This window comes from Lemur catta, chromosome X (assembly GCF_020740605.2).
Source record: "Lemur catta isolate mLemCat1 chromosome X, mLemCat1.pri, whole genome shotgun sequence".
Lineage (NCBI taxonomy): Eukaryota > Metazoa > Chordata > Mammalia > Primates > Lemuridae > Lemur > Lemur catta.
In genome coordinates, this window is record NC_059155.1 from 29,982,346 (window position 1) to 30,054,239 (window position 71,894).

The 71,894-nt window shown below is 43.7% G+C and overlaps 2 protein-coding genes across 6 annotated transcripts in view; one reads left to right on the forward strand and one right to left on the reverse strand.

Moving 5' to 3' along the window:
• Window positions 1–12,940, forward strand: part of SASH3 (SAM and SH3 domain containing 3) — a 14,569-nt gene extending 1,629 nt beyond the window's left edge. Inside the window, exons 2-8 of one of the 2 annotated variants that reach the window (XM_045537997.1) lie at window positions 5,813–5,908; window positions 6,256–6,402; window positions 8,331–8,472; window positions 10,040–10,194; window positions 10,345–10,554; window positions 10,713–10,863; window positions 11,391–12,940. In XM_045537997.1, the coding sequence (XP_045393953.1) occupies window positions 5,813–5,908; window positions 6,256–6,402; window positions 8,331–8,472; window positions 10,040–10,194; window positions 10,345–10,554; window positions 10,713–10,863; window positions 11,391–11,581 (1,092 nt within the window). In that variant the 3' untranslated portion in view covers window positions 11,582–12,940. The remainder of the gene's footprint in view (window positions 1–5,812; window positions 5,909–6,255; window positions 6,403–8,330; window positions 8,473–10,039; window positions 10,195–10,344; window positions 10,555–10,712; window positions 10,864–11,390) is intronic. The other variant, XM_045537998.1, reaches the window with a different exon arrangement.
• Window positions 12,941–23,015: 10,075 nt separating this feature from the next.
• ZDHHC9 (zinc finger DHHC-type palmitoyltransferase 9) lies at window positions 23,016–54,092 on the reverse strand. Of its 4 annotated transcripts, none has more exons than XR_006731607.1 (11): window positions 53,890–54,092; window positions 51,974–52,274; window positions 41,488–41,648; window positions 37,441–37,599; window positions 31,286–31,423; window positions 30,310–30,358; window positions 29,433–29,535; window positions 27,910–28,013; window positions 27,409–27,505; window positions 24,379–24,551; window positions 23,016–24,073 (listed from the first exon to the last, which is right to left on the reverse strand). XR_006731607.1 is itself a non-coding variant. In XM_045538001.1 (11 exons), the coding sequence occupies exons 3-11, from the start codon at window positions 52,138–52,140 to the stop codon at window positions 24,435–24,437; spliced, it is 1,095 nt and encodes a 364-aa protein (XP_045393957.1). In that variant the 5' UTR covers window positions 52,141–52,274; window positions 53,460–53,523; window positions 53,890–54,092; the 3' UTR covers window positions 23,016–24,434. The 4 variants fall into 4 exon arrangements, 3 of the variants coding, with proteins under 3 accessions (XP_045393957.1, XP_045393956.1, XP_045393955.1); XM_045538001.1 differs by adding an exon at window positions 53,460–53,523 and having other exon boundaries at window positions 23,016–24,551; XM_045538000.1 differs by adding an exon at window positions 53,460–53,528 and having other exon boundaries at window positions 23,016–24,551.
• Window positions 54,093–71,894: the final 17,802 nt, after the last annotated feature.

Genomic DNA, 71,894 nt, shown 5'->3' on the forward strand with positions numbered 1-71,894 from the left:
GCCAGGAATCCCCTTCGTCTTTCCCGCTTCAGTTACCCAGATTCTGTGCTTGGCAAGCAGATGGGCCTCTGGGATTTCCCCCAGGCCTCTCCCAGAAGAATTAAGGTCCATGTGGCACTCTAAGGTCCACATCCTTAGGGGAGGGGAGTCCAGGTAAACCCCACCCACCCCTGCAAGAGCTTGCACCAGCCTCCACAGCTGGGATGAGCTTGCCTCCACACGCTCTCCTCGCCCCAGACGCCATGGAAATGCCTTAAAGAAGCCAAGCTTCCGGAAGGTAGAGACAGCATCTTCCTGGGGCCCAGAGGCTGTGGCTTGGCTCCATCACTGCTAGTCCCTTCCCCTCAGAGTCTAAGGTGACATGGTGGAGGGGAAAGCACAAAACCAGGGGCGGCCTCTCTCTCCTGTCCCTACTCCTCGTCCCGGGCCTGCCAATGGAGGATGTGCCAGGCGGGGGCAAGAAAGCCAAGTTGGAATCCTACAACGTTCCAGCTGTAGGACCTTGGACAGTTCATTGATTTTCTTTGGGCCTCAGTCTCCTTGTCTCTGTAAAGGGGGCTAACTCGTGATCTGCCCCCTCAGGAGGTTGTACGGATGTCCTGAAATGAGATATGAGAGTGCTCCATCACATGTGTGCACATGCACACGGGGGCTGCGGTGCTGTAGGCACAGGTGGGGGTAGGGACACGCTACAAAGAAGATCGAGCCATGGTCCCAGCCCTGAAGCAGAGAAAACAAGACTTAATAGCACTGAAAGCCCCACTGAGTGATGGCTCAGCGGACACCAGGCACTGTGTTGTGCATCTCTTAGCTCGTTGACTCCTCACAACCACCTTGTGAGGTAGGCGCAGAAATTGTCATTATCCCTATTTGACACCCAAGGCTCAGAGGGGTGAAGTAACTTGCTGGAGGTCACACAGCTAGTAAGCTGCAGAGCAGGGCTCCAAGCCAAGATTTGTCTGACTCCAGAGTCTCAACCCCTTCTCTCTCCACTCTCCTGTCCCCCTGCTGATCTCAATGGCACTAGAAGAGTCTGAGGACCATAAAAGACTCAACCCATCAGGAGGAGAGCTCTGCGGAGCAGACCCAGAAAGCCGTGGAGTGAGTGATCCTCCAGGCAGCAGAACAGAAGAGGGAGCAAAACCACCACGATGGTGGGGCCAGGACATGGCACCTACTGTGGATCATGAAGGACTGGAGAGGCCCTGGGGTTGAGGGACATACCCTTTAGCTGCCCTCTGGAGACTTTCACCTCCTTTAAGTTCTTGCTCTGCACTCCCTTTGATCTGATTTCACCCAAATGCCAATGTTGGGGTGTAGAAAGTTGGAAAGGGGTTTGTCCTAGACTTGACTTCCCTAAGGGTGGTCCCAACCCACCACACCCCCACTTTCCACCATCCCCCAGACTTCTTACCAGGGACAATGGAGAAGAATCTACACTCCTGTCCAAGTGCCCAACTCTTCCCTCCTTTCAGTCTCGTCCCACCCCTGTCTGCCCCATCCTGGCACATTTCTCTCCCCATGGCTCCCTCCCTACAGCACACTTCAAGCCAACCCTCTCACCAGCATACACTTGGTATTTTCAGTAGCTCCTTACTGCCCACAGGACACTGCCCAAGTTCCTAGCTATGGCTACCAAAGGCCTTCCATGGCATTTTCTGTTCCACCTGCCACCACAACCATTGACCTACCGGCCATCCCATCACCATTGCCCCAATGTCCCTAAATTTCCCTCTTGTTCAGATGCTTCCCAGCTCCACCTGGAGAAATCTTGGCTCCCCTGCATGACCCAGCTCAAATATGCCTCCTCCACAAAGCCCTCCTGAACCCTTCCCCCTTCGCGCTTCCACCCGCTCTCCTGGGAGCTATGTTCAAACACCATCTGCAGTCAGCACTTCACTCAAGCCACTTCTCTATGGGTAGGGGGATAACAGCATGAGTTCTGAGGCCTCTCTCTCCTGTCCCCGCTCCCTCTCCCGGGCCTGCCAATGGAGGATGTGCCAGGAGAGGGCAAGAAAGCTGAGTGAAACATGCACAGACTTCCAGAGTTACAGACCTGGGTTTGGACACCTGCTTTTTCCACCACCAGCTGTGTATCTCTGCCTAGGGTACTGCATTTTGCAGTGTCTCAAGTGTCCCCTGCATGTGGATGTGACACGGGGCTGTGGTGAGGCTGGAGGAAGCTGGCACACAGGAAGCGCTCGTCAGGGAGCCAGGCACATGGGAGGTGTTGAGCCCCTCCTTGCAGGGTTCCCACACGCACAGAGACCAGGGCCTGGGGCTCACAGGGTGCTCAGTATATGCCTGGTACACTGAAGGAGTGGGGAGGGTGATTCAGGAGACCCCTGGGGAAAGCCAAGTTTGCTTAGGAAGCAGGAGAAGAGGATACCACTTGGGGCAGTGTGAGGCTGTGAGGGGGGGTCATCAGGGAGGATCACTGGAATTGAAAAACCTTTTTATCAAAGTATAAGATCCATAGAGAAGTGCACAAATCGTAAGTGCACCGTTCAATAAGTTTCTATAACGTGATCAACCCCATGTGGGCAGCACCCAGATCAAGAAGCAAAACACTTCAAAAAGTCCAGAAGCTTCCTTGCCCGTCACTACATGCCCCCATTCCCACAGGGTAAGCACTACCCTGACTTCCAGCAGCACAAATAGGTTCTGCTGGGCCTTGAGCATTATGCAGGCGGCAGCGTAACGGATGTACTCAGCAGTGTATTTGCAAGACTCATCCATATTGTTGGGGCCAGCAGTACTACCTCTTTGCTGGTTACTAGTCTTGTGTACGATTCTGCCACAATTAATTTAACCATTCTACAATTAATGGCCATTTGGGTTGTTTCCACTTAAATTGGAATTTGAGGGAGGGAAGAAACTACAGTTGACAGAAAGACAGAGTATTCCACGTGGGGAAACGCCCAGGGTAAGAGACTGGAGGTGGGTGGTCCGAAAGGCTAAGCATGAACCGACGTTCGCTGAGGGACTGCTGTGTCAGACAATGTTCCAAAAACCCTGTCCTCACTCATTTCATCCTCGCAATAGCCCAGTGAGGTAGGTGCTTTTGTCTTCATTTTACTGATGAGGAAACAGAAGCCTAGAGAAGTTAGTAATTGACTCAGCTTTACACAGCTGGTCAGCAGCAGAACCAAGATGAGAACGCTTGCCGTCTGACACCAAGTGAAGAAGCTGTTGTCCAGAGAGACGAAATAACTCACGTGCAGTCATACAGAATTTAGCAATGTCTGCGTTCAGACAAAGAGAAATGCAGCTCTTTCCAAGAGGCCCATGTGCTCTCCTTAGACATGAAAAAGGGGCCAGCTGTGTATGGTGTCACCTCCCTTGCCAGGCATGACTTCCACAAAGTCCTCATCCCAAAGGGAGGCCAGGCAGAAAACTCAACTGGGCTCAAGTATTTCAAGTCATCCGTGGGTGAGGGCCACCTCTCACTAAAAGGCAGTCAGGATATTTGGGGCTGCCCCTGAGGTGGGAGGTAGGCTTGGCAATAGGCCACCCTGGCCAGCCCTCAGCCTTGGTCACCCAAAGAACATATGTTAGTCCCTTCCATCTCCCTGGGCTGAGTGCGGCCAACGGGGCCCAAGCCCTAGTGCCATCTCTTCGGTCCTTTAGGATTGGCTCCTCCCACTTTGGGCTAAAGCTGGGACAGAGGGGCCTTCACACAAGTGCCTGGGAGCCAAAGGCCCCTCCTCCCAGCCCCCAGACGGCAGATTAATGACAGGAAAAGGCTTCGGGAAAGAGCTGCGATTAGAGGGCAGCCGGGCGGTGAGTTTACTCTTCCCCAACAAAGCCGACTTCCGGCCCCACGCCTGCCCTCCTTCTTGCTTTCCAGCCTCACCAGTCCCTAGGGTTTCAGGGGCGACTCTCAGCCTCCTGGGCTGCAGACCAGGCTGAGGGGTGCTGGAGAGAAGACCATAATAGGCCCCATCAGCCTATAAATAGCAGCCTGGTGCCCACCCTCTCTCTGTTCCCTCTTTTCCATGCATTAAGAGGAGGAAGTTATCCAGGCAGCTGCATCCTAGCCATACAAGAGGAGGAAATAAATGGAAGGTGGAGGAGAGAAGGGGAAAGAAAGAGAGAAAAAGAGGAAAGAATAGTGGGAGGGGAAAACCAAGGAAGGAAGATGGAGGACAAGCATGGGAACCGGAGTGGTCACCCCACGGTCATGCCTTCCCCTCACTATGCCCACTCACGGTCCCCTTTTCCAGCTCCCCAGCGTAGCACAGAGGAGGCTTTCTGACCGAGGCTTCAGGCACCACACCCATGAGGCGCTGATGGTGCTAGTGTCTGCTTGGCCTGACCACTGACCTAGTTTCTGGGCAACTACCTTGCTGTGACCTCTAAGGGCATGTGACCCCGACTCCCAATTGCTGACTTGGCTTTGGTCAAGACCCACCAAGAGTTCTAAACTGCTACACTTTGGTCCCCAGGACTTGAGGCCGATTGTGTGTATGTTGGGGGGCAGGTGATATTGCTGCTGTCCTGGGGGTTTGTCACTGGACACACACACACCCTTTTGTAGGAAAGAGGATGTGAAAGCTTCAGCTTTGTGTTGGTTTGAGGCTTCGGTTCCTCAAGCCCTTATCATGGGTGTCTGTAGTCTGTGCCACTCTATCTGTCTGGCCATCTGTGAACCCTGGTTCCTGTGTGTATCTTCTGGTCTTGACTGTTTATCTTGATACAAGCTGGGCCTCAACTTCTTGTGTCTACGGCCTACCCCCCCTTACCTGCCTTGCGCTGGTTTCTGCCTGCTATTTTGACATTTACATGTGTATACAGTTAAGAAAGCTCATTTCCTGAAAACAGTCTCATCGACACAAACAAAACGTCATGCCTAAAAGTCCAAACACCGGCAGATGTCACAGTTGCCAACTCATCACATTAGTGACTAAGGTTAAACGCTAACTGTGCTGCTGTAAACATTCGAGTACAATTGTCTTTTTTATAAAATGTCTTTTCTTTTTTCTTTTGGGTAAATACCTAATAGTGGGATTGCTGGATCAAATGGTAGGTCTACTTGGAGCTCTTTTGAGGTATCTCCATACTACTTTCCATAGAGATTGTACTAGTTTGCAGTCCCACCAACAATGTGTAAGTGTACTTTTCTCTAAAAGCTAAGACGAATAAAGAGAAAATGGGGTTTCTTGTACTAAATTAGCCCCAATCATTTGTGTCCCAAATCTGGGGCCCCTTCTGTGAGTAAGCCTCTACTGTGGTTTTCCAGAAAGTGTAATGTCGGGTCTTGCCGGCTTCTGGCCAGACTGTCTTGCTCTTCTTGGGACACAGATTCACCAGGATGGAGGTTCCAATATGTTTGCCCCTATCAGTGTGACTGCAGAGCAGGCCCAGGGCATGAAGACAGAGCCACAGGGTTCGGGAGGGATTTTCCCTCGGTTTTGTAACCGGTGATGCTCTCATATGTGCTGAGGTATGTCTCTAGTAGCAGATATAAGTGTACTCGGACTCATTTAGTCTTTCACTCCAGGGCTCTGGAGACCAAACGAGATACTGGTGGAAATTCAGGCTAAGTCTGAGTCCTGACTGAGGTGCGAAGCTCTTGAGGTTAGGAGCTTGGTCTGTGGCCAGAGTTAAGGTGAAGAACAGGATAAAGCCAGTGGCTCCAAGAACATCTAGGTACTTCACCCCATTAGCCCAGGGCCCTCAGGGTACATGTGGCTCTGCCCAGCCTGGGGCATGGTGGTGTGTGTGTGTGTGTGTGTTGAGAGGCAAGGGCAGATCTGCACTTGGGCAGCCATTTTAGCACACTGATGGCAACACCCCCTGCTTCTCCCAGCTCTCCCTTCAGCGCTCCAGCAGCTTCAAGGATTTTGCCAAATCCAAACCCAGCTCTCCCGTGGTGAGCGAGAAGGAGTTTAACCTGGATGATAATGTGAGTTTCGGAGCCTCCTGAGGCCCTGACAGGGGAGTGGGGGTGGGGGAGAGGAGGGGGAAGAGGAAACGTTAGGATTGTGGGGCAAAGCCTCCTATACCACAGAGGGCCACCTCTCCCCTCACTAAGCATTCACCTGCATTCTTTTCAACTACAAAATAAATAGCAAATTATCTATAAAGCAATAGGGCTGAGGACAGGATTGGGGCCAAGGGGGAAGGGGACGGGGGCCTCTCAGTCCCACCCCCTCCAGCTTGTGCCGTGACCCAAAGGCCTCTTTGTTGCCCGAAGTCCTGGACCCAGGCAGGGTCACCAGGGTCTCTGAACCTCCTCTTTTGTTGTCACAGATTCCAGAAGATGACTCAGGTGTCCCCACTCCAGAGGATGCTGGGAAGAGTGGCAAAAAGCTGGGGAAGAAGTGGAGGGCAGTGATTTCCCGGACCATGAACAGGAAGATGGGCAAGATGATGGTGAAGGCCCTATCAGAGGAGATGGTGAGGCCTGGGAATCCAGGGGGCCGGGGACGCTCTCTGCCAGGGTGGGTGTGAGCATGACTGCTTCGACAGCCGCTGCTCAGGCCTGAAGGTCCTATTCCATGCAAGAAGGAAGGCCACACGAGAAGGAGAGCTCACTGTCAGCCACCGACAGACAGCCAGGCACAGTCCTGAGGGGGCAGGAGGTGGGCTGGGAAAGGGGTGGGGTTTGACAGGGATGAAAGTCTGGGCAACAGAAGCTTCCTACAGCAGACCCAGCAGACCCGTTGGGAGGGATCCGCAGCTGAAAGGGAGATGAGATGGCCTAAGGCAAATCCACCCACCTCAAAGCTTTGCTTGGAGCTAGCCCTTGGAATTGGGAAGGCCTGTTTTCCCTCATGGGATCCCTATGAGAGAAAACAGACAAGGCTGGCTTTGGCTCAGGGAGGAAGGGTGGCACAGACGGCTGTGGGGCAGGCACAGCCCAAGTGGCTTAAATCACAGAGTCTGGTGTGCTCGTGGCTCTTAGAGGAGGCAGGGAGGCAATGGTGTGTTCGAGTTGGTGCATATTGGCTCATACTGGGGCATAAAAGCTCATGAAAGCAGCTGGTCAAATTGTCAGGAATTTTGTTAGCCAGTTGCTAAACATAACCATTATTAAAAATCAAATTATTTAAACTTACAATTAAATAAATTCTATTAAAAACAAAAGTAAGCCAAGCACAGTGGCCTGTAGTCCCCTTGGGAGGCTTAGGTGGGACGATTGCTTGAGCCCAGGAGTTCGAGGCCAGCCTGAGCAACATAGTGAGATTCTGTCTCGAAAAAAAAAAAAAAAGGTAATATAATATATCTTTTTTTTTTTTTGAGACAGAGTCTTGCTTTGTTGCCCAGCTAGAGTGAGTGCCGTGGCATCAGCCTAGCTCACAGCAACCTCAAACTCCTGGGCTTAAGCGATCCTCCTGCCTCAGCCTCCTGAGTAGCTGGGACTACAGGCATGCGCCACCATGCCCGGCTAATTTTTTTCTATATATATTTTAGGTGGCCAGATAATTTCTTTCTATTTTTAGTAGAGATGGGGTCTCACTCTTGCTCAGGCTGGTCTTGAACTCCTGACCTCGAGCGATCCACCCGCCTCGGCCTCCCAGAGTGCTAGGATTACAGGCGTGAGCCACCGCGCCCTGCAATATATCTTATCTTCAAAACTCATCGCTCCTAATTCTTGCACTACCTTTTACTCTTATCTATGTTGTTGAGGTTATTTGCGTCTGTAGTATCTGTGTGGTGGAATAGCATAGCTATCTCTTCTGCCAAAGCATCCAGCCATGTCACAATCGTAGTTTGACATTGGCCATGGTAGGCTGTATTTAGAACACAGGAATTGGCAACTCACCAGGGACAGTTGTTAAACAGTTACCACTGCACGGAGGTGTGGTGAGGTGGGAAGAGCTCTGGAGTCTGGCCAAGTTGGTTGTGGGTTCCTGTGGGCCTTGGGAATGTTACTCTGCGTCTGTAAAGTCAGGCCAACCATACCACTTACCCACAAGTGTCACTGCGAGGATTAAACGAGATGGCAGGCAGGCCTGGCACACAGAAGCACAGGAAAAAGTAGTTTCTTCCCCAGTGCCACTGCCTTCTTGTCTGCACCGCAGCAATGGCTCTGAGTCTGGGCTCTGCCACCACGGCCTTTTCTGCGTGTTACATCAGCATTTAAAGCTGACAAAAGCACATTCACATGACACCCTGGTTGAGCCTCATTCTGTGAGGTAGGCAGGGCATGGACGGTCATTCCCATTTTTACAAAAGAGGAAACTAGGGCTCATTCAGCCTGGAAGTGGCAGAGCTGGGGTTTGAGCCAGGCCCAAGCTCTTTGCCAAGCCCAGGCCGGTTTCTGTGGCTCCATGTGCACCCCAGCAAGGCTGCTCAGGGCTTCCTGCCTACCCTCCCTGCAGGGAGACACTCTGGAGGAGGGCTCAGCCTCCCCGACATCTCCAGACTACAGCCTGGACAGCCCCGGCCCTGACAAGATGGCGCTGGCTTTTTCAGAGCAGGAGGAGAGTGAACTCCCTGTGCTTAGCCGCCAGGCATCGACGGGTGAGTAGGGGATGTCGGGGACATCTGCTGAATCTGGAGGAAAAGATTGGGTCAGGGCCGTGCCAGTGGGCTGTCGGGGAGGGGGGTAAGAGGAAAAATGTTTACTGTTTGCCTGCTGGGAACTTTCCCGGCCCTCTTCACATTAAATCTTCACAACCTCGTGGGGCCAGTCCTATCATCCCCACTTGATTGATGTGGAAACTGAGTTTCAGGGAGGTTAAGTGACTTGCCCAAGTGACCAGTCTTGAACTCAGATCTACCCTAGAGGAGCTTCCACTTGCTGTCCCCAGGCCCTGGAGAGGCCCAGGAGCAGAGAAAGAGCATCATTGCCCTCTTGGACCAGCCCATCCTCATCCTTCCAAGGAGAGCTAGAGGCTACAGCTTCTTGTGCCCCTGACATGCCAGGATCCAGGCTGGGGTAGGGGTTTAAGATCTCCTGTTGTGAAAAGTTAGCCTCTTAGGCCCCAGGTCTTGGATTTCTGGACTCAAGGCACCACTCGGCATCTTCTAGAAGCCCATGGGGCCAGACAAGAGGTTCCCTGCCTGGAGGAGGGGCCGTGGGCGCTGGGCTGCAGCCCCACTCAGCGCTGCATTTATCACCCCTCAGGCCATTTGAGTTTCCCCTTTCTCTGACTCCATAGACCCCTCCCTGCCCCCACCCCCACCACAGAAAGCCATTTAAAACACCCATCGTTCTTCCCTTCCCAGGCAAAGAGCCTGTCTGAGTTACCATGTGATATTGTAACTAAACATTGAGTCTTATTAAGCAAAGAAAGTAGGCCGGGCATGGTGGCTCACGCCTGTAATCCTAACACTCTGGGAGGCCGAGGTGGGTGGATGATTTGTGCTCAGGAGTTCGAGACCAGCCTGAGCAAGAGCGAGACCCCGTCTCTACTAAAAATAGAAAGAAATTAGCTGGGCAACTAAAATATATAGAAAAAATTAGCGGGGCATGGTGGCGCATGCCTGTAGTCCCAGCTACTTGGGAGGCTGAGGCAGGAGGATCGCTTGAGCCCAGGAGTTTGAGGTTGTTGTGAGCTAGGCTGACGCCACGGCACTCTAGCCCGGGCAACAAAGTGAGACTCTGTCTCAAATTTAAAAAAAAAAAATGAAAGTAAATATTAACGTAGGGTGTGGCTTCCTGGGTGGAAGGGGCACCGGAGTAGAAGTAAGGGAACCTGGAGTCTAATGGCCCCAGTGCTGCCAATTATAAGGTCAGAGGCCTTGGGAGGTCACTTGGCCTGTGTGGGCTCAGGTTTTCTCATCTGTTCATTGGGGTATTGGCCCAGATGGTCTCTAGAGGCCCTCCCAATTTGCATTCTTTGGTCTGTAAGCAGTTTCTCCTTCTGCTGCCAACTCTTTTCATGTCTGGGGCCTGGAGGTGAAGCCATGCTCCTGCAGTGTGGCTGAGGCAATGGGTTGGAAGTGTACGGCTTGCCAGAGCCTAACTTTCTTTTCTGGCGTGTACCCTTGGGAATTCTAGGCAGACCCCCCCAAGGGAGCTGCTGGGCACTGTCTCAGCTGTCCTGGGACAAAGGTAAGCCTCCTCCCTGCCCATCTCCTGCAGGTAGTGAGCTCTGCAGCCCCAGCCCCAGCTCAGGCTCTGGCAGCTTCGGGGAGGAACCACCTGCTCCCCAGTACACAGGGCCCTTCTGTGGCCGGGCACGAGTCCACACCGACTTCACCCCCAGCCCCTATGACCACGACTCGCTGAAACTGCAGGTAAGATCAGCCTCCGGGCCCCTCCAGAGCCTGGCAGGCTACACCCATAAAGGAGGCTGGCCTGAACCAGGGTAGAAAACTGTCAGTGGAGGCCAAGAGGCCACCCCTCCTCTCTTCCCTGCTCTCCTCTTCTCTCCTCTCCCCACACAGAAAGGAGATGTGATCCTCATCACTAAAAAGCCACCCGTGGGCACATGGCTGGGCCTGCTCAATGGCAAACTGGGCTCTTTCAAATTCATCTACGTGGATGTGCTGCCCGATGAGGCCGTGGGGCCTGCCCGCCCCAGCCGCCGACAGAGCAAGGGCAAGAGGCCCAAGCCCAAGACTCTGCATGAGCTGCTGGAGCGCATCGGCCTGGAGGTTTGAGCTGGGACCTGCACTAGTGTCTAGTCTCAAGGGAGGCACACTTGCTTCAGGGATGGGGACGGAGGCAACAGCTATGTGTAGGTGTAGGGGGATAGAGCCTAGGCAGGGGTGGCTTGTAAGCAGCTGTGCCAGTGGCCTGCCTCTGCCAACAGGAGCACACATCCACCCTACTGCTCAATGGCTACCAGACTCTGGAGGACTTCAAAGAGCTGCGAGAAACACACCTCAATGAGCTGAACATCACGGACCCCCAGCATCGGGCCAAGCTGCTCACGGCTGCTGAGCTGCTGCTGGACTATGACAGTGAGTGGCTTTAGAAGCAGGGTGGTGGGGGCGTGTGCCTGCTGGCATTCCAGGGAGGGCAGGCTTGGCCTGGCCCTGTCTCCTGACCACACTGTGCCCTGGGGCCCCTCTGTAGTGGGAAGGTACTTTCCACTTGCATTGGAATCTCAGGGAAAGTTTGTGGGAGAAAGGGGGTTGTAGGAATGATTAGATCAAAGGTCAGACCTGAGGCCAGAGAAGGTAAGGCATTTATTTACTCGAGGCCTCGAAGCAAGGTAATAACAGAACCAGGATTCAAGCCCAGGTAGCCTGGCTCCAGCTTAGTGCTGAAGACATTTAAGCTCCTGGGCCATGGAACTGGCCTGGAAACAACTCCCAGCTGCTTCTAAGCTGGAAGTGGTGAGAGGGGCAGGGTGGTGGCCAAGTGCCCAGAGGGAGAGACTGCCTATAGTGGACTTCCCAATGTCCCTACCCCCTCGGGGCTTCTGACCCCCCCAGCTAAGGACCAAGCCCCCCATATTCTGAACTCCCTCCCTCACCCCTGGCAGCCGGCAGCGAGGAGGCAGAAGAGGGCGCTGAGAGCAGCCAGGAGCCAGTGGCACACACGGTGTCAGAACCCAAGGTGGACATCCCACGAGACTCCGGCTGTTTCGAGGGCTCGGAGAGCGGGCGCGATGAGGCAGAGCTGGCTAGCACCGAGGAGCAGCTGCATGGCCTCTCCCTGGCTGGGGCACCTTGAGGTAGAGGTGGCCCAGGCCGAGGCTGGGCCCAAACTGCAAAGGCCACAGGGACAGGCCCAGCCTCCCGCAGTGGCCTGGGCCCAGGAGACTGGTGCCGAGCCTGGCCCTGCTTCCCCAGGGGCGCTTAGGGCCACAGAGGTCTGAACAGGGCCCAACAGGCTCGGCTGAAGTGGATGAGGAGCTGCCCAAGGGCACATCCCACCTGCCCGAATGCCTCCCTCCACCAGCGACTGATGGCACAGCCCCTCCTGGCACCACCCACTCCTTGGCCACTGCCACAGCAAGTGGGGCACTGAGGGACCTCGCCCATATCCCTGCACCACCGAGGCCCCCAAACCTCCTCACTCCCACACCACCTACCCCTCTTGCCCTGCTCCTGAAAAGGGGGGGCAAGTCAGTATTTCAGGTCAGTCTCAAAACCCTAGGGAAGCTGGCTCTTTAAAAGGACCCCAACTGATCCCGGGTAAATCCAGACTTCCCTAAATAAGGTCTGAAGAAAGCCACGTGCACTAGTCCAGCTTTCCTTCTCCTTAACTTTCTTAGAGGTTTGGCCACTAAATCCCATGAGACTTGAACCAAGTGGTTTCCCTTTCTGGGCTTGGGACTGGTTGGGGTTAGAATGGGTAGTCACTGAAGGCCGTGCCAGCTCTGACATTCTGTGACATTAAATGTCTGCTCTCCTGTTACCTGTGGCCTGGGACACCAGAGGGGTTTATCACAGGGGCCAGAGGGGCCTCAGGCTTTCAGATGAAATGGCTCCTCCTGCTCATCTGTTTTATCCCTCCCCACATAACTCGGGACAAGCTGCAACTTCCCCCAGCTTAAAACAATGCCCACACCTCATCACAATCTGTCCCCTCCTTTTCTATTCCTGGCCCCCTCAAGCGAGACTTCCAGCAAGGCTGATGGCAGGTGGTCAGACCTGGCTTCCAGGGACAGAAATGCCCCTCAGAAGCCAGATGCAGGTCTGGGTCCAGCCTTGGCCACTTGTGTAGGTCTTTACAAGCAAAAAAAAGCACTACACTTGACATTGGGGAGTCTGCTACCCCGACTTCGCTTTGCTAAAGTTTTGGTGTCACGAAGCTCGAGAAGGAAAGGAGAGTAGCTGTTGGTGGGGGCTTCCCTTGACCCCTGTACCAAGTCTGTGCCCTGAATTCTCAGAGTAGCCCTTCCCTGGTGCCCAACTGGCCTGAGGACAAACAGTGCCCACTACATGTAAGACTGCCTGCTTAGTGGACACACTTCTTGACCTCCTACCAGGAACTTTGGTAGAAGTTAGCTTTGGGGAAGGGCTTGGGTGTAAATATGAGGGGGTGGAGGGAGACAAGCTGGTAGCAATAAACATGGGTAGAACTGAATTACTGCCTCCATTTCTTTCCTGTGGAGAGGGTCTTGGGGAGAGACAGATCTCCTTCAAAGTTGGTCTCAGCAAAATGTCCCTCTGTTGTCCTTTCAGGGCCATCTTTCCCTTCCCGGACATGCTCAGTGCCCTTTGCCTCTGCTGACCTAAAGTTCCAGTCCGAAACCCAGGCTGGCTCTGGCTCAGAACAGGGCTCAGGATCCCGTGGCCACAGGCCTTGCTGGGGTCTAGGGGGAGGCGGGGATAGCTATTTCCCCCTTCCTATAACTGCACATTTGTACAGGAGCCTTGAAGACCTTCACCCCTGTGAAGAAGGGCCCGCACTGGGGAGCTGTCCAGGGTCCAAGAGGGGGAGATTTGGGGTCAGCATTGCCTTTCCTCTAAGGAAAGGCACCTCTTTCTGGGCCCCACCCTGCGCCCGCTAGAGCTGCACCATCTCTTGGGAAATGGGGTGGAGATGAAGACCCCTGGTTTCCTTTCTGTTTCTGCCAGAATGAACTGCATTAGGGAGAGCAAACTGGAGCAAGAGCTGCCACCAGAGTGAGGACAAGGCCACTCAGCTTCCAGGCCTTGTTCTCAGCTGCACTCATCCCACTGCCCGTAGTGACTGGGGGCCTCAGGAAACTGCGAGCATTACCCTCACCAAAGAAACAAGAACCCTAACAGCCTCCGAGCCCCAAGGGCACTGAATAATTGCTGTCATTTAACGAGCACCTACATTTGTGCCGAGCACTCAGAGCTTTCCATGTATTAATATTACCTCATATAATCTTCCACAGTCTTCCCCTGAGGTAGGTACCCTCATCATCCCAATTAACAGAGGGGGAATCTGAGGCTCAGAGGGGTTAAAGAAGTTGACTAGAAAGTGGCAAAGCAAGAAGTCTGCCTTCCTTCAGAGCCCACGTTCTTAATTCCTATACCACACTGCTTCTCAAAAGGCCTTCTCCGACAAGCTTTCAAAGGCCCTGGGCACTTCAGAGGGCAATGTGGCCCTCTGACTGGGCCATTTCCCTTCCAGAAATTGATCTACAGACAGAGACACACAAGTACACAAAGATGTACGGACAAAGATATTCACCACAGCTCTGTCTCGTAATAAAAAGCTAGAAACACCACAAATGGGAAATCAGTTAGATACATTATGGTTCATTCATACAATGTCATGTAGTCATTAAACATGATGTTGTAGAAAAATATTTAATGACATGGGGAAAATCTTTGTGGTTTTTTTATTCTTTAATTTTAAATTTTAAAATTAGACAATGAAGGCCGGGCATGGTGGCTCACGCCTGTAGTCCTAGCACTCTGGGAGGCTGAGGCGTGTGGATCATTTGAGCTCAGGAGTTCGAGACCAGCCTGAGCAAGAACAAGACCCCGTCTCTACTAAAAATAGAAAGAAATTAGCTGGACAACTAAAAATATCTAGAAAAAATTAGCCGGGCATGGTGGCGCATGCCTGTAGTCCCAGCTACTCGGGAGGCTGAGGCAGAAGGATTGCTTGAGCCCAGGAGTTTGAGGTTGCTGTGAGCTAGGGTGATGCCACGGCACTCTAGCCCGGGCAACAGAGTGAGACTCTGTCTCAAAAAAAAAAAAAATTTAGACAAATAATTTACATTTTGGTCGTAAAAGAAGCTCCTGCTACTTCAAGGGGAAAAGCAAGTACTAAAACATGACTGACAGGGTGATTCTGTTTTTATTCAAGAAAAATAAAACACACAGAGAATAAAGACTGGAAAGATCTGTACCAAGTGGCTACCAGTGGTGATCTTGGGAGGGACCTGGGGTAGGACTGGGTAGAGAGGGAGAAAGGTGTTCACTTTCTACATTCTTGTTTTATTTGAATTTCAAATGTATCTATTATTTTTATATCTATGAAAAGGGGAATAATATTTCAATTTTTGAAACAATAAAACTAAATTAACAAATAAATAGGGCCCCGGCCTCTGGCCTCCAATATGGGGTAACAGCAGCAAAGTCATTATCCTGCTGCCTTTTGGCACAGGTTTCTGGAAAGACGAGGGGTAAATAATGCCCAAAGTGCTTAAAATCCATACATACCAGGGGGGCCCTATCAAAGGAGATTCCTAAACCTTATAAAATCCCTGGGAAATGGCTATCTATTAGCTCTAAGCTGGGGAAGGGAAAAGATCAGAAAAGAGGAATGCCTGAGAACATGATGTCTTGAAATCTTCCCCTGCCTGGGGAGGAAGCTGGAGGGTGGGAGTATGTCTGGAGCTCTCGGGCTCCAGTTGGGCCTACAGGGTGATTACAGGCTGAAAGCAGGCAGCTGTGCAAGGGCTCCAACGACCACAGGAGTCTGGGACAGGCAGGTGAGGAGGGGAATCAAGGAAATGTAGAATAGGCTGGGCCTGAGGGGTGACAAAGGCAGGGTTGAGTGGGGCTATGGGCCCACAGCCACTCCTCCAGGCAGGGCTGCTGGAATCTCTTGTCCAGCTCCATGGACTTCTAGAAGATGTGTTTGTTTGTTTGTTTTTTCAGACAGAGTCTCACTCTGTTGCCCAGGCTAGAGTGAGTGCCATGGCATCAGCCTAGCTCACAGCAACCTCAAACTCCTGGGCTCAAGCAATCCTCCTGCCTCAGCCTCCCGAGTAGCTGGGATTTACAGGCATGCACCACCATGCCCGGCTAATTTTTCTACATATATATTTTTAGCTGTCCATATAATTTCTTTCTATTTTTAGTAGAGACGGGGTCTCACTCTTGTTCAGGTTGGTCTCGAACTCCTGAGTTCAAACGATCCGCCCGCCTCGGCCTCCCAGAGTGTTAGGACTACAGGCGTGAGCCACCGCGCTCGGCCTCTAGAAGATGTTAAGTGGATCCTCTGGGGTCCAAGAGGCTGACTATTCACAGCTGGAGACCCTACCCCTCCACTACAGCCAGGGATGTCAGTTGCCTGGGGAGCTGTAGCCTCTAGCTCCCCTTGGAAGTGTTGGGGAAAGCTGGTTCAAGAAGACAACAAGGCTCTTCCTCTGTTCCTGCACCTTTCTAGGGCCTGGGGACAGCAAGTGGAAGCTTCTCTAGGGCAGGAGGCCTAGCATTTAGGAGCTCAGGCTGACCTGAGTTCAAGTCTTAGCTCTGTCACTCACTACCTGGGTCACCTTAAACAAGTCACTTAACCTCCTTGAGCCTCAGTTTCTGCATCAATAAAGTGGAGATGATAGCACTAACCCCATGGGGCTGTTACAAACTAGTTAGTGAACTAGTGTATGGAAAGTACTTAGCATTGTGTCTAGCACAAAATAAATGCTCAGCGAATGTTACCCTGTCTGATTGCCTCAATTTGCACCACCTTGGTGCCTCCATTTTGCTCTTCTCAAGGCCCATCTCACCTCTGACCCCTAGTTAGTGCAATGCCCAACAGCAAAGGCTTTGGAGCTCAACTAAAGTGTTTTCAAATTCTGGCTCTACAACTTACTAGTTACATGATTTCAGGTAAGTTACATACATATACATTTCTTTTCTGTAAAATAGGAATAATGATCTAATAATATCTACCTCTTGGGGTTGTTAGAGAAATAAATGAGATAATTCGTATAAAGTTCCTGGCACATAGTGACATTAAATGGTGGCTATTTGACCTTTTTGTAATCTCCAGGGTATTGAGCTCAAGACTGGGCACAAATGCCATGTTGATATGTGCTTGTCTGCAGACTGACTGCCACTCAGACCTGCCGTGGCCCACAGACAAACTGATATGTGAGCCCCCAGGAGGTGCTGGGATTCAGGGGTAGAGGCTGCCAGCTCTGGTGCCCAGAGAGGCTGGTCATGGAGAGAAAGCCCACCTGAGGAGCCTGGGGCAGCCCTGGCTGTGCCCAGTTCACAGTAAGTTGATCAGCCCTGGGCATCAGACTTACATTGGGCAACTCTCTTGGACTTCCAGGGTCCACTAGAAGGAAAAGGATAAAGACCAGATTCAAGAAGAAAGAATTAGTCTAGCCAGCCCCTCACCAGTTCAGAGTTAGAGCCGCCTTCCACCTCTCTTTCCCGTCAAGGGAAGCAGCTCAAGGCACTGGCACATCCTAGCCAAACTATCTCCCCTCTCCCTCGCTGGCTCTACATGTCACAACCTTACCTTAGACTACCCCAGGGAGGTTCTGATCAGCTCCCCTAAAGGCCCCCACAAATTCCCTCTCCTGCCCTATGGCTCCATGATCTGATACATGGCACAGAGGCCCCAGGCCCTGCAAGTTGGCTTCCAACTTCTCACTCATAGAGCTTGCTGCCCAGGCTCTTCACAGAAGGGGAGGCTGCAGTTGGGCTATTAGAGACCCAGGGCACTAAAACAAAGGCTAAATAAGGTATTTTTTGCAGGGGAAAAAAGGGTACTGATCACCATAGTCTCAACAAGACCCAACACTTTCCCCCCTCCCAAGTCAGGAAACTCAGGATGAGGTATGAGGTTTCCCAGCTGGGGAAAAGAAGTGGCTCTCCCACCTCTCCTTCACAATAGAGGCTACCTTAGCTTCTCACACAACGTGGGCCACATTACATATTATTCAGCCAACAACACAATCAAGTGGGAAGGAACTGCCTCCCCTCTAGACCCAGCCAAGACTCCTCCTCCAGGAAGGACCTAAATAAATGGAATTCTATAGCACTTGATATGTAAGCTTCACCTTTTCCTATAATTTCACAGTGACCAATATAGCATTTGTATACCATTGCCTCTGGGACCTGCCAGGGATAGCGTCAGAAAGAGCCCAGGGCAATGGTCCTCACAAAGGGACAGCCAACTTGACTGTGGGAACGTGGCAAGGCAACTTCCTGACTTTCTGTGCTAAAGAAACCCACCATCAGTTCAACCTAAGTGCAGGGGTCTGGAGAAAGATTTAAGAGAGTTAACTTTAAAACAAAAACCGAACAACCACCCCCAGATCAGCCCTACTATATATAGTCCGTCTTCTGTATGCCTAAAATGGAGAGCTCATCAGTAATATTAATCCAAAATGGCAAATAATCCTAAAAGCATTGCTGTTTCTCAACTTAACAAGAGAATGGAGCTGGTAATGCAATTCCTCCTAAAGTTAACCCTAGCACACAGTATTCAACAAGTATCTATTGAATGTTAACTAAATGAAAGATTCATTTCATTCGAGTGACATCTGTAATTATTCAAACTCTCATCTGTGTACACGTGCTTGACAGAATAGCAGTGGGTTAGGCCAGAAAGCTCTCTGGACTGGGAGTCAATACATCTAAGTTCTGGTTTTGGCTCTACCAGTTAACTCTCAATGTGATCTTGGGTAAGTCATGGTACTAAATTTGGAGGGGGGGCAGCCAGGCGTGGTGGCTCACGGCTGTAATCCTAGCACTCTGGGAGGCCAAGGAGGGAGGATCACTCAAGGCCAGGAGTTCGAGACCAGCCTGAGCAATAGCGAGACTCCATCTCTACTAAAAAAAAAAATAGAAAGAAATTAATTGGACAACTAAAAATATATAGAAAAAATTAGCCAGGCATGGTGGCTCATGCCTGTAGTCCCAGCTACTCGGGAGGCTGAGGCAGGAGGATTGCTTGAACCCAAGAGTTTGAGGTTGCTGTGAGCTAGGCTGATGCCACGGCACTCTAGCCTGGGCAGCAGAGAGAGGCTCTGTCTCAAAAAAAAAAAAAAAAATTTTGGAGGTAGGGGAGAGGGGGAGGGGGAGAGAGAGAGAGAGAGAGAGAGAGAGAGAGAGAGAGAGAGAGAGAGAGAGAGAGAGAGAGAGAGAAGCATGGACTACATGATCAACATGTTCCTTTCAGCTATGTTGTTCAACAGAACCTGTATTTTTTTTTTTTTTTTTTTTTTTTTTTTTGAGACAGAGCCTCTCTCTGCTGCCCGGGCTAGAGTGCTGTGGTGTCAGCCTAGCTCACAGCAACCTCAAACTCCTGGGCTCAAGCAATCCTCCTGCCTCAGCCTCCCGAGTAGCTGGGACTACAGGCATGTGCCACCATGCCAGGCTAATTTTTCTATATATATATTTTTAGCCGTCCATATAATTTCTTTCTATTTTTTTTAGTAGAGATGGGGTCTCACTCTTGCTCAGGCTGGTCTCTAACTCCTGATCTCAAGGAATCCTCCCGCCTTGGCCTCCCAGAGTGCTAGGATTACAAGCGTTAGCCACTGCGCCTGGCCAGAAACTGTATTTTATGACAAATAATTATAATGTCTCTTATTTGGGCACAAAACTCCAATCCTTTTAACCAAGTTGAAACAGCCAAATACCTGACAATGGGGCAGTGGGTGGCAGAAAAGGCCATGAGAAGGGGACGTGAAGAAAGTGAAGGGGCATGGAATCTCAAGGAGGTGATTCTACTCCATGTTCTACAGTTGTAAAGTTACTTCTAAATCAAAGGCCCCCTCATTTCCTGGCCCATGGTGAAGTGTGAGCTCTAAGATCTAACTTATTAATCAATTAGAAAACATCCTAATACCAGAAGAAAAACAGACAAAGGCCTTGGAGGGACAATTCGCAGAAGAAATGCAAATGGTAATAAACATAAGGCAGATGAGAGGTACAGAAAGTGTTTAACCTCTCTATTAACCAAAGAAATAGAAACTAAATGACATTGACGTGTAGGTTTACAACTATCAAATTACCAAATGTTTAAATGAGATGGGTTGAAGCAGATTCTCTGTTACACTGCTGGCAAAACAGAGATAGCCTTTCTGTAAAGCAATTTGGCCATATTTATCAAGAGCCTTTAAAAAAGCATTCCCTTTGACTCAATAATTCTACTTCTAGGAACCTATCCTAAGGAAATAATCCAAATATGCCCATATATAAGGAAGTTCATCACAGCATTGTTTCCAATAATAAAAAATTGGAAACTCCTAAATGTATGACATTAGGGGAGGGTTATGTACATGTTATGGAGTTATTAATAAGTATTTTCAAATAATTTCTAATGATATGGAAAATACTAAGTTAAAAGGAAGGTTTATGAAACTATATTCATAGTTGAATTCCAGTTATACTTAAAAACATACTTGTACAGAAAAAAAATTGAAAGAAATACACCAAAACATTAACAGTGACTATTGTATCTTGGTGATGAATTTATGGGTGATTTTTAAAAATCTTCCTTTCCTATACTTTCCAAACTTTCAACAATGAACATGTATTATTTTTAAAATTGTAAAAAGTACAGTAAAGGTGTGAGGGGAGGGAGATGTTTGCTTATTTTCTCTCTAAGCTTTCCAAATATTTAGAGTTAGAAAGGGACCTTTGAGATAATCTAGTCCAGTGGTTCTCAACCCTAGCAGCTCCAACCCTTCCTTGGCATATACAGTATTTTATAATATACCCTTTGCCACCCTGAAATGAACCTCACAGTTAATACGACCTGCTCATACACATAATTTCAAGAATAACAATATACTAATTATACTATAAAGAAAAAATAAAAGGAAAGTGATTTATAATAATATGTATTTGAATATACAAATACCTGGTGCAAGACTATACTAAAAAATATAATAAATTAGCGAGCTGCTTCCACCTATATGTAAAATCACCACGAATACAATCACTGCAAATCAAGACTCATCCAAGTATGTTGTATTGGCAACTTAAACACCCCATCAATGGCATTGCCGCCAGTGACATGATATTCAAAAGTCACGAGCAACTCTTAGTAAAGTTCTAAATAAAATAAAATACCATATTCCCGCAATTTACACAGTTGTTGCATTCCTGGAAACTCAGTGTATATATTAAAACTGTAAAAACGTTTTATGTTCATTATAAAATAATTAGGCCCTGCTAATTATACCAGGTTTTTCCACTTACATTAATGTTGGGTAGGGCATTCAAAGTTTTACAGATGCAGATTTTATAGTTCCCATTCCCCTATCACATTTATTCAAAACATGAAATCCACAATGATTTTTTGTGTGAGTTGGGCTTGTATCCTTTAAAACTAATGATATTCAGAGTTTTAGCCTTTGACACTATTTCTAAAACCTATCACCTAAGAACAGCAAGAGATTCCTAGAACATATTCTTAAAACTGACACAAATGTTTTTTGAATTATTGGGAACATGGCTCTTCTTTAGTAGCACCGTGGCATGAGAACAAATTATCATTTTTTAAAACCATTTACTGTGCTCCCTTGGTGATTTTCCCTAGCCTGGCCCCAGCCCCAGGAGTATAAAATGAACTGAGCTGGAAGAAAAGGACTAACAGGGCCAGGCCACGGGGAGAAGGAAGGGGCTAGGTTGCTAGGTTACCGCTTGAGCCAATCCAAGTGGTCCCAGAGGGGTACCAGATACAGGACAGGTCCCTCTCTCTGCCCTACTAAGTTGAGGGCCCTCTCAAAGGAGGGGGTCAAAGGGTGGGGGAGGGAGGCTGATCACTCACACTAGGCACAAGAAATGAGGCAGAAGCACAAAGAAACAGACAGCCCTGCATTTCTAAAACCATTCAAGTCTCCTTCATTAATTGGCTTCCCCCCAAAAGAAAGATTTCTTTATTAAGAAATACCAGAGAGTGAAAAACCCCCAACACATATACATTTGTAGGCTCACATAAAAGTGCAGAGATTTACATATTAAATTGCATTTAAGTTAGAAAATAGATTTAAAAACAAAATACTTTTTTTCTCCAACAAGGTAAAGAGATTTGGTCAGTAGGAAAAGGAGCCTTGGAGGTAAAGGCAGGAGAGTCAGGACAGGAAGAATGGAATTTAGCTGCTACAGAATTAGAACTCATCTCTAACCCAACCCCGCTCCTGGGAAAAAAAGGCAACGGGGAGGGGGGAATGATGATCTCAGCTAGGGCCCGGAAGGCCTCGGAGCCAAATGGGCATGAAGAAATGGCCCAACAGAGCCAAATTCTACCTGCCCCCAGAGGTTTGGGATCAGTGCCAACCATCCTGGCCTGGGGAAGTGGGGTGCATAGGAAACTTGAGGAAGGGGAAGGAAGGGGAGAGTTGGAGAGAGTATCAGCCACTGAAAAGATCAAACGATTTAAGGGCCTTTTCCCCTCCGGAAAGATCAATTCTTCTCTGATCAGAACTCAGACTAGGGACAGTCTCAGCTGGTGCATGGTATGAATGGGACAGAGCTTCAGGCCAAGGTCTTAAATACAGAAGATTTATAAAGGAAAAGAAAGAGGGCAGGGAGTAAGAAAAAGCAGAAACTTTAAAAAGATCATTTCACACTAGAGATAAAATATTTCCATTTCGACCCTTCACATCAGAAAGAAAAAGCTTCTGTGACTGACCTAAGGATCAGCAGGAGAGTGGCTGAGGTAAGTTGAGGGAGAACAGAAATTCGTCTTGGCCCAGGAGAGGAGACAGGCTGAGTACTGACTAAAAATGGGTTCATATGAGTGCCAGGTTAATGAGAAAACCTAATAACTTCCAAACTCTCCGGGCTTGGTGCTCTTTTGAATTACCTAAAACCTAACTGTGAGGAAAAAAAAAAGAAATAAAACAGCCAGAAAAAGAATGGGAAAGGAGAAGCAGATAGAAGAGGAATCTGAGTCAGTCTCTCTTCCAATCTCTCTCCCTCAGGGATGCTCAACTCAATTCCTGCTATAAGGAAAATAGGAAGACATAGAGAAAAATCTGGAAGCAGCCAAATTTCATTAATTCCGATTAACTGGGAAGTGTGAGATAGGAATTGGTAAAGAATCTGGATTACAGACCATTTAAAAAGAAATATATACTGTCACTTGTAAAAGACAACTAACCAAATATTTCCAAGGGGAGGCCCTGATGAGCCTGCTTTAATAACCAAGACTCACTTGCAATTAATAGCATCCATCTTGTTGAAAACAACATCCTAATATAGAGCTTGTTCTCCTAAGTAAATATAATCCCCCTACCCTCCTGATCTTGTTCATACTGTATATTGCTTTGAAAGTCCTTTCTTCATAGTCCAGAGTAAGATAAACTTCAGCCCAGAATGTAGTATAGATCAATGGAGAGTTTGGGAGCTCTCTCTCCAACCCAAGGGGACCCTGGGAAATGGAAGTGTGGGTAGTAACAAGCAACCCCTTCCAACCCCCACCTCCACCCTACACACAAACATTCTTGAAATAGAAGGGGGAAGGAGGAGGCAGGCAGTTTGCATTAGACATAGTTTAATTGCCTTCAAATAGATTAAAAGTTCTGGTTTATACTCCCCCCGTAAGTCATCCAGACAGGACCCTGGCTTAGAAAGAGAAAAACACAGGTGCTCTAGGAAATATAGCCACATATAATACATAAATCTTCTTCCCTGAAATAGAGCAGGTCCTGAGCAGAGCTGACTGGGGGCCATAGCCCGCCCCGAGTCAGGGTGAAGTGGCTCTGGGACTCTGCCGGTGGAAGTGCTGGAAGAGTGGGGCTTGAAGGAAGTCCCTGGTGTGGTTACCATAGCCCAAGGTGGGCTGAGGCCTTGGAGAGGGTTACCCAGGAGGGCAGCAGTGCTGGGCTTTTGCTTACTCAGCCGAGGCTTAATGGAAGTATTGGTTAGCCTTTTCTTTCCTGTTGTTGATGTTGTTGTTGTTGTTGTTGTTGAGGGGACATCGGGGGAGGGGAGAGGAGAGGAGAGCCTCTCTGTGCCTTGGTTTCCCCATTTGTGCATTCAGGGCCTCTGCAGGCCTCACACAGGGAGTCTGAGGGGGGTAGTGTTTAAGTGAGCACTTGGGCTTCCTCTGAGGAAAAGAAACCACCAAAGTGCCGACTTTTATTACTGCCATTCCTGCTCCCAATGAGAGCAAGAGTAGAAAGGAAAACAAATTAAAAGGGGCTAATGAGAAAAAGGGAGAAATGAGACAGAGAGTGTGAGGGGCTATGCTGTTGGCATCTCATAAATTCTTATTGAGAATGGCACAGGTATTAAAAAGTTTCTGGGTAGTCTACGAGAAATGTAAATTGTTATCTCTACTACAACTACTTACATATATCTAATGGGAAAAGTGGGCTTGGGTGTTAGGAAGTGGTCGGGGGACAAAGGAGAAACTACACGAATAAATACAAGTGGAAGTTACCTGCCCCATTCCTAAAAGGATTAGCTGGCAATGCTGGCACTTGGTAGCCAGGAGAATCCTCTGACCCCACTCTCCATCCTCTTCAATTCTGAAGGCTCCAAGAACCCAGTTAGGATGCAGCAGCTTGGGAGGATTTGAGCCGGTCTCAACCTTTAACCCGAGAATGAGACCAATGACCCCAAGCAGGAGAGCTAGGCTCTAGAAGGAAGAGAGGGAAGTCCAAGGAGATCCTATGGCCAAGGCCATGGAAAACCAGTGCCAGGGCCCAAGAGACCCATTTGTCTAGTTACCAGAGGTGACTGACATCTTCTGCTACTGCCTTGAGTCCAGAAGTTTTAAAAAGCTTGCAGCAAGAAAATGCCAGTGTGCAATTGGGTGACTGAAGACCAAAGGGGGGGAAAAAAAACAGTAAAAGGGACAGCTTACTTGCTCTCTGTCTCAGGTTTACTTCTCACCTGAAATCTCTCATAGCCCTAATTAAACACAAACAAAAGTCTCTTCCATAGATAGGCTACTTCTCAGCTTCGGTCTCCTCTTGTGGTGGCTCTGGGGGCTCTGGAGGTGGCATCTCTTCGGGAGTGCTGGTGTCCTCCGGCATCTCATTTGAGCTCAGATGTTCTGTTGGGGCCTGAGAAGGAAAAGATAGCAGATTCAATACAAAGCTTGGCCAGGCGCGGTGGCTCACGCCTGTAATCCTAGCACTCTGGGAGGCCGAGGCGGGTGGATCGCTCGAGGTCAGGAGTTCGAGACCAGCCTGAGCGAGACCCCGTCTCTACTACAAATAGAAAGAAATTAGCTGGACAACTAAAAATATATAGAAAAAATTAGCCGGGCATGGTGGCGCATGCCTGTAGTCCCAGCTACTCGGGAGGCTGAGGCAGAAGGATTGCTTGAGCCCAGGAGTTTGAGGTTGCTGTGAGCTAGGCTGACACCACGGCACTCACCTGGGCAACAGAGCGAGACTCTGTCTCAAATAAATAAATAAAAGTAGGATTCTATTTTAAAACAAAGTTCAAATCTACTAAAAATCTATTAGAACTAATAAAAAAGTTTGGCAAGGTTTCAGGATACAAGATCAATATATACAAATCAATTGTATTTCTATACACTGCCAATAAACAATCTAAAAATGAAATTAGAAAAATAATTTCATTAACAATAATATCAAAAAGAATAAAATGCTTATGAATAAATATAACAAAATAAGTCTAAAACTTATACTCTGAAAACTACAAAATATTGTTGAAAGAAATTAAAGAAGATTTAACTAAGTGAAAAGACAGCCCATGTTAATGGCTCAGAAGACTTAATCTTGTTAGGATGACAATAGTCCCCAAATTGATCTATAGATTCAATGCAATCCCCATCAAAATTCCAGCCGGCTTCTTTGCAGAAATTGGCAAGGTGATCCTAAGATGCATATGAAAATTTAAGTGACCCAGAATAGCCAAAACAATTGTGAAAAAGAAGTATAAAGTTTGAGTACTCACGTTTCCTAATTTCAAAATTTACTATAATGCTAAAGTAATGAAGACAGTGTAGTACTGGCATAAGAGCAGACATATTGATCAATAGAATAGAACTGGGAGTCAAGAAGTAAACTCTCACATTTACAGTCAATTGATTTTCGACAAGCATGCCAAGACAATAGTATGGAAAAAGAATAGTCTTTTCAACAAATGGTACAGCGACAATTGGATATCCACAAGCAAAAGAAAGAATGTGGACCCTCCCCACTACCTCACACCATATATAAAAATTAACTCAAAATGGATCAAAGACCTAACTGTAAGAGCTAAAACTATAAAACTCTTTCAAGAAAACAGAGGTATAAATCTTCACGACTTTGGATTAGGTAATAATTTCTTAGTTATGACACTAAAAGCACAAACAACAAAATAAAAAATAGATAAATTAGACCACATCGAAATTTTAAAATTTTGTGCTTAAAAGGACACCATCAAGAAAGTGGGAGAAAATGTCTGCAAATCATGTATCTGATAAGGGACTTATATACAGATTATATGAAGAACTCTAACAACACTAAAAAAGATAAATAACCCAATTAAAAAATGGACAAAGGCTCCAAATAGACACTTCTCCAAAGATATACAAATGGTCAATAAGCACATGAAAAGATGTTCAACATCATTAGTCATCAGGGAAATACAAATCAAAACCACAATGGGGTATCACTTCACATCCATTCCACTAAGATGGCTAGAATCAAAATCTCAGATAGTTAAGTGTTCCTGAGGATGCAGAGAAACTGGAACCCTCATACACTGCTAGTGAGGGTGTAAAACAGTGCAGGCCCTTTGGAAAACAGTACAGCAGTTCCTCAAAAGGTTAAACATAAAGTCACCATACGACCCAGCAATTTCACTCCTAGGTATATAGCCAAGAGAAATGAAAACATATGTCTATGCAATAACTTGCACATGAATGTTCATAGCAGCATCATTCATAACAGCCAAAAGGTGGAAACAACCCAAATGTCCATCAACTGATGAATGGATTAAATAAAATGTGGTATATCCATATAATGGAATATTATTAGGCCATATAAAGGAATGAAGTACTGCTACATGCTACAACATAAATGAACCTTGAAAATATGCTAAGTGAAAGCAGCCAGTCACAAAAGACCACACATTGTATGATTCCATTTATAAGAAATGTCCAGAAGAGGCAAATCTATAGCAAAAGAAAGTAGATTAGTGGTAGCCTAGAGATGGGACTGGGGGAATTGGGGGGAAAGGGAAAGTGACTGCTAATGGATATAGGGATTTTTGTGGGAGAGAGGAATGAATATGTTTTAAAATTGATTGTTGTGATGATTATACAACTCTGAATATACTACAAACCAGTGAATTATGTTTTAAATAGGGATCATATGGTATGTGAATTATATCTCAATAAAGCTCTTATTTAAAAAAAAAGAAAGTTCAAATAGTAACTTTTTAGGAAAATACTTTATAAAGCATATCCTGAGCAGGACAGCTGGGAGAGTTTCCACAACATCTGCATATTCCAATGAGGAAGCCCCCTTGTAAGATTACCAAGGTAACCATATCACTAATCCAACATGATCCCCTGACCCCTATCTTTGCTCCTCTAGCATTTTATGCTTCCCTCATCAAGGCACTTTTGACAATGTTGAACAATGGCCTATTTTCTTATCTCTCATCCCCATTAGACAATGAGCTCCTTAAGAGCAGGGCCATCATTTGCCTTGTTCATTGGTGTGAACCCCAGCACCTAGCACAGTAGCTGGCACAGAGTAGCTATGTAATATATGCCAAAGATATGAATAAATCTTAATCTACCTCAGGGGCACAAAGATCTGAAGACAATGTCAGCAGAAGCCAAGACAGGTAAGCTAGGGTGACTAGGATCCAAAATTGCCTAATTATATTTCCAAGCTATAAAGTTAGCCTCCACCCTCTCCATCACCGACTCAACCTTAAGTCAGGAACACTTACTGGGCTCTGTGGCAAGAGGCTGCTACTGGTCTCTTGAGTACTAGGAGGTCGACTTCCACTTTCCTCCAGTGGCAAAATACCCCTCCGATCCAGCACACTGAAGGAGACAGGAGAGTTAACAATGGACTTGGCATTCCCCGCATCTACTGACCCAGCCTACTGAACTTTGCTATGTAAATTGGAAAACAGAAACGTGTCTTTTGGCAATCTGGCCTGATCCTAGCACACGCCTCCTATCTTCCATTCACTTTTTCTTCCACAAACCAGGGAATGCCACATTAACCAGGGAACAAACACATGAAATAAGAGTGAAAGATCATCGCTTCCATACAACCACCCCATGGTCTATGGTCCATGTAGATATGGTACAAAGTGACATGCCCCGGGAAGACCTATTTGATACCAATGGGCCACATTCATAATAATCCATCAGACCAGGTAACAGGATTGTATTGAGCTGCTCATCCCAAGAGTTCCAGGACCTTTCAGTCCCCTGAGTACCTGGGAGGCAAGGGGCCACACAGCACTTCACAGCAGTTCTTCACAATGTTGCCATGGCTGTAGGGATTCTGGACGCGATTCTTCCCTGTCCATGATCCTTTGATCTGCAAGATAAAAGCCAAGGCTTACATTAAAAATTATGCTGAAGAACCAGGTATGGTGGCGCATGCCTGTAGTCCTAGCTACTAGGGAGGCTGAGGTGGGAGGATCGCCTGAGCCCAGGAGTTCGAGGCTGTAGTGCACAATGATCATGCTGCTGTACTCCAGCCTGGGTGACCCAGAGAGAGACCCAGTCTCTAAAAAATAATAATAATAAAATAAAATAATAAATTAAAACTCTTATAAAATTACATTGAAGAAATACATGCAGGATGGGATAATGAAAAAGTTCTGGAGATGGATGGTGGTAATAGTTGTGCAACAATGTGAATGTACTGAATGCTACTGAACTATACATTTAGGATGTAAGGGCAATCTGGCTGTGACATCTTTTGCCCCACTGATCACCAGAGCTGAACTGTACATTTAAAAATGGTTAAGATGGCACATTTTATATTGTGTATATTTTATTACAACAAAAAATACATACACAGCCATGAAAAAATGTTAAGCATAGAGTGAAAAAAGCAGATAACTGAATGGTATGTATTACTTTCTTTTTTTTTTTTTTTTTTTGAGACAGAGTCTCACTTTGTTGCCCGGGCTAGAGTGAGTGCCGTGGCATCAGCCTAGCTCACAGCAACCTCAGACTCCTGGGCTCAAGCGATCCTCCTGCCTCAGCCTCCCGAGTAGCTGGGACTACAGGCATGAGCCACCATGCCCGGCTAATTTTTTTGTATATATATTTTTAGTTGGCCAGATAATTTCTTTCTATTTTTAGTAGAGACGGGGTCTCACTCTTGCTCAGGCTGGTCTCGAACTCCTGACCTCGAGCGATCCACCCGCCTCGGCCTCCCAGAGCTAGGATTACAGGCGTGAGCCACCGCGCCCGGCCTGGTATGTATTACTTTCATTTAAAAATACATAATATAAACATACAAACATAGAAACAAGTCTAGGAAAGTCCAGAAGACTATATGAATCATACCATTAACAAAGGTGATATCTAGGAGGTATAAAGTAAGAGGGGCTTATTTTCTCTTTTTTTTGCTCATCTGTATTTTCTGATTTTTTACAATGAGTGTGATTAATCGGTACTTTTTAAAAGGAAGGATTCATCCAGTGCACTGTCCCTCTCCATTCCAAATCCAGAGGTATCAGCTAGCCTTTAAGTACCTATTAAGAGTTAAAGACCTTGTATCCACCCAACTTTTCAAGCTCTTCTTCCTAATGCCCTACATGCATGCAGCTCTAAACAAAGCCCTCTGCTTTCTCTTCCACACATCTGATTTAACAATCTTGCATACAAGGTTTCTGCTTGCCTCATTCTCCTAGGCCCTGGAGACTTGGTTATCTAGCAGGTAATAAGAGAACAGGCTTTTGGGAGAAGAATATGTGGTAAGGAGAAGAGAAAGTTGACTCACATCTTCATTGGTTGTCTGGTTGAGAGCCACAAGGAAAGTGTGAAATCCAGTCAGTCCCACGACGGACCAGAGAGTGAAGAAGCAAATGAGGACTTCTAGAACAGTGAGGTGAGGTTAAGGAATGTTGAAGAAGCCACACCAGGGGACTCGAGGCCTCAGCCTATATTCATGGCACCAATCATACCATCTTTACCTTCTGGAATGTGTATCACAAAAAACCAAGTATCTGTATGTATCAACAGATGAATTCTGAACTCGCTGGATAGATCCCTTATGAAAGGTACAGGATTTCTATTTATTCATTATGACTAGATCTCTACCATTTCTAGTGTATTTAAGTGTTTGCCTGTTTATTCATCATTGGCTCTTTAAAGGGGATGTTTAGGAGGGGCCCAAGCTAAACAATGTTGGCCATAACTGTCAATGCAAAGTCCATCAAAAAATAAATTGTATAAATGAAAAATTAGTGAGATAAAAAGAAGATGTGATTTATAGAAATCTCATCTGAATCTCCTTTACAAAAATGCAGCCACTGTCCAAAATAAGCCTTAGCTATAACGGGAAGGCGGGGCTTCCAGTAAGTGACATAAGAGGTGTACTGAGGCAAAGTACAGCCCACTAGAGAAGACAGAGCTGAGTTTGGGATCACAAGCACTTGGGAGGGAGGCAGCCAAGAAGGGGGCGAGAAAAAGACCTCCCTTTAAGCCCTGGCCATCTTCCATTCTGGTTGCTACCACTAAGACTACATTTTCTTTATTTTAGACCTTGGCACTCTCTGGTGTCTGAAAAACTAGATGGTGGGAGAACTGTGGGGAGAAAGCATGCTGGAAAGTAGTTTAAGAAGGCTTCACAGGGACATACTGCCAGGGGAGGATATGTTCCAGGAGTTTCTTTCAATGTCTCCAGGAAGCCAATTTTCAAGGATTCTGTGAAATTGGGAGGAGGAGTAGAGAGAAAAATTAGTGAATTTAGTCAAAACTACACACTATCCTAGTGCCTACTCACTTCCTTCCCTCCCTAGCCTGTGTTACACACTGACAAGAAAGAAGCTCTCACTCAGGCAAGGGTGAAGAATGTCACCTCCAAGCTGGTAGCGTCATGACCAAAGAGTTCCCATTTCCAGTGCAGGGCCAGGCCCGAACTAGAGTCGAGCAGAAGCCAAGCATCAGGCTCCTTTCCCTTTCCCCTAGCCCCTAACCATGGACATGCAGTAGGATAGTAACAATGAAAGAAATCAGAAACACCAAGAAAAATCCTTTTTCCTCACCAATCTGTGCCCCTCCCTTGCTCAAAAATCCAGCTCAGAACTCCTTTCTTTCCAGGAAGCTATCTTAAGACTACTCTCTCAACTCCACATCCCATCTGCCCTTTGATTGTTGTATGTGTGTGTTGGGAATGTGCACACATGTGAGTATGTATTTTCTATCTCCCAAACTAGATCATAAGCTACTAAAAGATATTTCTCAGGCAAAACCCTTTCTACCCCCTAGCATAAGGCAGGTCTTACAAGACAGAAGAAGAGAGGATATGCAGAGCCAAAATGCACCCCCAACCTTTGGGATCACCTCAGAAATGCACAGTACTCTGGCTATAGATAATTAATTATGTCCCCAGCCCCCAGCAGATGGCCAGGGGACAGCCAACATACTCAGTAGATACTTATTGATATGAGCTGAGGTTTGCAGCCCTGCTCAAGAACAGATAGTAGTGCTCATTTCTAACCAGTCCTAAGGTGCCTTCACAATGGTAAAAGTCCCACCAAGAAACCCAACCTCCCCCGTAAGCTGTCCGTAAGTCTTCCCCTACCCCACGCTGCCCCCACTCCAACAACAGACACTGCCCTCCATACTCACTGAGGGCCACATAGACGATGTTGAAGGCGAAGACATAGATTGTGAGGAGGGAAAGAGAGAGGATGAAGAGGTAGAAGTAGCGGTAGTTTCTCTTTCCAACACAATTCCCCACCCAGGGGCAGTGATGGTCGAAGCGCTCTGTGAAAAGAAAGAGAAAATCGAATGCCAAAGCCTCCAGAACAAAGAGCAACCCTGCCATCCCCGGGATACCTAATTCAAAGACCTCCAGGGTCATTGCCTATAGCAGTTGTAATAAAACATGGGTTTCTATTTTTCACCTTTTCAAAATGTTTTCCTAACCTCTCATTTGATCTCTACAATCACTCTAGAAGTTGGGCAAAAGGAGATATTGTTTTCCTCATTTTACAGATGAGGAAACTAAGGCACTGAGGGGTTAAGTGATTTGCCTCACTCTGCCAGTTTACAGCAGAGACATTGCTTTTCCAAATAAAAACCTTAGCAGGTGGGCCTACTAAGTTCAGGGAGAATAACAAGGTGAAAATAGCCTAGGATATTTTGAAAAATGAGAAGTGTGTTTTTCTTAACCCCCAGTTATTAAAAATGTAAAACTATAACAATTAAAATGGTGCAGCATAGCTCAATGGAACAGAAAAAGCCCAGAAACAGACCCTAGAATATATAAGAATTCACTGTCTGGTAAACTCAGCATTACAGATTCAGAGATGAAAGGACATATTATTCCATAAACAATTATGAGACAATTGGCTATTTGGTGGAAAATAATGTTAGATTTTTCTGTCCTCACATTATTTGTCAAAATAAATTCCAGATGAATTAAAGAGTTAAATGTAAAAACAAAGTGAAGCCATAAAATAACTATAAAGAATAAATGTACATTTCTCCTCTGTATGCAGAAGAGCTTTTAAAGCATACAAGTCATGGAAGAAAAGACAGATGACAAAGAAAAACAGATTTGACTCCATAAACTTAAAAAAATTGTATATGTTAAAAATACCATAAAACTTAATTCACAACTTGGTAAGAAAAAAAAATTAAATACCATAAAAGGCCGGGCACAATGGCTCACCCCTATAATCCCGACATCTTGGGAGGCCAAAGCAGGAGGCTCACTTGAGGCCAGGATGATCCTGGGCAACATAGTGAGACCCTGTCTCTACAAAAAATTTAAAAATTAGCAGGGCACTATGGTGTGCACCTGTAGTCCCACCTACTCAGGAGGCTATGGTGGGAGGATCACTTCAGCCCAGGAAATTGAGGTTACAATGAGCTATGATCAGGACACCACACTCCAGTGTGGGTAACAGAACGAGACCCTTTCTCTTAAAAAAAAAAAAAAAGAAAAGAAAAGAAAGACAGTATCCTTAGGATGTGAAACCTGCATATATGAAGGTTTGACTTTTTGTGTCCACAGATTCCAAAGGGCCGACTGTGGGACTTAAGTATGGGTGGATTTTCATATCCGAGGACGGTCCTGGAACCAATATCCTGAGGATACCCAGAGACAACTGTATTTTCTTTTTTTATATTTCAGAATTTTGTGGGGATACACACATTTTGGTTACATAATTTACTTTTTTACAGTTTGAGTCAAAGTTATAAGTGTGCCTTTCACCCAGTTTGTGATGTGGAACCCACCAATAGGGAGGGCCAGCTGTATTTATTGGGGGAAAAATCCGCATATAAGTGAACCCCAACAGTTCATACCCATGTTGTTGAAGGGTCAACTGTACATAAGACAAAATAAAAAAACAAACAAAAAAGAAAGAAAATAGGGCGAAAACAGTTAATGAATATCATATAAACATATATTTAATTTATTCACACTCACTAATAATTTAGTACAATACTAGTAAAATAAGATACTTTGATACTTTTTTGCCTATCAAAATAAGAATATAAATATAATATCCAACGCTAGTGAGAATAAGGTAAAACACTCTAATATACTGCTTGTGGGAGTAAAAACTGAGAGAACCTTTTCAGAAAGCAACTTGGCAGTATGTATCAAGAGCCTTTAATATTCATACCTCTGTGGCAGAATTAAGTCCATTTTCAGTAATTTCTCAAAAGGAAATAGAAATGTATGCAGAAGTTTTATGTTCAATAATTCTTTACTCACTTTTTATTGTGTAAAATATATATAATATACAACTTGCCATTTTAACCATTTTAACTGTACAATTCAGTGGCATTAATTATGTTCACAATGTTGTGGAACCACTACCTCTATTTCCAAAACTTTTTCATTACCCAAAACAGAAACTCTGTACCCATTAAGCAGTAACTCTCCATTTCTCCCTTCCCCCAGCCCCTGGCAACCCCTAATCTTCTTTCTCTATGAATTTGCCTAAACTGGATATTTTATATAAGTGGAATCATATAAATGGAATATTTGTCCCTTTGTGTCTGGCTCTTTACACATCGCATGTTTTCAAGGTTCATCCATGTTGTTGCATGTATCAGTACTTCATTCCTTTTTATAACTGAATAATATTCCACTGTATGTATATACCACATTTTGTTTATCCATTCATCTGTTGATAGACACTTGGATTGTTTCCACCTTTTGGCTATTGTGAATAATGATGCTATGGACACTGGTGTACAAATATGTTTTGAGTCCCTGTTTTCAATTCTTTTGGGTATGCTATGGATTGAATGGCCCCTCCACTCACATGTTGAAGCCCTAACCCCCAATGTAGTTGTATTTGGAGACAGAACATTTAAGGAGGTAACTAAGGTTAGATGAGGTCATAAGGATGGGGCCCTAATCCAATAGGACTAGTGTCCTTATAAGATGAGATAACAGGAGTGTGTGAGCACAGAGAAAAGGCCATGTAAGGACACAGCAAGAAGGCAGCCATCTGCAAGCCAGAGAGGCCCTACCAGAAACCAACCCTGCTGGTACCTCTATCTTGTATTTCCAGCCTCCAGAGCTGTCCTAGATAAGAAAAACTTTCTCATATAAGAAAATAAATTTCTGTTGCTTCAGCCACTCCGTCTGTGGTATTTTGTTATAGTAGCCAGAGCAGACTAATATGAGTATATACCCAGGAGTGGAATTGCTGGGTCATATGGTAATTCTATATTTAACTTTTTGAGGAACTGCCAAACTGTTTTCCACAACAGCTGCACCCTTTTACGTTCCCACCAGATATTTATGAAGGTTCCAATTTTTTCACATCCTTAAATTTAATAATTTTGATTGTAAGTGTTATAATAATCAATAAAATGGAAGAGTGAATAATGTCTAATGACAGGAGACTGCCTAAATAAACTAGACTATAACCATATGATGGATTATGTAGTCATTAAGAAATATATTCAAAACACATTTATTAAGATTTTGAAAAATGCTCAGGATAGGATGTTAAATGACAAAAGCAGGATTAAAAATTCTATCATATGTGGTCTAATTTCACAGAAAGACTGGAAGGAAATACAGCCAAATGGAGAGTGATTTTAAGATTAAATTTTATTTATACTTTCTGTACTCATATTTTCTACAATGAACATGTATTATTTTAATGAATCAAAAGAACTACAAATAGACCAGGTGAGGTGGCTCAAGCCTATAATCCTAGCACTCGGGGAGGCTGAGGCAGGAAAATCATTTGAGGACAGGAGTTCAAGACCAGCCTGAGCTCCAGAGAAAGACCCCATCTCCACAAAAAATAAAAAAAATTAGCCAGGCAGGGTGGTATGTGCTTGTAGTCCCAGCTACTCGGGAGGCTGAGGCAGGAGGATCTCTTGAACCCAGGAGTTTGAGGTTGCAGTAAGCTATAATGAGGTCATTGCACCCACTCTAGCCAGGGTGACAGAGCAAGACTCTGTCTCAGAAAAGAAAAGAAAAGAAAAGAAAAGAAAAGAAAAGAAAAGAAAAGAAAAGAAAAGAAAAGAAAAGAAAAGAAAAGAAAAAAACTCCAAATAAAATACATCATTTTTAAAAAATAGTGAGCTGTGTACTGGTCAAAAAATAAGGCTGTAAGAATGGTACATCTCCTGGTTAAAGGGAAGGAAGGTGTAGAGAAGAATGGCTATACAGATATATCTTTTTTATAGTATTTTAAATCACACCTTTTCTGATAACACAAGTAATACATGCGCATTGTAGAAAACTTAATAAAGAAAAATGAAGGAAACAAAATCACTCATAATCCCACAAACTATAGATAATGAACTATAAACATCCTGGTGTATTTCCTTACATATTTCTTCACACATTCTTGTATTTTTTAAATATGTAACTGAGATCATACTGTAAATACAGCCTATTTCCTGTTTTATGTCATTTACCTTTCTGGTATGAACTCTTTCCACAAGTCTATTGTATGAATGCCCCATAATTTATTTGTCCACTTATCTATCGGTGGACTATTAGGTTCTTGCCAACTTTTCATTATAATAATCCTGAGGTTTACTTAGGATTTCCGTTTCTAAATATCTTACCATATCTCCGATTTCATGGGATAGAGTCCCTAGAAAGTAAATCACTGGCATCAAAGGGTATACATGTTTTAAAGCTTTTGATGACTCTTACTAGGTTGTCTTCCAAAGAGTTTGTTCCAATTTATACTCCTACCAGTGTAGGACTATGCATTATCAGGTTTTTCTTGCTAATTTTCTAGATTTTAAAAAGCATCCTGTTTTAATATTTATTTGATTATTAGTAGGGATAGACATTTTTTCATGTTAATGAGTCAATTATATTTCCTATTTTATAAACTCTCCATATTTCTCCTTGAATGTTAGTGTTTTTTTTTTAAAGTTGATTTATATGAGTTCTTTATAGTTAAGAATATTATTAAGGAGAGGGAATTCTTTATGAAAACCTCACATCAGACCTTCTTTGAATATCAAGTTTCCTGGTTAATTAAAAATGAGTTTTGATCTATAAAAATCCTATCTATATATAGCTAACATATAAAGCAAGATATATCTCCCAACCTTGGCCTAAAGAATTGGCTAGTACAGGCCAGGGCACAGTGGCTCACGCATGTAATCCTAGCACTTTGGGAGGCCAAGGCAGGAGGATCGCTTGAGGCCAGGAGTTCGGGACCAGACTGAGCAATATGGTGGGACCCAGACTCTACAAAAAATAGAAAAATTAGCCAGGCGTGGTGGCGTGCGCCTATAGTCCCAGCTACTCGAGGGGCTGGGGCAGGAAGATCACTTGAGCCCAGGAGTTTGAGGCTGTAGTGAGCCATGATGATACCATTGCACTCTAGCCCAAGCAATAGAGCAAGACCCTGTCTCAAAAAAAACAAAGTATAAAAATAAAGAATAATTGGCTAGTAAGAGGAAAGCAATGTCCTCAGACATGCTACATGGTTTACAGAGAGAATGTTAAAAGTATGCCTAGTGCTGATATAAGCAATTTCACATATATGCCTATCAAGAGGAATATTTATGGCCTGTTTCTGATCTTTCCCAGGGTTCAGCACACAGTAGGCAGTGATTCCAACTAAGCTACATATATGTGGATGGAAGCACAGACCCCTGCATTATGCACACATACACCTAACACACTTGTAGCAGCAGCAAAGATAGAAGAAATGAGCAGTTTGGTATCACACCTATTCCAGCTTCATCACATACAAATTACAGGAACTTACACAGAGGTGTTACACTTATTTCCACATCTGTAAAATGGGGATAATACCGATCTCACGGGGTTGTTACTTGTCTTAAATGAGAGAAAGGGAAATCACTTAGCACAGTGTCCAGTATGTAGTAGAAACTCAATAAATTCTAGCAACTTTCCTCTTCTTGCGAACAGTACTTCTTATATAGGCCTTCCTTCCTCAATACTGCCCTCCAGTGGACTAGGATTTTCCTCCCCTGTGTAAGGTGGGCCCCACATGCAACAGATCCAGTAGAGGAAAATCTAGATTTCAAAATCAGGTGAAGTTTATCTTCCCATTTACCAAAGAGGTTTTATTTTAATTTTAGACTAGGAGATATTTAAATTATGAATTGATCTACACAAGTATAGTTGATTTGCAGTTGTTTAGGAGTTTGTTTCCCATCTAAATTTCCTATCTAAATCTAGCTTGTTTCCCATCTACCTATCTTCCCACCCCCACCGATTGTTCCCAAGAATTGGTGACCACCCTGACTTTCTTGTTCGACTCAGCCTTTCCCCCAGGCAACACCCCCTTGGTTTTACTCACCCACACAGTTGTCACAGATGCTGCAATGGGAGGCCCGGGGAGGCCGGAAGATCTTACATGTATAACAGTATTTCAGTTTCACAATCTGGTTGTTTATCTGGAAGTTCTTGATACGAGGGGGTGGTCGCTGGCCCTGGGGCACCGCACCATTGGTGGCTTCTGTAAATCAGTAAGGGCAGTTAACATGACAGCTAGCCATTATTTGAGCCCAAAAGTCTCACCACCTCTCCAAAAGCAATGGGGGAAGAGGGTGATCAAAGGCTCCCTTAGCCCACTGTCTTCTCCAGGCGAGCATTTCCAGAGTATACTTTTAAGATCGCAGAGTGTCCCTCACAAAAAAATTCCACTGAGTGCCATGCAGTTCTGTTGTGCACATACAAAAAAGTGTTTCCTCAAGGTTTTTTTTTCTGAGCACAAAGAAAAACCTTCATAAAAGAAAAAATGGCTAAAAAATATACGAAATGAAAATATCCAACTTAACTAATACTCAGAGAAATAAAAATTAAAACACAAAGATACCATTTCTACCAATTATGTTAACAAATAGTAAAATAGTAAAAAGAATAAAAATACCCAGTGTTGGCAAGGGTGGACAAAGGTCATTCTTATAGCTTACCAGTGAGCAATATGGCAGCAGCCACCAAAGATTTAAATGTGTAAGCAGAGTTGCACAGCAGAAGTGTGCTGGGCCCATAAATGTGTATATTCTTTGACTTAGCAATTCTACTTCTGGGAACTTATCAAAATTATAAAGAGATATACAAAAGATGTTTATAAGGATATTCATCACAGAGTCCCTTTTAATAGTGAAAAACTAAAAATAACCTCAATGTCACAATAAGAGGCTAGTTAAATAAATTATGATATATGCATAGAATGGAATATAATGCAGCCATTTAAAATGATATAGATGAACAAACGGTGACATAGGAAAATACAATATATCACAAAATGAAAATGCATGCTAAAAAGCAATATATATAAAAGGATACTATCTTGCAAACAAAATATATGCATGAACAAAGACTGGTAATAATTAGAACTAGAAAAACAGTTATTAAAATAGGAGTAATACATGCTTATTGTAAAAAAAGTTAGAGAAAAACAAAATATAAATAAAATATAAAAATCACTGATAGTCTCTCAACTCAAGAGATATTCATACATTTTGGTATATTTCCTTCCAATCTTCTCTTCACAGATAAACATTCATGATTTTTAAAAATTTGAGATCATATTATAAATGCAATTTTATACCATGAATTATTTACCTAACATTATACTATGAACATTTCCCATGTTTAATTTTTTCTAAAACATCATTATTGGCAATATTCCATCATGTACATGTACTATAACTTATTGAAACATTCCATGTTGTTGGACATTTAAGTTGTGTATGATTTTTTACTATTTAAATGATGCTGTATGTAAAACCTTAAAACATTACAGATAAAAGCTTAAATCCCCTTTGATTTCCACCCTAATCCCAGTCCCCTACTCCTTTCCAAGAATATATTCATGTGTTAAAATTAATTTCTAAAACAGAAAGAAAAAAGAAGAGCATGTTGAAGTCTGAGCAGTAATATATGAATTTGCTGGCATTAAAATAGCTATTCATATTATTATAAAAAGATAAAAAGGAAAAAGAGGCAAGGAACAGTAGAATCCTAGTACTTTGAGAGGTCAAGGCAGCAGGATCACTTGAGGCCAAGAGTTTGGTACCAGCCTGGGTAAACATAAAGAGACCCCATCTCTACAAAAAATAAAAATAAAAAATTAGGTAGGCATGGTGACATGCATGTGTAGTCCTAGCTACTTGGGAGGCTGAGGCAGGAGGATCACTTAAGCCTAGGATTTCGAGGTTGCAGTGAGCTATGATCGCGCCACTGCACTCCAACCAGGGTGACAGAGTGAGACTCTGTCTCAAAAAAACAAAGAAACAAACAAACAAACAAAAACACCAAAAAAAATAGGAAAAAGAAAAATGATGCACTAAAAATTTTTCTACACTAATTTGTAAAAATCTGATTATTTCCTTTAGCTAAACCCTTAGACAAGTGCAATTACTGGGCCAAAGGGTATGAACCTTTAAAGCCCATATTCCTTACTGCCAAACTGCTTTCCAGACAAATTGTGTGAATTTGCACGCCTGCCCATCCACAGCATATGAGAGTGCCTGTCTTGTTGCACCCTCACCATGCAGTATAATTCTAAAAACAGAATATTTTTCAATTCACTTTGATTTTAAAAATATCTGCCATATGGAACATTTTTCCTTTTTTTGTGGAGTGGGGTGGATGCTGTGAAATCAAACAATAACAGTGTGTCATAAGTCTTAAAAGGATGGGGACAGCTATTCATTAGAGGATGATATAAGTACCAGCATGCCACCTTAATATTCCTTTGCATATGCTTTACATGAGGGCACCTGGGAGATAGAGTTCATAGTTCACTGTCCCCAGGAGGTGCTAAGGAGGCAAACAAACCACATGACTTCTTTCTCCATCCCCCACCCACAGCATACTCAGTACCCGACTGAATATAAGCTGACAAAAACTTGCTAACATAAACATACACATGAACTCAGGAATGTACTCTTCTATTGAGAGAAACATGCTAAATGCAGAGGTCACAATGTGACAGCTTGAGTCTGGGCCCCAGGCCCAGTGATCGGGCAGAAAAGAGCTAACCTTGTTAATCAAAACCTGCTGTGAGATGCAAGAGACTAGTCAACACACTGTCTTGACCCTCGGTTTCTCCATATGTGAATGGAGAGGGGACTATAAAAGAATAACCAAGATGGAGAAAAACAGCACTCACAACTCTTCCTCACTCTCACCATCTTGTCCCTAACTAACTCCAGTTCTACCAGGTCTCCCCAGAATTCCAGATATGCCAACATACCTTGCCTATGCTTTTTTCCCCACTATTCCCACCCTTACCCCACCCCCAAGTAGCTCTAGTTCACATATGTACAAATCAGTTTCTCCTTAGCTCAAATAAAACAGGTCTGAATGTTTCACAAAGCAATCTACTAAGAAGCTAGAGGAACACAGCTAAAGCAAACAAAAGAAATACAAAAGCATGGAAGCCTTCAAAGGGCCCTCAAAGAACTAAAGGCTAGCCACAGATTGGTGCTCTACTGGCATAACTTCTTAGTACCGAACTTGAGAACTATTTAGGTAGGCACTGCTATTGATCTGGTGGGCTCCCACTCCCCTTGAATTTACATCATACTGTTCTTTCCTATTTTGAACTCCCAGGATATCTCCCTCCTCTAGCCCTGGGATGTTCTGCTTCCATTCATGAAGCCACCCTGGCTCCTGGATAGTGTAGCACATCATCTCTGTCCCAAAGATTATCATCCTAAGCTACAGTCTGTACTGAACTGAGACTGCAATTGCTTCTTTTATCCTTTCTAGAACCCTCAGGGCTCCATAAGTGCCCCCTTCTCACCGTGCATGTTCTCCTTAAAGCAGGAATTTTTGGTAGGAGGTAGAGGGCATGAATGTGCTTCAGAAGATCTATGAATCTCTTAAATTACATCCAAAATTGTATGTATATGCATGCATATAAGAATTTTTTAGGGGGGAGGTTTATGGCTTTCATCAAAAAAACCAGCCCAGTGTGGTAGCTTGTGCTTGTAGTCCCAGCTACTTGGGAGGCTGAGGCGGGAGGACTGCTTGAGCCCAGGAGTACAAGACTAGCCTGAGCAATATAGGAAGGCAGACAGACAGAAAGAAATAGAGAAAGAAAGAGGGGAGTAGGGGGAGGGGCAGAGAGAGAAAAGGAAGAAAAGAAAGAAAGAAACCAAACCGTCCTCTTGGGAACAATGCAGCAGGACCTTGGTAACAAATCCTTTCTGAAATGTAACCCAATGGAAGGAAGACTACACCTGCCTTACCAAATTCACAGGATGGTCATGATCTCAGAGGGAAAAGGCTAAAAGTGATTGTTAATGTGCAACTACTATTATAGTTCCATTCTCGTATTGATTATGGCCACCTACTGCACAGCAGCTTGCCAGCTGGTTGGGAGACTCACCTATCTCCATTTCTATGAAAGCTGCTTCATCTGGTAATGCCCGAGGAATCACTCCAGGGTCACTGAAGCTGGTCCTCAACAGCGTAGCCATGGAGAAAAGGAAGAGCATGGCAGCAAACACAGGGATGGCAGGAGACAGCTGAACAGCCAGGTAGCGGCACCTGAAGAAAGTAGACAATCTAATATTTAATTATACCTACACTATGCCGATCTCCAACTGTTAACTACTGTATCAATCTGATCTCCACAACAAAACCAGCAGCACCTCAAGGGCAGGGACCATGTTTCTTACCTCTCTTGAATCACCCAAAGGTCCTAACATATGGTTCTATACATAGTGGGAGCTTGACAAATACTTCATTGATTGATGCTACCTATAATATGCAAAAGACAATCTCAAAGGACCTCCCTTACCCTGCCAACCCCAGTCCTATCAGCCTGCCGGGAGGCACATTTCCTCTGCCTCAGGAAAGGCTCACAGTTGCTAAGGACAGGAAAGCAATTGAACCTGGATTTGTAAGCACCACAGGTTGATCTCACTCTGGGGATGTCCAGGGTTTTTCACACTCACTCATCTGGCATTAGGGCTGAGCCCAGTGAGGCGGGAGAAAAGATGAGGACCAATCAGGAAGCAGGCTCACAGTGTCAGGCAGAGGGTTTCTCAGCTGGCTTCAAAACCAATGAAAAGCTTCAGGGCTCCTGACTCTGCAACATCCATTCCTCGTCTCCTTAATTAGCTCAACTAGTAGATGACTAATGACCATCAGCAAGGGAATAAGAAAATCTTATCTCCTTAGTACCCTTTCCCAACATCATGTTCACTCCCCTATTTCCTCATAATGCACCATTCCTCTTCCTCTCTGGATATCCCAACTCTACTCATCTTTCAGGTATCATCTTTGTCATTATCGCAACTACAATTTATTGAGTGTTCACCATATGCCAGGCATTGCACTAAGCTCTTTATATACATTATCTTGTTCAATTCTCACACTAAACCTACTAAGCAGATTCCATTACACCCATTTCATAGATGAAGAATCTCGGACTTAGAGAAGTCTTGCCTCCTCCAAAAGGCCTATGCTAAGCTGCACTAATCTCTCCCTTCCCTACTCCCTATAGTCCTCATTTCCAGAGCCTTGTATGATTTCCCAGCTATTTCTCAATATGTTCACTGCATCTCCCCCAACCGGACTGTGTAAGAGCAAGAAACTGGTCTCATTGGACCAAGAATGCTCATGTTCAAATTCTGGCTCTATCAGCTCCTAATTGGGTGACTTAGTTAACTTCAGTCTCCTTATCTGAAAAATCAGAATAATAACAGTACTTGATGGGGTCACTATGTGGATCAAATGCATTCATATAAATAAAGTGCTTAGAACTGCACTTGACACGTAGTAAACGCTAAGTAAATGTTAGCTGCTAACATCATGATTCTGTATCTCCCAGAGCTAAATACGAGTAAGGGTACAAAGCTATCAATAAATACTTGTTGATCTGAACTGAATTTCAAACCAAATAAATGGGAATATGTGATGAGAGTTATCACTGGCCTATTTTTATTCTCCTCCTCCTGAGGCACATTGCTCCTTGAAAACAGAGATTTCACTTGGAGGCAAACTATAAGTGGATGAGCAAGGAGCAGAGGGAGAGCAGAGAAAGTAAGCTAAAGGAAAAAGCTTACCTCATCAGCATAGGGAATAAGCAAGCTGCTATCCATTCAGAGTAAATGTTTAACCCCGGGTTGTATATCCACTGCAGTTTTGGAACAACCCCCATGAGAGCCTCCCCCGCCTCCCCACCACACACACACACAACTGCATGAAGGAATGCAAACCGAGTATATATTAGGCTAAGCAGTTTGTGATGAAGGTAAACATAGGTATTGAACCTAGATGATTTTAGTGGCTTTTTTGTTTGCTTGCTTATTTTTAACAAAATCCTTGGTCTTAGTTTGCTTTTTAATGATTTACTTCCTTCTCCTAAAAGCCAAGGGTAGGGAGAAAAACTGGGGGAAGTGAAGGATCTGGCAGCTGAGTTCAGGGTAATCAAGGTTCTTGAATATCACTAGCTTGTGTGTTATCCTCTGTTCCATTGCGTTCCTTCACTGGTACAGATAATCAAAAAGGGAATTCAGAAATGAAAATCACCTCCACTTATCAGGGACCCAAAGGACACAGGAGGAGCATGAGGCTTCCTTTCATGAATAAGCCAAGTGAAATCACCACACTAACAGTAAATAGTCATCTTCCTAGTCGCTGCCCATCACTAAGATCACTCTAGAAGACAAAGTAGAAATGTCTTCAGGATTCAAACTGCCCTGGGTATACAGTTTCCAATCAAAAGTCTTAGAAAAATCAGACCTATCTAATTGGTCACCAAAAAGAGTTTAATTTTTTTATTAAAGGGAAAAGACACAAAACGAGTAGAACAATCACAAAAAAAATTCAAAATTAATGCTGGCCCCCTGCACGGAAGGACACAAGCTTAACTAAGTCCAGTTCCAACACCTGCTTATAGGCCAGACAAAGGACAACTTAGATTTGAATTACACTACGCTATCAAGGATAAAGGTCTCTGTAATCTCCACACAGACTATCTTCTGCACCTGCTAAAACAATCCACTCTGTATGTCAACAAGTACACAACAGGCCCATTGTATTGTTCTCCTCCAGAGATGAGGCTACTGGCAGCCAGTTGTCTCTAGTGAGTGGGTGTGGCTGGGAATGCAGATGTAGGACCAGCAGGCCTTTCTACTCCCAGTAAGGGGAAACTTTGAGAGCCAGTAGCTAAGACTATTGGGAACTACAACTGGTAGCCTGTGTCATCAAAAGTTATGATTAAAAAAAACACCCCTCTAGGGTGGAGGAATTGGAGAGATGTTGGTCAAAGGACACAAAATTTCAGTAAGGAAGAATAATTTCAAGAGATCTATTTCCCTTCATGGGGACTATATTTAATAACAATATACTGTACACTTGAAAATTGCTAAGAGAATAGATTTTACGTGTTCTCACCACAAAAATAAAATAATAAGTATGTGAGATAAAGCATATATTAATTAGCTTGATCTAGCCATTCCACAAAGTATACATATATCAGAACATCATGTTGTATACCATAGATATATATAATTTTTATTCATCACTTAAAAAAAATTTTAATACCTCCCTAAATTAGTCCCATAATTGCAGTAAGCTGGAAGTCTATCTCTGACAGGAATAAGCCGTGAGAAGATTTGATGGTAATTCCCTATACTGACCTCAAAAGTCAGGGGTATCCTCAAACATCACTAATTTGTCTTAGAGAAAGACTGGATCTGTCATCCACAAACATAAGCTAATTGTTTTTGAAACCCCCTAGTGCTTTCCGTCTATATCGCTTCTTGGAATAATGATACCCATACACTTCTTGTAACAGAACTGTCCTTTGTCTTCAAAGTACCAAGAGGCTTTCCTCCTTCCAGGGGGTTAGAAGTTCCTGTTCTCCCTTGTGAGTTTTATAAATGCAACCATGTTGCAACTAAGTCTTCATTTCTGCCACCTGAAGAAGCATCATCATTTTAAGCCATCCTCTACCAACTTCTTGACCGGGCTCAGGATTCCATAGCCAAGTTAGACAACTGGACTGCCACATGTCCCCACAGGCCACATGGTGGTACTGATCAGCAGTAACCAGCAGTGCCAGGCTAGGCTTGTATGTCATGTCCCATCCCCCATCCCTAGCATGCTAGCTCATTGGAGAGATGACGATAATGACACAGACTTCAATTCACATGAGAAAACTCAAAAGAGATTCGTGAGTGGAGCTGGTAAAAAATGAGACAGATTCCACACTTCACAGACTGGCAGCTTGATTTTGTTCTATACAATACTCTAAGTCTCCCTAATAGCTTTCTTGCTATATTTTTGATCGTTTGTTCTTTTATCAGTGTAATCAATCAGCCAACAAGTATTTACTGGCCTAAGAAATGAAGAACAAGAGAAACAGGAGTTAATTTTGTTGGGGAAAACATACTAACATATAAAACAGCTAAAGAATAAGACTAACAATCAAGTGTTTGAATGGTGACTCAGACTCTAGGGACTGTAAGTGGTCAGAGAAGAGCTCTCTTGGGGAAGGTGGTGGCTGCTTGAAACTGCTCAAATAGCAGATGTTATGGATGGCTGTAAGGAAGAGATGTGTTTGGAACAGCAGAAAGGGCCCAAGGATCAGAGCCCCATGATGCCCTTTGGTCACACATGAGAGAAATAAGCCTTTGCTATAAGACCTCCCTGATATGGATGACCATCTGTCCTCTTACTATCTACTTGCTATAGACAAAATGTTTGTGTCCCCTCCAAAATGCATATGCTGAAATTTTAACCCACAGAGTGATGGTATTTGGAGGTGGGGCCTTTGGGACATGATTAGATTACCTAAGGCTCCACCCTCATGAATGGGATTAGTGTCCTTATAAAAGAAACCCTGGATAGCTCCCTCACGCCTTCCACCACGTGAGGACAGAGGGAAGATGGCCATCTATGAACCAGAAAGCGGGCCCTCACCAGACACCAAATCTTCAGACACCTTGATCTTGTAATTGCCAACCTCAAGAACTGTGAGACATCAATATCTGTTATTTACAAGCCACTCAGTCAATGATAGTTTGTTATAGCAGCCTGAACAGATCAAGATACCATCTCTAGAACACAATAAACATGTAGAACCACTCATAAGATTGTTCCAAGGTTCTTCTAGTTCTTCTAATGACACTCAGAGTCTGCTGAGACGGAAAAAGTTTCCCTTAACACTAAAAACATAATTTAAAATTAGCCTCCAAATTTACTGCTATGCGAAGGTCAGAGAAAAATGTACAACCTTCTTTTGCTCTAATAGCAATGAAGAAAATTAACCAAACAGGGACATTTTCAATTCTAAGGTGATAAGCCATCCTCTCACAGAGGAGGATCAAAATCTCTATCCAGGCAAACCTTCTCAGTAGTTGCCACATTTCAGTTATAATAACAAAGCTCAAATTTTAATTATAATATACCCCAGTTCAAGAACTTAGAACTATTCCCTGCTGCCTACTATATTAACCACCAAACTCCACAGACCAATATTCTGAGGTTCTCCATTAACTGGCCTTATATTATCATCATCATAAGGCTCCTGTCTTCTCACTGCTCTATTGCAGAAACATCCCACTAATTACCTTGAATTAGCTCACTTCTTGCTATTGCAAAAGGCATAAGGTGCCTCCTTTGTTCTTAAATACATTACCAGCTGTGGCATCTCTGAGGAGGAAGATTTAGGAGGTCTCTTCTCTCCCTCAATAAACAGCTCAACTGATGTCAACATGGTGAGGGACATCCCTGTTCTTTCAGCTCGCTTTTCCCAAAACAGAGGATAACTATACCCAATTAAAACTCATTCTCAAAAGATGGTAGAGGCATTCAGTGGAGACTGAAAGTGTGAAACTCATTACTACAAAAGGTAGTAGAGGCTAAAAACATACAGGGAAATTCTGAATGACAGAACCATAAAGAATTGTTAAAGGGAAGCAATCTGTTCAGGAGACATAACCCAACACTTCCTCAGAGAACATGCTTTATCAGGAAGTTAAGTTTAGCTAAGTACTATAAAAAATTGATATCAAAGAGGCAACTATGCCTTTCTAAAGCTGTCATTTGGTTGGCCAAGTCCCAGATAGAATCCTAGACTAGATGAAGCACAAGACTGACCTCCATAGGGTAATTCTCCAGAGAATGCTCTCTTGGTTAGAGATCACAATAAAGACACTTTTTCCTACTTCCAATCTCACCGAAGGATACTCTACAGAAAACTGGACCTTGTCACTACAGGGGCTAACATTCTACCATGTCAAAGTTTGGCTTTGGTCTACATAGTCGTCCTATGTCTCCTCAAACCCGGTAACTTCATATTGTCAGATCTACTTTTTCTACTCCATCTGTCTGCAAGGACATGATGCCCCTTTCATCACAATAACCCACAGAGTAACAAGGTAGGGAGCACACATTGCTCAATTTTTCTCTGAGCCATCTTCACCCTAGCAGCAGGGACTAGGAGGTGCCAAAGCAGTAATGATTCCTTGTTAACTCATAAAGCTCCTTACATTCTAAGTTCACATTCAGAGAAGGGTTTCCCTGTTCCTGCAAGGCTACCAGAATGCCATGCTGCAATGCTGTCAGTTCTCCACGAAGACACCTACATTTACTAGGAACATGAGCTTGGGAGACCCAAATAACCTAGATGACACTAGGTAACACACACACTAGCTCACAAGAACCTGGAATATGCTGGTCTAGCATTTGGGTCTGCTAAAGCATGTGCATTTGAATGTCTTCAGGATTCCATAGCCAAAAGGTAACAATGAGATAAAAGGTAGTACCATATAGAGACACTGGCTGGCCAACCGATATTGATGAAGTAACCTTATTTCTGTGGGCCTGGTTTCCTCTCCCACAAAAGGATGGAGATAGTCTCCAAAGCCTCTTCCAGCTCTACCATCCTATGATTCTGTAAGTCAAGATCGTTAAATTTTAAGTTCATCCAGAATGTTTTAATTCAGCAACATATATTTGCCACCTACTCTATGTGAGGCCTGGTAGAGGGCACTGCAGGGGCTACACAGCCATAGCAGATAGTCCTTGACCTTGAAAGGGATCACATCTAGCTGTGGGGGACAACAAGTGAAAAATGTTATCACCATAGAATTCCAAAATATAAGAAATGTCATATGATTATTTGTTAAATGAGTGGTAGGTAAAATAGGCCCAATGAATGTAGAAATTACTAGAAAGTTTTCAAGAAGGAACACTTGAAAAAACTTGAAAGAGAGGTAGAATTTGGATAGACTAGGAGAATTGGGATGATTGATTACTAAGCAGTATTACAAAGCTTTTTTCAGTTCATCCAATTCAATGACTCTTCTGCCAATATGTACATGAAACGCTCCCATAGGGACCAGTCCAACAGAAATTGGTCTGACAGTGCTTTGATACAATTTCCTCCATATACGGCACAGAGAGAGCATAAGCACTGATCACAGCAGCAAGCTACTTCTATTTCAGGGTTAAGAGTCACAAAGTCATTCTTGCCACAAGAGAAATCAAAGGACCTTGACCCCACTAGTGGTCTGGTCAGAAAGTTAAAAGAGAAAGCCCAGGAAGCCAATTCCAGAAGACAATACACTTAGTCCTTTCCCTAGAACCACACTTTATCAGAAAGTTGAGTTTGACTGAATATCACAATAGCTTTGGAGTAGCTGGACAGCTCACAGGTTGTCAGTGTCATTGTGCTATAGTGTCCTGACATTCCAAGCCAAGCTAGTATCTATGTGTTCATCACACAAGCTGGACAGGGCTTCAGCAAAAAGGACTGAAAATGGTTCGTGCGCTGAAAGCTGAAACTAACATACACACTCACATTTCCTAAATACCTCACGCTAAGAATTAATTAGGAAATCTTTTTTCTTTAAGCATTGTATGATTTTCACTCTGCTTTTAAATTCAAATATATTTATAATGAATACACTTATACTTAAATATAGCCACCTACTGGTAATCTATACTCTCCTTTTGTGTGCATTTGAATCTTCCAATCAGATACTGAGTTAGACAGAATTTCAGATTCCTGGAGTTGCAAGAGGCTTAGTGAATATCTGGCCCCATTTCCACCCTCTGACAGCAGCCCTCAGAGATAGCCATCCAGCTTCTTCTGAAACACTTGGAACAATACCAAGCTAACTGGCTCCTAAGTGGACAACCTTTTTTGTTTTATGTATTCAACCTACTGTCTAGCCACTGAAAATTACAGGTCCCTCCTTTAAAAAGTCTTCCAGAAGATCTGTAAAGGTAAAATCCAAAAATAAAAGGATATCCACTAGCCCTACTAACACTGCATGTTTTTTCATTAAGGGGCACCCACAAGCCTGACCAGATTTCTTAAGCCATCTGGCTGTCCCAGAGCTGTGCCATGGGCAGCTATAAATCAACTCACACTTGTTCCTAAGTACCTGCTGCAAGTAGGACCCTGTTACTAAAATGTAGATCCAGATGTGCCTGAAGATTTGGACTAGCTTCCCACCAGGCAAAAATGTAGCAGCCAGAGGATGTCGAATCTATGCTCCCGGACAATTTAAGAATGAAAATAGACATCTGTTTGTCTATTCAGACACCCTCGCCTGCCTGAAGGCAGGGGGCTATATCAGCTGATCTCCTGAGGTCTCACTAAGTTATAATACTAACAAGGAACCCCATATTCTGACCCCGAAGCCCTACATCCCACTATGTGGCTGGTAGTAAGTTATAGATTCCAAAGAAAAAGATCAACCAGAAAGAGACGTCATTCCTCAGAAGCATGCTAGTATACCTTGCACAGCCTGTCATTGGCTAGGCACAACACAGCCACTACCTGGAGTGTCTATATATGACAGACAGACAGACAGACACACACACACATACACACACAGATTCCACCATTCTCAATAAAAAGGATCCATCATCAGGGTCCTCTCCTCCTTGGTCAGATTTATACTTCCCCACCCCACTCCTCAGCTAACACATTTACTTCCTTCTCCCCTACTCCTTCCCCAGCCTTACCTTCAAAAATATTTACTCTTTCACACAGACAGCTAGAACTGAGGGCAGTTTTACAAACAACCTTGCCCTTCATATCTGAAGGCAAAGCTAACAAATAACTTTGGGAAAAAAGTCATCTTGGTAGGAAACTCAGCCTATCTCTGTCAAACAGTAACTTGGCTAATTATAAGCTTCATCCCACTGGCAGTTTTCTTCAGGGGCCTTCAGGGGCCTAAATATAACAGATCCAAATAAGATTCTCTCACTAGCTCCTAGATACAAAAAGGGTCAAACAGCAATAGCTCCAAATTCCAGGTGGCCCTGGCCAGTCAAACCAGAGGTTTCCTGGGCCCAGAACTACCAACTCACTCAGAGCCTAGAAACAAGGCTCATCTGTGTTTTGAATGGTTCCAATCATAAAAATTTAACCACAGAGGTGGAGGGAGGACAACAAGGGTGAAAGAGAGGAAGAATGATAGAGAGAAGAGTTCAGCTCTACACTTCCAGAAAGAAGCAAGGCAGGAACAAAGCAAAGCAAACTTGGAGAGAAGGGTGAGGAGAAGGAAAAAAGAGTCTAATGTTCTGCATATGCCTACCTGACTACACATGCTCACTCATACCACACACAAGCACACGCACACACACACACACACACACACACACACACACACACACACACACACTCAGACATGAAACTCAAACTGGAAGGCAGCTAAGAAGCCTTCTGTAATCTTCATGACTTTGCCAAATACTTCACAAAGTCAGCACCAGCAGCAGCAGCAGCAAAGGGGGCCTTTAACAAAGAGCTCCTATGACCTTACTTTCCCAGCCCTGTTATAAACTGGGCGCCCCCCTTCCCCTGCTGTTACTTAAGCCAGCTGCAACCATCAAAAAGTCTGGCAAAGAAGCCTGAAAATCACTCTGGATGTACTGGGAAAGCCTGAAGCCCTTACAGAAGGACAAAAATGAGCCCCAAGGGATCAGAGCTCATTTTAATTACCCAGAAAGGCTGGCCAAGGAGCCCCCTCCTACCTCTCATGGCCACACCCCTGCATGGGAGCTCCATTTCCAGGTCACCCAGGTACATACACTATAGCAGGCTCACATCAGGTGTGGCTCACAATTGACACACACACCTCTTGGCTCCTCAAGGCCCTCCGCACAGTAATCTCAAAACAATTAGCGCTGCTCCCATCCCTAGAGTGTAGACCATTCTCAGCACACCCAGTTGTCACGCCACAGTGCCCTAGAATCCAACTGGCCACCTCCCTAGAGCAGTGACCTACACAGACTTCAAACAGTGGCTCTAGTACTAGTTATCACATCACAGAAAAAAGTAACTCCAAGGCTGGTATCAGGCATACACAGAATAGAGAGTTGTTTATGTTGAGCGATTTTGACGGAAAGAAAGAGCAAGTCACTTTTAGTATGCCACATACACAGCTAATCTGTGGTACAGCTGAGGCTGAAACCAATCAGCAGGTTCCCAATACAGCTGGCTTTTCAGCTAGCTGAGAGCTGTGCCCTATGGAAACAGGACTCAGAATAACAGAAAAGGCTTGGGAGGAGTGGGGAGAAGACAGTTTGTCACTAAGCTCTTAAGGAGACCACTAAAAGTTAGAGGAGATGAGTCATTAAGACAAACTCTCTTATTTCCCAAGTTTGTCAGGGGTAGCCCCAAATCGGTGCTATACAATTAGTATCAAAGGTCTCAGTCTTTTTAGGAAGCACATACTCTGCTATAACCACAAAGCAATGAATTCAGTTGACATGACCTATAGACATTGCTCAAGAAGACAGTAAAAGTCACCCAAGGAATGGTCACAAACTCCCCAGAAAAAAAGTTCTTCCCTTGGACCCAAAGTAACCATATCAGGCAACTCTACTCAATGGAAACTTACTCAAAGGCAAAGAAGAGCGTACATGTCCCCAGGATGAGGAAAAGGGTCAAGTAGAAGATGCCCTTTTGTCGGGCCATCATGACGCGGCCATCACAACAAAAGGTATTCCTGCCTGGCAGTTTCTCCCATTTCCGTGTCACCTTCTTTCTCACCACCATCACAGACATGGTTGGAATTCCTGGTCCAAATAGGCTTTGTGATTACACAAGAGAAGAAACAGAGGCTGAGCCCAGCTTTGAAATCACGTTGCCTGCTATTGCAGCCACTGGGTCAAACATCATCAAAAGTCCAATTTCTGGTCCTAAAAGAAAGCACAAAAGAAAAAAATGAGGCAGGAATAAGAAAATGCAGTTCAACCCTCCTTTGTCAGAGGCAGAAAGATGAACACTGCCTGAGGGGGTGGGTATGGAGAACTGGAAAAAGTTTATTTCCAATCTGTGTTTGTCTTCTAAAAGGAGAAATGATTAAAGTTTCTTTAAAAAAAAAAGAGGGCTAGTATTTCTTCTTAAATAAACCTCTGTGCTTCCAATCTAATATTGACGATCTGATAATTCTAGAACCTTGGAACTAGAGAGGACTTTATAGGTGACTGTCCCAACTACTTTCTTTTGTACATGAGTAAACTGAGGACCAGAGAGAGGAAATAACTTATCCAAGGCCACACAGCAGCAAAAAACACATCTGCTGACTTCCAGTCCAGGGCAGGTTCCACTATGCCACAATGTTCTTCAATCATCATTAAGAGGACTCTAAAAATAATACTGGGGTTTCTGTCTTTATGGAGCCTCCCTCCTCGTCTCCACTTCTTCACCTTCTTTCTTCAATTAGCCACTCAGATATGAATCATAGCAGGGAACAAGTCACCCTCTGGCAGGGCTAGGAGGTTCTGGACATTCTGTACACAGACATACCTCGTATTTACACAAAACAGATTTCCCCTAATCAAACCCTCTGTAACTTCCTGAGTCCGGGAAATGAAACAATCTTGCTGGTCTAGTCTAACATTTGTGGGAATCTTAATGAAACCACATCATAGACCTGTAGGTGAAAGGCTGACCTAAGCAGGAGAGATTGTGGGAGGATTAGTGACTGATGATGGGTGGTTTGTGGGGGGATGGGGGGATGGCAGCAGCTAAGAAAAGTCATAAGGGCGCTTTCTGGGACATTTCATAAGTACCATCTCTACTTAGCATCCTGGATTCCCAGGCCTAGCCTTTCTCAGCCACTGCCACCCTTCTCCTCCTCTCAGGTGTGGTGCTATGGCCTCTATTTACTGACACCACATGCCCCACGCTGGCAAGACCGAGGCGGAAGCCAGCAGCCTGACGGAGGGAGAAACAACCGACTGGAGATCATTCCCGAGCTGGAGAGGGCAAGGGTCCAAAAAGAGACTAGGAGCCGAGCAGGGAAATGAGAAGGAATAAGGCTTTGGGAAGGGAAAGGGGACTCAGAGGTGCAGGGAACACTTCCTTTGTGTAAAACTAACCTGGAAAACAATCTCCTCCTGATAAACCGGCCCAGCGGGAGAAGAGAGACCAGGAAGGGGAAGCCTGGACTGGGAGAACAAAGATCAAAATCCGACGGGAAGCAGCGACCGGCCCACCAGCCGGGGGCCCGAGCCCGAGTCCGGGGCCGGGCCGCGGGTGCGGCCTCAGGAGGCCCGCCCTGCCTCCGCCACGCAACGGACCACCGCCCCAGGCAGGTTGGGACGCGCGCCACATCCACACGCACACGCATCCACACGCTCGTACACACTCACACACGCCCCGCCACGTGTAGTCACCCCGGGCCAGGGGCTCCGTGGCTGCCGAGTTGAGAAGGGCGGTGTCAACGTCCCCGCGTCCCGGCGCGGCTGAAGGGGAGGCAGCCCACCATCCAGCCAAGCCCAGGAGACCCCCACCCCCACCCCTTGTTACCTGAACGAGGGAAACCGAACTCGGCCGGCAACGGAGGGCAGGAAGTGGACCGTCTCAGGGGACCGCCGTCGGCCGCCAAAGGTGGCAGCGACTTCTTCTCCCCAGCCAGGAGGCTGTCTCCTCCTGACAGGGGGCCCCTGTAGTCGGGGCCCTAAACCAGCTGTGGCAACCGCCCACCGCTGGCCGAATGGAACGCTCCTCACGTCACTAGGTCGCTCCAGTAGTTGCTCGCCCTCCATTGGCTGATAGGCCTCGGTGCCTCCGCCCCTGCCGCCCCTGCCCCGCACTGCCATTGGCTAGCACGAACGCCACTCAACGATGACTCCGCCCACTCCCCCACCCATCTCCCTGCTACATGCCCACCTGCCAAGCTAATGCCAGCCTCTCTTTGGGGTCTGGGCGCCAGTATGTGAAGTGTAGCCTTCTGTTAATATAGTTACACAGAGACGGAGGTGAAGGATAGTGCCGATGGGACAGGGAAGGGCGGGGATCAGCCCCCCCCTTACACACATACATGGTGAGATGCTGAAGCAACACTAGCTCACAGATCCAGGTGCTCATCCCAAACTAGGTCTGCCCTGGGCCTCGCCAGCTCTGCTTGATTAAAACCAGCCAAAACTCGAGATTTTACTCTTTATCAGCATAAAGACAAGTCCTCTGCCTCCCAAGTCCCATTCAGTAGCCGGGCCCCCACCTCTATCCAAGTAACCCTGGCCTGCATCCCTAAGACTTTCAGATCAAAACAAACAAACATAAAAAGGATGTTAAAAGGGATAACTGTCCCCAAGAACTTAGAATCATTTTGCAGCACCGTAAACAAGTAATTGGCATTAAAGAAGTTAGAGAAACTCCACGGAGAGGACATAAACCCTTCCACGTTAGGTAATGAAGTAAAGATTACCAAAAAAGTTGTAAATTTCTATTAGATTTGAGGAGCTTATGATAATTCAGAGGGGAAGGAATCCAAAGCAGAATTCTCACCGACCAACCAGATTGATTTTTCCTTCTGCCACCTCTCTCTGTGCTTACTGTCATCCTAAGCCACTGCTACCGATCCAACTTGAGTGAGTTGCATCCTTTAGAAAGAAGTTTCAGATTGGAGTGAGGAAAGAGTTGAGAACCACAGTATTATATTTTAGGGTGACTTTAAAAGGCACTGGGTCTGTTTCCACTAGTATGGCTCTTGCCTTCCAATGTAAGAGAAAACATAACACTGAAGGTGGCCTCTCCTTACCTGCCATACTGTTAGAAGAGAGTGCCTACATTACCAGCCTAGTTTTCCTAAGCTTGACAAAAGTTTCTCTAGAGCAAGGGTATTTGGAATCAGTACAGAAGAGACTGCCAAACCTCTTCCTGAGGCAGTTTTTTTTTTGTTGTTGTTAGTTGAAGGACCATATACATGGTTAAGAACTATTTCTCCTTAACAGTATTTGGGTCCCACACGATATGAAACAAAAAACTACATAATGATAATTACATTTGATACTTTCATGGCAACCTTCAATCAAAAATTTAGAAGGATTAAAAAAATCACTAGGTAATTCTCTTATGAGAGAGATGTGTTATAATTAATTTGTAGAGGAAAGTATGTCTTTATAAAGCTTCTATTTTTCCTTAGCACTTAGGCTGATTATAATCATTGGTTTATTCCTTATGAAGTGTATGATCAGTATCATTGCCTCCAGGTCTCCCCTTTGAATTCTGCAGGGTGCTGGTATTGCACACACTTGGTATGGAAGGGAGAGGAACTTCTCCAGCCCTATGATCTCTCTGGATTTCCAAGTCTGTGTATATCAGATGCTCTTGGAAATAGTATGATCACCCCAGCTGCCATCTTTCTGACTGTGGAGCAGTCAAAAATAAGCCTCCACAGCACCCAAACATACTTTGTCCATAGCTCAGGTGCAGGTGAAGCCTGGAGAGTCCTGGAATCGATGTGTCACAGCAACACATTCCTGAACTCTGCCCCTCCCTGCTCTGGGTCACATTCCCTCTGGGATTAAGTGGCTATGTAAGTCAGGCTTGTTTTATTACAATCATGCTCAACACTAAAAGAAAAATTTTTTAAATTTATACGGACAAACATTCCATAGCACTTTCTTCTATGTAATTACATCATTTTATACAATCCTTAAAGTCTTAACACACACACACACACACACACACACACTAAATTGTGGCTATAAAGTGAGATGATTTTTTTTCCTTTTTTCTTTTCAACAAACCTTCCTCTTTATGCTTCCAAATCAGCATTGGCTCTTTTGAAGGGGAGTTACAGTCACGTGATAAGCACTGGAAACACCACGAGAAGCAAGGTATAGCATTCCATTTTATAAGATGGCTCATTGTGCTATACCATATATTCTAGCATGCTTGTTTCAAAATACCTGTCTCCATATTTATGCTTTCCGTGTGTGTGTGTGTGTGTGTGTGTGTGTGTGTGTGTGTAGGTGTAAAGTACTGTTTGGAGGGCCTAAGATCCTGAGTGCCAGGACTGGGCTGGAACTTGCCTGTTAGTGTCATTCTAGAGACTCCCTTTGAACCACCCAGAGACCACACCCATTCAGTACTACATCCAGAGACACACACAAAAAAATCAGTCCCCATCCTGCATTCGAGCTCATGATAGCTCTTTTTTCTCTATGTTCTCTATCCTCAACCCTATCATGTCCCCTTGTCCCCCTGCCTACATACATGTCCCTTTTCACCCCACCTACCTGACTTACACACCTCTTCCTACTTTCTGTGTGTGTGTGTGTGTGTGTGTGTGTGTGTGTGTGTAGAATGAATTGATGAGCAAAAGAAAGAACCATGGAATGCCCTACCCACACATAACCAGCCAGTATTCTTAAGCAACATCTGTTTCTCTGAGGCCTGGGCTGCCATCACCAACATAGAAGAGGCACATGGTATGTAGTGTAGAAAGCACATAAGCCAGGCAGACCTAGGTTCAAATCTTGACTCTGCTACTTAATAGCTTGTGTAACCTTTGGCAGGTAATTTATCCTTTCTGAGCCCATTTCCTCATCTGTAAAATAAAGCTAAAACCTACTTCATTGAGTTATGGAGGGGATTAGAGATAATGTACGCTAAATATCTGGCATGGAGGAGAAACACAATCAATCTGTTATGTTATGATGGCATCTCCGTAACTGCCCACTGCCACCTTCCTCCTTTAGCCACACTGCTGATGGGGATTGAGAGGTAGGAAGAATGAGACCCATTCTTCACTTTGTAGAGCCCATGTCATCCATGTGCCACCATATCTTCATAGCCTCTAAGTTCATCAGTGACTGTAATCCTTATCTCACTGGCAGCTTGGTTTGCCAGAGTCCCCCACACTGACTGGGAAAAGCTTGGGTAGTAATCTTGTTCTAGTCGAATGGCTGATCTTTAGCACCACCTTCTCAAGTGAATCCTCAATATTGCTACCACATTATCTGTTGCAACAGATGAGAGAGAAATGGAATTGCTTTCATTGAGCTTCTCCTATGTTCACAGCACTGTGCTGGGATTGTTGGCTCCTCTCAGAAACTGAGCAGCACCTTAAAGATGCCAGTTCAGGAAAGCCAAACATACAGAAAGCCTGATAAAAATGGCCTAGGGTGGCAGGGAAAGTGTTCATCATAATGCAACTGGACTGCTCAAAACCGAGCCTCTGTTTCTGCCTCTGATGCCTGGCTTCTCCTGCTGGTTCAAAATTTGGCTTCAATCTCTAGACTGTGGATTTCTGATTCCACCTAGAATGGCTTTAGGTGCTACTGAACCCTCAATACTAACCCTCTCATTAAACAAGAATCATAATAACAGCTATAGAGACCATTTATTGAGGACCTCCTCTGAGCCAGCGATTGTGCTAGGTGCTTTATACAGATTACATTCCCAGATTATGGTCTAAATGATGTCCAAGTGAGAGCATCTGATACTGACCTGGCACAGCCCTAGTCTCTGACTCTGCCCACCCTCTCATTCCAGGAGCTGACTTCGAGAGATTGTGTAGCCCAAAACCATAAACCGGTTTATCAGTCAATTGCTAAGTATGTACTGAGCACCCACAGTTTGCCAGCTGGTGTATGGGAAATACCAAAGAACTATGTGACATGGTCCCAGCCTCCAAGGAACTTAAACTATTCTAAGGGAGAAAAGACAAACACCTGTGAAGTCATTAAAGATAAATACAAGGCTGGGCGCGGTGGCTCATGCCTGTAATCCTAGCACTCTGGGAGGCTGAGGCGGGAGGATTGCTCAAGGTCAGGAGTTCGAGATCAGCCTGAGCAAGAGCGAGACCCCCGTCTCTACTAAAAAATAGAAAGAAATTATCTGGACAACTAAAAATATATAGAAAAAATTAGCCAGGCATGGTGGCGCATGCCTGTAGTCCCAGCTACTCAGGAGGCTGAGGCAAGAGGATCGCTCGAGCCCAGGAGTTGGAGGTTGCCGTGAGCTAGGCTGACGCCACAGCACTCTAGCCAGGGCAAAAGAGCAAGACTCTGTTTCCAAAAAAAAAAAAAAAAAAGATAAATACAAAACAGTGCAGAGTCAAATTCTCAACTATGCACAGCAGAGTCTCCAACTTCTTTTTTTTATTATTTATTCAGGATATTATGCCAGTACAAACATTTTGGTTACATGTAATGCGTTTGCCCCCCCACACACAAGCCAGGGCTACAAGGGTGTCCCTCCCCCATACAGTGCTGGTAGAAGGGTAAATTATTAAAAATCTTTCAGCAGAGCTGTTTGGCAGTATCTCTTAATAATTTTGCATTACATCACCATTGACTGAACAATGCTACTTCCATCTAGAAATACTAGCACAAATGTTCAAAGATATATGCTCAGAGATGTTCACTATAGCATTGTTTTTAATTGCAAAAATTAGCAAACAAAAAGATTGTTAACTACTGGACTTCCATATAGTGGAGTACCATACAGCCATTAAAAATAATGAGATGTACATTACAGAAAAGAGCAGACCATTGCCTTCCTGTATGTGTGTATATTTCAATGAAATTTTTACATTAAAATATTTTCTTTAAAAATTAACTCTGTAAGTGCTGACATGCAAGTGTCCCCTATATATTAAGTTTTAAAGGCAAGTGTCTAAACATTTTTATAAAATTTATAAAAATCCAACATTTCTAAAACAAAAATAATTTTGTATGTGTATGATTTTATATATGGATACTTTAAAAGTCTGGAAGAATATTTACAAAAAAGGGGTTACCTCTGGGGAATGGGGATAGTGAGGAAGCCTTTAAGTTTTACTTTATACACTTCTTTAATGTCTGAATTAGTTACGAGGAGCATGTATTAACTTTAGTACTGAAGAAATAAATATTCTAAAAATTATCATAAGACTTGTATACCTCTTGTTCAATATGGCAGAATGACCACATGCAATTTTTTTATCACCTCTCCCTCCTACGACACCATTAGAATTATAGTACAGGGATTGGAAAAGTATAAGCTCAAAACAAGGAAGAGAAGAGGGATAGAAGAAGACAATATATTTCACAAATTTCTGGAAGATAGAAATTGGAAGGAAGGGTGTTGACTGAACACACAGGGACTACAGCCAATTAGGGAGTCAACCAGTACAGAAACACTCCATAGAGAACATAGAAGGAGGACTCCAGGAAAAAGGGAAGTTGGCAAAAGAGATGGCACAATTAAGAGCTAGGAACATTGAGGGTACAATAAAGGCACAGAATGCAAGAAACAAACAAAAGGGGGGCAATAAAGAAATGCCAGGAAAAACAAAAGCTACATAAAAAGTTCGTGGATCAAATGTGAAGACTTGGTTTTAATTATACAGGCAGTGGGCTTCAAGAAGAACAGAATTTATTCTGAACAACAGACAAAATGAAGAAGCTGGAAGATAGCAAAGATACGGTAAAAAAAAATAAGTATATATTTAGTCTATTCACAACAACTAAAAAAAAAAAGGTAATCGGAAATTGAAGGAATTTTCAAAACTGTCCAAAAATGCCATTTTTCAACAATGAAGGCAGCTAGAACATGGAATGATATAGAACAAATTGATGGAGGCTGGGACACTGGAACTATAAAAAAGAAAAATGCAATCAAAGCACATCCTTTAGTTTTACACTGAAAAATATTTATATAATTATAATAATGTAAACCCTATTGGTTTGCAATTTTTGGAAGATAACCTAGAGACAAATGATAGGAAACTTAGTTATGATTACAAAGTGTAAAGTAAATGTTAACAAATTTAATGTGAAAGCATAGCTTACAGAAGTTGGCAAGCAGACAGAATTAGGGGAGGTGAAAGGATGTGGAGAGGCACGAATAATCTAATTTTAGAAAGTGTACAATCAAGAGATACTATATACAGATGAACAAGAAATAAAGGTTTATATGCCTTATATAAAAGCTCAAAGATAACCAAAAAGACATACAAACAAATGACACACATTAGAATGGTTGTCTGCGGGGAAGGGAGCTACGCAGAGGAACTAAAAATAGTGATGTATTAGGAGGAAAAGAGGGGCAGTGCTACGGTGGAAGTGAGCTAAATCCCCATCTGTCAGAGCAGGAAGTCAAGAGATGATGATGTCTAGAGCTGGTAAACCAAGGAAGGATTTAGAGAAAATGGATTGTTGCAACATCTGCCTTACTGGTCTCCCTGCTTCCACCCTTGTTTCCTTTCAGTCTGTTATTAACACATCAACTAGAGACATTCTTTTGAAACTTAACTCAGACCCTGTCACTCATGGCTTGTGCAATGGCTTCACATCTCACTCAGAACAAAAGCCAAAGTCATTGCAGTGGCTTACGAGGCCTTCCACCATCATCTGCCTCACCATCCCTCAACCCCTGCATCTCCTGCTGCTCTGCCTTGCTCATTCTGCACCAGTCCCAATGGCCTCCTTGCTTTCCTTGGACAAACTGGACATGTTCCCACCTCAGGACCTGGGCGCCAGCTATTCTTTCTGCCTAGAATTATCCTTCCCAGGTATTTGCATAGTATGCTCTATCACCTCCTTCAAGTTCTTACTCAAATGTCCACTTCTCAGAGAGGTCTTTCCCTGGCTATTGTATTCACAATTGCTTTTTTCTCCTTTTATCTGTAGTTGACATGTAATAATTGTACATATTTGTGGGATATAAAGTGATATTTCAATACATGTAAACAATGTGCAATGATCAAATCAAGGTAATTAGCATATCCATGACCACAAACATTTTTTTTACTTTTAAAAAAATTTGTATTGATACATAATAGTTGTACATGTTTTACATATTTATGGAGTATATGTGATATTTTGATACATGCATACAATGTGTAATGATCAAATCAAGGTATTTAGGATATCCATCACCTTTCACGTTTATCACTCCTTTGTGTCGGGAACATGCCAAATCCTCTCTTCTAGCTATTTTGAAATATACAATAAATTTTTGCTAACTAAAGTCACCCTATTGTGCCATTAAACACTAGAACTTATTCCTTATATCTAACTTTGTGTTTGTACCCATTAACCAACCTTTCTTCATCCCCACCCCCAGCCTCTAGTAACCACCATTCTACTCTCTACCTCTATGAGATCAATGATCTTAGCTCCCACATAAGTGAAAACGTGCGTCTGTCTGTCTTTCTGTGCCTGGTTTATTCACTTAACATAATGACCTAGCACCACCACCCCTTGAAATCTTTCTCCTTTCCCTGCTTTATTTTTCTCCATAACATTTATTGTCTTTTAACACACTATAAATACATATTTTAATTATGTTTTGTTTATCGCTGTTATGTTTAGTTTAGTTTTGTTTATTGCTGCTCTCTCCCACTAAAACATAAACAAGAATGGGGATTTTTGTCTGTTTTGTTCACTGCTCTATACCCAGTGCTTAGAGCAGTGACTGGCACACAGGAGGTACTTGTTATGGGTTGAATTGTGTCCACCCAAAATTCGTATGTTGAAATCCCAACCTCCAGTACTTTAGAATGTAACTGTATTTGGAGATAAGGTCTTTACTGAGGTGATCAAATTAAAATGAGGCCATTGGGGTGGGGCCTATTCCAATATGACTGGTGTCCTTAGAAGAAGGGGAAGAGACACCAGGGACACATGTTCACAGAGGGACAACCATGTGAAGAGGCAGCAAGAAAGCAGCCATGGAGAGAGGCCTGGTATAGATCCTTCCCTGATGGCTCTCAGAGGACACTAACCCTGCCAGCACCTTGATCATGAACCACCAGCTTCCAGAACTGAGAGAAAATAAATTTCTGTTATTTAATCTACTCAGTCTGTGGTACTTAGTTATGGCAGCCCTAGCAAACAAACAGTGCTCAATAAATCTTTTGTTTAAATGAATAAACAGGTGAATGGATGTGGCAGGAACCGTTAGAAAAACCCAAACCAGTGGTAGCTCTTAGGGTGTGAGATACAGTTACGGAGGGGCTGGGCAGGAAATGGTTGCTTTTCATTATGAGTAAGTCCTCCGGCACTATTTAATTTTTCTCTACATGAATCCATTATTTTGATAAACATGTTTAAATGTTAGATTTTTTAGAGACAGGGGTCTTGCTATGTTGCCCAGGCTAGAGTGCAGTGGTATGATCATAGCATACTACAGCCCTGAACTCCTGGGCTCAAGTGATGTTCCCACCTCAGCCTCTCTAGTAGCTGGGACTACAGATGTGCACCACTGCACGTGGCTTAAATGTTAATTTTTAAAAAGAAGTTTTACAGAACAAAAACCATAAATTCATGAGGCTTTACATTAGTGTTTCTCCATGACAGTGATTTTGCTTTTGTCCCTCCCCCACACCCTGGGGGATGTTTGCCAAAGTCTAGAGACATTTTTGTTGATTTCTGTTGTCACAACTGAGGGGGAGTGCTACTGGCATCAGGGAGACGCTGCTAAACATCTTACAATGCACAGGACAGCTTTTCACAACAAAGAATTATTCAGCCCGGAATATCAATAGGGACGAGATTGAGGAAACCTGTTTTACATAAATGTGCAGATGACAGATCCATAACAAGTTATTAAGGAACATTTTGGCTGTTTAGTAAATAGAGTCTACCTATGAGAAGAACATAACATAGGAAACGTACCATCCCACAGGCCATTCTTTGGTGCTTCTGTTAGAGAAAAATTCTGGACTGAATGACCGTTCTGAGGGCAGCACTAGGAATATAAGAGGCACACCATTAATAAATAAAGAGAGACTGGCTGACTTCTGTCCCCAGATCCTTGTACAGGCCTTCACTACCCACAAATGCAAATGAGCCTTTCATCCCATATTACCTCACTCTGCTTCACTGCCTCTTCCTGCCAATCTAATTCCAACCCTCTGCTCTTCATGAATCAACACTCAACACTACCATCTTTCTTTTATCCCAAATCCCAACTCCAAAATTTCTCCCAGACCACAGCTCATGCTGGAATGCCTTTTCTACATCTTTGAGCCAAGGTTTCTCCCTTCTGTTGTTTACACAGCACCTCTTTGATGAAATCTTCTCCAACTCCTTGGAAAAGAGTGAACAATTTCTCCCTAATTCCATCTTGCATAAAAACACAACCCCCTCCTTGCTCAACAACCTACCAAAATCATCTACTTTTTCACATACACACAAAATAAATATTAAATGCCTGGATCTGTTAAGTGTTTGGGTTCTTGTATGTTCATGATGAATGTTTCTGTGTTAGTGTTATGTCCAGCTAGAGGTGGTTTACACAAATGTCTGGTGACCTGCTCTGGGAATATGGTTTCTAAGGAGGGGTTTGAGAAGGAGCAAGGTGGTCACTGTTCCGTGCTACTACTCAGAACATTAGTTTTCATCATGAAGAACAACATTTTTTTGCTGCCAGGTACTGAGAGCTTGCTAGGGAAGAGGAAATGTCCTGTTCCAGAATCAATGCACTGTGAAATATCTGTACAAGGAAACACAAAACACTGGTAATAGTAGTGTTTGCCTTCAGGGGAAGAAACTGGAGAACTTGGAAATAAGGGAGACAGAGAGACCTAATTTTGAGTGTATATCCTTTTATAACTTTGGAATTTTTCTCCATGTGCACATATTACCTCTATAAAAATATTCATTAATTTTTATATCAGTATATTATATAAAACTGCAGTATTTGAATCTTAAACCAAACCTCTACCCAGCTACAATTAGATGTAAAATTATCATATTTCTTATATTTAAAGCTGAGGTATTAAATATATATTCCAGCAATCTGTTAGACTCTGAATCCCACACTGAGAAAAAACTAAAAAGAAATGAATGCCTGCAATGATATGTTCCTTGTTGATAAGATTTTCTTTAAATTGCATGTAATGTGTAGAGAAAAATTGACCTAAACTATAATGTCCACATATATCACTAAAGCATGAATTTTAAGGATAATTGGAGGTCTGAAAAAATGCAGTGACAAAATTTTAATTACATTTTAATGTATGACATATAATTGATTGATCAGGATTCTAAACACTCTGTGTTATAGATGACAAGAGAAGCCCATTCTATTCCGGAATAAATAGTTCCCTGTCTTGTTTTAATTTGGATGTAATAACAATAGAGACCAAGCCCCTTGGGGTAAAAGAACGCTTTATTAAGAACTCCGTTTCCTCAAAAATTCTGCCTTTTCCCAGAGACTGTAATGCCAAATGTCACATTTTTTTTTAAGAAAATACATCGAAATTTCCCCTGTCCAAACGGAGCCTCTAATAAGAAGATACACTCCTTTTTCATCTGACCCCTAAGGCTCTTTTGAACTTGAGGTTGTCTACTAGACCTCTGGCCATGCAAGATAAATGGTCTTCATTTGATCTACCTCCCTCAGGCAACTCTAGGAAATTGACTTTCATTCCCACTGATGAGCCTCACCCTACTGGCACCTCCCATCACATCTTGCTCCTATTCTCTGAATTCATTTGCACAGAAGCTAAACTGAAGACTAAAAGTGATGTGAATATGTTTAAAAAGAAGAAGAAGAAAAAGAATGTGCTTCTTAAACTGCCCTAAATGGGGAAGGTATCAGGCTAAGCTGAATCCCAGTCATGCTATCTGCCTACCTGGAGCTTTTCAGTATAGTTTTTGTCTCTCTACTGTCTGTGTTTCTGTTCTGGGTTGAATAGATATTCCACTAATTATTACATTTATCTATGGAAATTTAATCTCTGTTATTCTAAAATAAAAAAGTCATTGCTTTAACCCTTACAAAGTCTGTTCTCCTATCTGACAATAGCTTAATTGGTTGTGCATATACACTGGTGTATACACATATACTGGTGTATTTTGATTTGGTGTATCAAAACAACATAGACTGTTTCTTAAACAACAGAAATTTATTTTCTCACAGTTCTGGAGGCTGAAAATCCCAGATCAAGGTGCCAGCCAATTTGGTTCCTGGTGAGGGCTCTCTCCCTGGCTAACAGACAGCCACCTTCTTGTTTGCATCCTCACATGGCCTTTTCACTGTGACACTCAGAGAAAGAGATCTCTAGTGTTTCTTCCTCTTCTTATAGTCCTATCAGATTGGGACCCTACCAGCCAGGCACAGTGGCCCACGCCTGTAATCCTAGCACTCTGGGAGGCCGAGGTGGGAGGATCGCTCAAGGTCAGGAATTCGAGAGCACCCTGAGCAAGAGCGAGACTGCGTCTCTACTAAAAATAGAAAGAAATTAACCAGACAACTAAAACTATATATAAAAAATTAGCCGGGCATTGTGGTGCATGCCTGTAGTCCCAGCTACTCGGGAGGCTGAGGCAGGAGGATCACTTGAGCCCAGGAGTTTGAGGTTGCTGTGAGCTAGGCTGATGCCACAGCACTCTAGCCCTGGCAACAGAGCCTGAGACTCTGTCTCAAAAAAAAAAAAAAAAAAAAAAACTAAAAATACAGATTAGTACCCTACCTTCACGACCTCACTTAACCTTTGTTACCTCCTCTTAAGCCCTATCTCCAAATACAGTCAGGTTGGGAGTTAGGGCTTAAACACGTTAATTGGGGGAATGGGGGCACATATTTCAGTCCACAACAACTGCTTTAACAGTAAAAAATAATTTTTCATATTTTAGTAAATTATCAAGTTATCTGAGATATATGTGGGGAGCACGTATCTATCTACATACATACAAACATTCAGGGCTGGCCAAGAGGAGAAACAAATAGGTTGTTTTGGAGTTGGTGGGGATGGTGCATAGAATGCATTTGGGAAAGGAGGAAGAAGGATGTTAAGAAGGAACGGGGCAGAGCGCTCTGGCTCACACCTGTAATCCTAGCACTCTGGGAGGCTGAGGTGGGAGGATCCCTTGAGCTCAGGAGTTCGAGACCAGCCTCAGCAAGAGTGAGACCCCATCTCTACTAAAAATAGAAAGAAATTAGCCAGGCGACTAAAAATAGAGGAAATCAGCCAGGCATGGTGGCATGCACCTGTAGTCCCAGCTACTCAGGAGGCTGAGGCAGGAGATTGCTTGAGCCCAGGAGTTGGAGGTTTCCATGAGCTAGGCTGACGCCCAGGTAACAGAGCGAGACTCTGTCTCAAAAAAAAAAAAAAAAAAAAAAGAAGGAATAGGGGAAAATCATCAGGGGGAATAATAGGAAAGAAGGAGCAGCAACACCCTATACTGTATACTATACTCAAAATCTTTAACCAGGGCCGTGTTGAGATGCTAGTAAAGTCTTGCCCCAAAAAGCAAACAAATTCCACAGGATTCAGTTGGCTCCTTTGAATATCTGCTCCTCATAGTATCTACTGGGTCAAAGTTCTGCCTGGCAGATGGGAATATGAACATTGGCCTAACCTATCCCATCCTGATTGCAAGCTCACAAGAAAATGGCAACTAAGTCCATTTAACTCACTCTCTACAGTATTGTTGGGCAAAGAAGCATTTAAATGTTTTTGATGGTGATGATTATAGAGAAAAATGAAATATAAATGGCTATTGACAATTTTCATTATAACAACTTTTGTAGGCCCATTATTAAAGAGATGAATATCTTTATATTCATAAACAAGAAGTAATCACATGTCTAAAGGCTTTGCCCCTCACGTATTTTGCTAAAATGGTATTCTCATTTCTTCCCCATCTTTTCCACCTTGGTGTGCATTAGTTACTATGGAAACATCAGGGCACCATAGTTTGAACACATCAACATTCCCAAATTCTATTAGAATATGAAGGCAATTTATATCAAGGTGTTACAGGAGGCAATTGTTACTGAGGGTTACAAATTAATGCAAGACAAAGTAAAATGTATGGCACTGCCAGATAAACACAGGCCTTATTCAGTTCAGACAGCACTTAGAGAAGGGTTAGGGTTCATCTCACCTGCCCACTCTGTCTACCAGAATCCTGACTGTAGTTATCAATGAGGCCTGCCAAGTAAAGATATTTGTCTATAACAACACCAGCATAGGTTCTTTCAACTCAGAACTTTGTAAGAACAGTTTTAAAAATTAGTCAAGGCTGGGCGCAGTGGCTCACGACTGTAATCCTAGCACTCTGGGAGGCCGAGGCGGGCTGATTGAGCTCAGGAGTTCAAGACCAGCCTGAGCAAGAGCGAGACCCTGTCTCTACTAAAAATAGAAAGAAATTATATGGACAGCTAAAAATATATAGAGAAAAAATTAGCCGGGCATGGTGGCACATGCCTGTAGTCCCAGCTACTCGGGAGGCTGAGGCAGGATTGCTTGAGCCCAGGAGTTTGAGGTTGCTGTGAGCTAGGCTGACGCCATAGCACTCTAGCTCGGGTAACAGAGTGAGACTCTGTCTCAGAAAAAAAAAAAAATCAGTCAAGAGTGACTGAACAAGCACCACATGTACTCACCATCAAATTGGTTTCACTGATCATCACCTAAGAGCACATTCAGGAATAATATTAATCGGGCATCGGGTAGATGTGGGTGGGGGAGGGGATGGGTGTATACATACATAACGAGTGCTATGCACACTGTCTAGGGGATGGACATGCTTGAAGCTCTGACTTGGGGGGGGTGTGGGGGGGCAAGGGAAACATATGTAACCTAAACTTTTGTACCCCCACAATATGTTAAAATAATAATAAAAAAAGAAAGAAAAAAAATTAAGAAAAGAGTGACTGAACCACACTATGGAAATAGTTATATGCACATTACTGAACAATTGACTTCACTATAAACAAATACACACCCACACACACGTATGCCCCACATGCATCAAATACAAAGTCCGCATTGCAACCATCAAATTAACCGACCTACAAGTATCTGTTCCTATTCTTTCTGCCTTTCTTCCTATTATAATACATGAGCATACCAGAAGAGTTCAACCACTTTCATGATTTCAACTATCTCCCATATGCCAAAGATTCCCAAATACATATTTAGATCCCAGACTTTTGCCCACTTGTATGTGGGTACCTAGTGTATATCTCCACCACACTGTCTCATATACAGTTAAAACTGAATTTACCATCCATATTAGTCAAGGTTCTCCAGGGTTCTCTACAGAGAGAGAGAGAGAGAGAGAGAGACAAAGAGAGATTTATTGTAAGAAATTGGCTCATGTGATTATGGAGGCTGAGAAGTCTCATGATCTGCTGTCTGAAAGCTGGAGACCCAGTAGAGCTGTTGGTACAGTTCCAGTCCAAGTCCAAAGGCCCAAGGATCAGGAGAACCAATGGTGTAAGTTCCAGTCCAAGTGCAGGAGAAGAAAAATGTCCCAGCTCAAAAACAGGCAGTGAAAACAAAGTCTCCCTTACCCTGCTTTTTGTTCTATAATATTAAGGCCTCCAACAGATTGGAACAGACCCACCCACATTGTGGAGGGCAATTTGTTTTACTCAGTCTACCAATTCAAATGTTGATCTCATCCAGAAACACCCCTTCAATAATGTTTAGTCAAATATCTGGGCACCCTGTGTCCCAGTCAAGTTGACACAAAAAATTAAGCATCACATCATCTTCCCTCTTGAGCTAGATACTACCCCATATTCTCTGCCTCAGTTGTGATAGCACATTCACACAATCACTCAGGCTAGAAACCTACAAATCACCTTTCCCTCCTCCCTCTCCCTTATTCACTGTATTAAATCAATCACCAAGAGCAAGTTTTACCTTCTAAAAAATTCCTCGACTTTATCCCCTCCTCTATATTTCTTTTTTGACATTATCTATTAAATAATGCAATGAGAGATGAGGATTAAGCTCACTTCCACCACTCCTACCTCCCATTCACCCCTTCCAATAAAGTTATAACATTATTTTTATTTCCTCGAATGGTTACCTTTTTCATTTTAAATAATATTCATAAACTTATATTTTCTGTTTGATTGACCATAGACAGTATCTCTTAACTGTCTAGTTTGCAAGATGAAGACATTAGTGTCCTATATTTCCCTCCACCTCTACTTACCCCTACTTTCCAACCTATATCCATTTCTCCATTTCTCTATTTTCATCCTGGTCCAATCCATCATGTTAACAAGCCTCCTAGCTGGTCTCTACTTCTAGTCTTTCCCCCTTTTAACTCTGCATACAACAGCAAGAGGTATCTTTTATGATCATAAATCAATTTCTGCTTCTGTCAATAACAGACCAGCTTGTTTCAGACTAATCATCCCATGAAGACAACTATAAAACAACACATTAAAAAATTTGTTCAATCACATTGGAGGGCCACCAAGGTAGCAAGGAATTAAGAGGCCAAGATTCTGGAGAGAATAGAAACCTAGAAAGGGAGATGAGCCAGACATCTGGTTGCATTTTTGCCTTTGAGGAATTTGCCAATTTGAAATCTGTGGATGAGAAACTAGTAATAAAAACCTGAGCAGAAACTGTAGAAAACAGTAGCTGAGTGTCTGAGAACCTGAGCAGAGTAGTATCATGGAACTGAGATGGGGGAAATGGAGTTGATGGCCTGTGACGGAGGTGGAGCTCTGGTAAACACCACAGAATTTCAACTGGGTTCCCCAAAGGGCTACATTTAAGGAGTAAGAGAGAATGGGAAATAGATCAGCCCTCATAAAGACTCTCAATCTCTAGTCAGATTAAGGTGATCTATCCCTGCCTTGAGTTTTTGCCAGAGTAAAAAATAAATCCCTTCTGAAGGAAGGAAGATAACATCAACCAGCAGCTGAAATTATCTCTTCAAGTTTTTATATTATGTTCAACATTCAATCACTAATAATGAAGCATGCAAAACCAGACTTGCACTACCACTGACCAAAAATCAAGAGAAAAATAGACAATAGCTGTGGGCCCATAGAAGATTCAGATATTGGAGTTTTCAGACATAGTCTTTAATTATAATTAACATATTCATGACATAATGGAGAATTCCAGCAATGGAAGATTGGTTACATACAGGAAGATCATATTAAGGAAAATGGGAGCCAGGGGTTTCTTTTTTCTTTTTCTTTTTTTTTTTTTTTTTTGAGACAGAGTCTCTGTTGCCTGGGCTAGAGTGCCGTGACATCATTATAGCTCACAGCAACCTCAAACTCCTGGGCTCAAGCAATCCTTCTGCCTCAGCCTCCCCAGTAGCTGGGACTACAGGCATGCACCACCATGCCCGGCTAATTTTTCTATTTTTAGTAGAGACGGGGTCTTGCTCTTGCTCAGGCTGCTCTCAAACTCCTGACCTCAAGGGATCCTCCTGCCTCAACCTCCCAGATTGCTAGGATTACAGGCGTGAGCCACCACGCCATGCCTAGATCTTGGTTTCTAAATATCATTCTCCACTTAAAAAAAAAAAAAAAAAAAACAGAGCTCCTTGGAGAAAAGGCTACCTCCAAGGACTGGGACATGGAAAGTATAAGATGAACTTGAAACTTCGTTTTGTCCTAAAAATAAGGAAGTGCTCAAGGAAAGATGGGAAAATGTCAAAAGGACACAGAAGCCAGCTTAAAAGGGCTCCCACTGGCTAAATTTGAGCATCACAGTAAATAACGATAGGAACCGATTAAAACCTATTGAATAAAGTAGGAAGTCATGAGTCCATACTGACATGAATGAATAAATCTGATGAGTCATATGGATATACATATATATATATATACATATATATATACACACTCAGTTCCTCCTCAGACTATATATATATATAGAGAGAGACAGAGTTTCAAAGTGCCTCTCCACAAGATATTTATTAGTTGCAAAGAGAAAAAGAATAATTCTAGAAGACACCACCTTAATCAAATGAACAAAGAGAACATCATCAGTAATAAAACCATACTGAAATCATGTGCCCCTGGAAATATGCAATGAAAGAACAAAGCAAAACTTCTGCAGTATTCTTGCCCAAAACTTATAACCAGAATACAATCATGAGGAAACACCAGATAAACCTAAGTTGTGGGACATTTACAAAAAACTAGACTATAATGGTCAAGTGTCAAGGTCATGGAAGTCAAGGAAAGACAGAAGTATTGCAGATTGAAAGATACTAAATAGACATGACAACCAAATGTAATGTTTGGTTCTGAATTGGATTCTTTGGCTATAAAGGGCATTATTGAAAAAAATGACAAAACTTGAATGAGATCTGAAGATTGGATAATAGTGATGTATCAATGTTAATTTTCTGATGATAATGGTTATACTGTAGTTTTGCAAGAGAATGCCCTTGTTTTTTAGGAACTACATACGAAAATATTTGGAAATGAAAGGGCATCATGTCATCAGCTTATTCATAAAAGGTTCAGGGGGGAAACAGTTCGTTCTTTATACTGTCCTTAAAACTTTTCCATAGGTTTGAGATTGTTGCAAGATTTTTTTAAAATGTCATGGGATTTAAGAAATGTGATGAATTAAAACTTATGACAACAAAACACATGACGACAGCTCAATTTATAAGGGAATAAATTGAGTTAAAGTACTGACAGGTCTTTACATTAAGCAGTGGTAAAAGTACTGATTTAAGGTCACTTTTACTCAAAATGCGTGTTTTAATTTTTATGTTAACAACTAAAAGAATAATAAAATACTGTATTACTAATAAACCAAAACAGGGAAAATAGAATAATAATTTTTTTAAAAAAATGTCATA

Bases quoted from the DNA above. Each gene is read 5' to 3' on its own strand.
- ZDHHC9 (XM_045537999.1), bottom strand. From the start codon at position 52,140: ATGTCTGTGATGGTGGTGAGAAAGAAGGTGACACGGAAATGGGAGAAA. The intron at 31,424-37,440 runs GTGAGTAAAACC...TTCTTTTCACAG, and splicing joins CATCTGTGACAACTGTGTGG to AGCGCTTCGACCATCACTGC. The intron at 24,552-27,408 runs GTAAGTGTTCCT...TTTCCTTCTCAG, and splicing joins GCCTCTTGCCACAGAGCCCA to GCCCCAACAGAACATCTGAG.